This window comes from Bidens hawaiensis, unplaced genomic scaffold (assembly GCF_021521415.1).
Source record: "Bidens hawaiensis isolate Kalapana, Puna unplaced genomic scaffold, B.hawaiensis_p1.1 tig00002935_1, whole genome shotgun sequence".
Taxonomy (NCBI): Eukaryota; Viridiplantae; Streptophyta; class Magnoliopsida; order Asterales; family Asteraceae; genus Bidens; species Bidens hawaiensis.
The window spans coordinates 329,933-402,021 of NW_027491158.1; the positions used below are offsets into that span (position 1 = coordinate 329,933).

The window sequence follows — 72,089 nt, forward strand, 5'->3', positions numbered from 1 at the left end:
GTTAATCTCGTTTGATAGTGACGAATAAGCTTGATCTCGTTTGATAGTGACGAATAAGCTTGATCTCGTTTGATAGTGACGAATAAGAGAGAATGTTTGCTTCTTCTCTAGTGTGTGTGATAGTATATGTGTGTTTTTTGCTCGATCATAGCTCAATTAAATAAGAAAATGCGAATAACAATATTCCCTACTAATCCGGAAGTCTTCCACTAGCTGCTCCATGACCTTTGACCACGTGCTCCATAAGTCCAGTAGCGAGATAAGTGGAAGAACAAGTCTCAAAGCCGTTATTGATATTCAAACATCAACCTTCACATGAATTCATTCATTAACAGCTACATTGAATAAGGATCCTGGATCCATATTCCAGCTAGGGAACGGCCCACGAGGATAGTTGATGTCAATATGTCTTACATTAGTCATACCTGTCTAACAGATCACCATACTAAATGCAATCATTAGTAAACAAATAATACCGAGGATCGTCGACCCTTTATATCCTGATACATATTTCAAGGATAATCTATCCATAAAATAGTTAAGGATAAAGGATCCTCAACATAAAATTCATGCCCTAACAAATACCATTACCCTATTTGTGATTATAAAAATAAGTCAGCCCTCCAAGTGATTAAATACCTCAAATAAACCCTACTTTTTAAAAAAATTCAAAGTAAGGAAACAAATCTTTTCATAACCGGTAACTAGATAAGTAAAAGAATAAAAAACATAACAACACTTAATGTTTATAGCTAAAATGGTTATATACAAGTTTAAGAATTGATGTGAGGAGACTATGCATAAATTATAGAAACATCCTTACTTAAAAAGTGGTGTCGGGTAACGAGTCAAAATAGATTTAGTTTGAAACGTCTTAAGACAGGTAATGGGTCGATTTGGGGAGGTTGATGACCCTTTAGGCCAAACTCTTTTCTTCAGCCTTTTATTTTATTATTTTTTTTTATTGTTAAGAGTAAAGAGAAAAGACATAATTTTCTTTCCTTGAGTATCTAATGTTTCTTTGAGAAGCTAAAATGAATAGTTTATAACATTTATAAGTTAGCCATTTGAATATTTATAGAACTTATAAAAAGTTATTTGAGTACAATTTTAATTTTAATAACTGCATAAAAAAGAAGTGTTATAGTTGTTTAAAGAAAGGAAAATTGGTTTTAAATAATTCCAACTACGCCCTATTAGTAAATAACAGTCTCAACTTTAAACTTGTCTGGTGGCGGTACAAACTAAAAGAGTATTTGTTTATAACGGACCCACGACTAACGGATGTTAACTCTGTTAGTCCGTTGCTTACGTGGCATGCCTACTTGTCAAAAATTTCATTATGTGGCATAAAGTGGGCCCCAATCCTCACCCTTCTTCTTCATCCCAATTCCCATACCCCCATTATTTGACCTGTATTGAAGAGTCCTTCAATGGCATCAAATCTCTCTGACGGCTCCATGGCAAGAACGATCCCGGAGCGATGACAAGCACAACCAATCCCCAAATACCAACATCCCAACTCCCAATTCCTATCTCTAGTCAGCAATTCCACCGCTGAAACCCTAAATCCAACCACCACGCAACTGTCACTCGTGGTCGCCGGGATCTTAAATCCAACTACCACACTACCACCGTCCGGCAATGGTGATCTGAACGTCACAGCAATGGCACCCGTCACTATTGATCGGAAGTTGCAAGTCGGTGGTGGTACGTGAGGTTTGTGTTGGTAGGTGCGTTGGTCGGAGTTGAGAGGGAGGTGGTGTCTGGAAGTGTGGAATGAGGGAGATGGGGTGAAGTTAGGGTTTGATTATTGGGGAAGTGAAGAGATTAGAGAGTGAGCTGATAGATGAGAGGGAGAGGGAGAGAGAGAGAGAGAGAGAGAGAGAGAGATGAGATGTATTTGCCACGTATTCGCCATATAAGCAATATTTGACAAGTAGGCATGCCACGTAAGCAACGGACTAACGGAGTTAACATCCGTTAGTCGTGGGTCCGTTATAAACAAATACCCTTTTAGTTTGTACCGCCACCAGACAAGTTTGAAGTTGGGAATATTATTTACCATTAGGGCATAGTTGGGATTATTTAACACCAATTTTCCTTAAAGAAAAAGAAAAAAAAAAGAATTATTCTAAAATTTTAAGACTTTAGAAGTACTCAATGGACGACTAATATTGGACTGGTTACGGTTTCGGTGATTCACCATTCCTTATCTTGTTATTGTGATATGGTAAAAAAAAGGCTGTCCATTTAATTTCCATCCATTTATGACTCAGTTTCACTCAACCAAGAAAATAAAAGAAATGTATAGTCAAAATACCCTTCTTTCATATTTATTTAGAAAACCAAAAACATGTTTGTGATATGAAAAGAATAACATTAATTTTGGAATGGTCGAAATTCGTAGGTCAATCAAAACAGCTTACTTTCACCACAAATTAATAACTATAGTGGAAGAAAATTGTTTTAAATGACCTACGAATTTATAAGGTAGTCTCATGATTAATAATTACGCATGACTTTTTTTTAACCGTAACTTGAATTAAAAATCACCCATGTTAGAAAAATCTAACAATGTTATCCAAATAAAATTAAAATTATGAGAAGAGAGCAAATAAAAAACTGAAGCAATGAGTCGGGAAAAAAGTCTTTTAAGATTACTTTTCGTGCCAAAAATCGACACAATTAAAATATGTAAATAATAAGGAAAACCAACTGGACTATATTTTTGAGACGAAGTCAGAGATTGGACCCTTTCTAAGAGGAGAAGGCAAATGAAACATAACTCTTGATGAAAAAAAAAGTATCAAACAAAGCCACAACATTTGTTGTCGTGTGTCTGTTTTGTTTTCTGGCATTTTACCGATAATCTGATTTTTGTGTGGGAATTACATACAAATATATAGTTGGTTGATATTATTAATTATAAGGCTGAGGGGTGTGGAGCGCGAGAGGGGGCGCGTGAGCCCATCCGCTCGCGCCCCGGGGCGCGAGCACCACACCACCGAGGCGCGAGAGGGGCGCGAGAGGGGCGCGAGCGCGGAAATCCAGGCAGGCGCAAGAGGGCTAGCGGGTGAAAATGGGCGTAAAGGGGTATTGGGAAGTGAAATAGAGCCGTTGGAGAAGTTTTTCCTATATTAATAATAAATTAATCATCTTTATTATCCAAATCAACAAACAAAGGCATAATATATAATAAAAGCGGGTCTCTGGAAATAAACTTCCGGCAAACCCAGTTGGCGAATTGGTAAAAGCAGAAGCCGAATAGGAGTGGGAGAAGCTCGGTGCGTTGGTTGAATAAAATTTCGAAGAAAACAGAGACCGCCCACATGATTAAAGTGGCCATGAAGAAGAAGAAAGCACCGGTGGCGTTCTTCTTCCGGTGATCGGTCGCCATGGCCTTCAAGATTTGGTGGTTGGGTTTTGTTGACTGTGTGATGGAAACGATGTGGGCTATCTTATACAGCAAGCTTTTTTTCTTTACCTTTTCTAATAATACGTTTTTTAATACATTTATAAAAAAATAAAAAAAAAATCCGCTGGAGCCCCTGCTCGCGCCCCTCCACACCAGGGCCAGGGGCTCCAACGGGGGCTCCAACACCCATCTTATCAAGTTTCTCTCTCTGCCACACGTCACAATATTATTGGCTGGAGCCCCCACTCGCGCCCCCCACACCCCTTAGCCTAAGCGTTACGAAGGATTGACTGCCAATTCAGACTTGTTAAATAATTATATTTGATTCACATAATCACCAAAATATATTTGATTTGAAAATATTTTATCTATGCATGAATACCCCATTTAAGAAAATGCCATCTTTTTCTTCATCCCAAAAAATTGAAGACAAAAGATTGACAAGGATATTGCAAATTGCCATAGATATTGCTAGCTCTAATTAAATACCATGGTAATCTTCAATAACGAGTGACTAATTTGCCAACCAAAATTGTAGGATCCTTTTTCAAAACAGGAAGAAAAGTGAAGAAGAAATGGTTTCTATGATAAAGACATTTTATTTTGTGTTTGTTTACAAGTGATCCGACATTTCAAATAAAGGATCTTATAAATTTACAGAGGTTGTCAGTCTTTATTTGGTGACATGAAAGTTTTGAATGTGTTCCGGCAATTGAAATGATGAAACTAGTATAAGTACTATAGGATCCGTCATCTGAAAGGACGAATCACCTACATACACAAAACAAAATTTATCTCTTCTATAAATTATTTCCCGTTCACTTTTCTTCCCATTTAGAAAAGGTTCTAAAAATGCATCAACAATTTGGTCTATGTTCAAAATTCAAATTAATTTAGGTCCTGTTTGTTTTTGCCTCTTTTCTTTGAATAGAGGAAAACGTCTGATTCGGTCAGACGTAATCAGACGTGGGGTTGTTTGTTTTTTTCTGGCATTAAAAGGTTCAGCGTCTTAATAGCATCGAACCAGTAAGAGCTTTTAGTGGGTCTGAAAACCTCTTAACCCAAAAAAAACATACGTTTGTCTCCGGCCTCCATTAACTTCTAACCCGGAGACTATGTTCCATCTCCGACGACTAGAGGTTCGTCTCTAGCCTCCACCTCTTAATGATTCAGATTTCAGACATTTGAACCATCTCTTAACATTCAGATGTGGTATTCAGATTCAGACTTAAATCTCTAAAAAAACAAACGGGGCCTTAGTCTTTTTTCCCCCTAAAAGTTGATTATTGTCCAAAAGGTCGTTACCATAAATGAATGCACATAAGAGTTCTTTGTTTGTGGGTGAATTAAAAACGTATACTAAAGACTAAAGAAATCGATGCTAGGCGTGTGTACAACGAAACCAGTTAACATAACAACATGGTCGTGGTTCCACATTTACTCAAAGTTTCTATTATCACATGACTTTTTAATTATGTTTACATTTAGGAGAACTGGGTCAACTGAATTTGTTTCATGTCCTTCTAATTTTTTAAATCCTAATAATACTTTTATAACTTCTTCTTAAAAATTATTAAAAACCATTATACAAAATTAATTAAATAATCATTTTATAATACCGGTTAAAAACTTAAATATTTAAAAAATCCATTTTTTGTTTTTGTTTTTGTTTTTTTCTTTTTCTTTTTTACTTTCGGTGTTCTTTTGATCAACATAGTGCTAAAACTCTCCAACTCTCAACACTCTATCCTATTTCTCATCTTGTCCCGAAGATTCTTTACCCCGTTTTCCCTTTGCCTTGTCCTTCACCAACACCTCCCCACTTGAGCGTTGAGATCCACGAAGCAACATGGGTCCGAATCGCTAATCGTTTAATTCAAATCTCCGACGTCCTCCTTCCTAAATCGATCGTTTGTTGAAGCATTTTGGGCACAATCGCCCACTTTGAGCTAGGTCAGAATGTCTCAAACAAATATGAGTATGGAAGTTTGCCCTTGGGTTTAGATTGAGATGATAACAAGTACAGTTCGTTATTAGAACGACGGCATTCTATAAACCACAAAGCAAGAAAGTAGCTGAGGAAAATTACAAATACACAAGCAGGATTTTAAGCCACTCTATCTAGGTTATATTTAATTTACAACTTACAAATTACAAAACTAATGAATATCATCAAGTACCGTCTCCTTTGAAATAGTTTCAATCCTTGAGCTATGTTAGAATGTCCCAAACGGATATAAGTATAAATGTGTGTCCTTGACCCTCATGGTATAGTTTAAGTGTCTCGCTTTGGATGACAAGATCGCTTTCCGCTTTTGCGGTTTTTTCTATCTAATGTTGCAAATATTGCAAAACTAGGATCAATGTTGCTAAACTCGCAAGGCGCTCCTAGTTCGATCGACCATGGAGCTACAAGTATACGGCCTAGATGGAGAGTATATCCACATGATAAATTATTAAGAAATTTATTTCACATATAAGATTAAAACACATCTTGATGAGGACAGCTAAGTTACGGGTGGTTTCTTTTGCTGGTCGGTAGTCATTTTTTTTTTTGCATACCTTCGACCGAGTCTCCAATAAAATGGAAATCTCGAAGGTTACACCAGTGCAAAAGTCAACAGAGAGTGGGCACCTGAAGCTTAACCAATTCAAAGTCAATGGCAACGAATATAAGTTTCTACAAAGAACATACCGTTTTCTTAAAATGTAACATAATGTATATTACAAGGGTATGACCATTGACCGACCATAGGACGTGCCATGTCATGTTTGGGTCTAAGATACCTCAAACGGTGCGTTAAAGCAATTACAAAGGCGTACGGTGTATCAACTTCCCAACTTCTATTTGTCATATATCACTCTAAACAAATGAGTATCAACAAAAATATTATTAGTAATCTTGTATAATAAAATACATGATAAGAAAAGAAATAAACAAAACAGTAAACCGGGCTTGTGTTAACACAATTCCTTAAACCAATTCGCGGTCTGTTCCCAGGGTACTCCGATTCGAAGCAGAAGCGTATCACTGCCGGACTCGATCACTTGCCTAAAACGAAATCGTAACAATGTTGTTGCCATAAAGAGGAAGAAGAAGTGTGTATTGATGTGTCTAAACTGAAGAGCTGGTCCTGGTTATATAACCACATAATCATAATCAAAACTGATAATGACTATTAAGTTGAAATAATATTAATTTAATGGTCATTAGTGCAGATTACAAAACCGAAAATAATAATCATTATCATAATGATTATTAATAATATTGACCAATAAGTTTCAATCCTTTTTGAATTTCAAATTTCAAAACGAATTCAAAAAATTGTCTCACGCGGGCCCGGGTTTTTTGAGCTGCATTCGTGTTCATGAGACGTGCGGGCACGCACGAGTTCGATGAATTTCTAGTCCAGAAACCCAAATTTGACCCTCCTGCGCGCACGTAGGACTTGTGGCAAAACATGTCATAAAGATTCAAATGAGTGGTAAATGCTCTACCTTATATACCACTCTTTATTTTGTTCCCAATCCGATGTGGGACAACTTTCACCACTTTCTTATTAAGACTTCATTCACACACTTTAAAACTTCCAACAATCCCCCACATGAATGGAGGTCGAAACAACATTATTCCGATTAGATTTCAGCAGTTGAATCTTGCATACAATAGGTAGGTGTTATCCTTTGAACCTTTGCTTATGAAGCATACTTATCCCACCGGCTCTGAGTAGACAGTGATGTCTTTGAACTCGTCTGCCATTTGTGTAGACGATAATACACTACACAAAAGACTCTCCCTGACAAAGTCAAGTCCTCATAGTTATGTTCGTTATGGTCATGAACATGCGCATGGTTCTGCAAGAGCTATTAAGTATTGTGCCCAACAACACCCTTCGAAGCGACCTCACTTCTCTCTCACATAAGTAATTCACCATGTATGACTACCTTGGTCGAATCATTAAAAGCCATATGCTTAGCTTCACACTTGTCACTTTAGGAATGGACTAGGAAGGTTACCTAGATATGTAGTAAACTCCCCCTTAAATTGTAGGGTTATCCCCCACAGTGACCGTACTAATTCATACAATTAGGTTTTCCTATTGAACTCAACTCTTGGGATCTCCAATCTATTGAGTTAGGTTTCCTTCGTATGAACTTTAATTTTTCAAGGGCTTCAGTCCCATTCCCATAGACGACTTATGAACTAACTCTCTACTTAGGCCTTTTGTTAGCGGATCCGCAAGATTATCCTTTGACTTCACGTAGTCAACAGTGATAATTCCAGTAGATATTAGTTGTCGTACCGTATTATCTCTACATCTAATATGTCTATTCTTACCATAATACATTGTTCTATGAGCTATGCCAATTGTCAATTGGCTATCACAATGTATACAGATGGCCGATGCCGGCCTAGGCCATCTTGGTATATCCTCAACAAATTGACGTAACCATTATGCCTTTTCGCTCGCTTTATCTAGAGCGATGAATTCTGATTACATCGTGGATCTAACTATAACCGTTTGCTTTGACGATTTCCACGATATAGCAGCACCTCCAAGTGTGAATACATACCCACTTTTTGCTCTGGAATCATTCGTGTCAAATATCCAATTTGCATCACAGTGTCCTTCGATAACTGCTAGATATATGTTATAATGTAACCCGTATTCCCTAGTGTATCTTAGGTATCGAAGAAACTGAATCACACAGTTCCAATGATTTGAACTTGGGTTTCTTGTGTATCTACTTAGCTTGCTCACAGCATATGCTAAGTCGGGTCTAGTGCAACTCATAAGATACATCAAGTTGCCAATAATTCTTGAGTATTTCAACTGGTTAACGGGTTCGCCTCTATTCTTAGCTAGATGTTGCCTTGTGTCAATGGGAGTTCTAGCTACATTAGAGTCATTCGCATTAAACTTCTCAAGAATTTTTCTAACATAGTGGGATTGATTTAAAACAAGTCCATTTTGGGTTCGTGTGATTTTAACTCCTAGAATCACATTCGCAAAACCCATGTCCTTCATGTCAAATCTTGCTTTTAGCATGTTCTTTGTGGATGTTATGATTTTTTCATCACTTCCGGCAATGAGCATATCATCTACGTATAGACACAAAATGACATATCCATCAGAAGTGTCCTTCACGTATACACATTTGTCACATTCATTGATTTTGAACCCAACATCAAGCATGACATGATCATACTTTTGGTACCATTGTTTGGGAGCTTGTTTCAATCCATACAAGGATTTCACAAGTTTACACATGCACTTTCTTTTCTTGCCCAACGGCTATGAATCCTTCAGGTTGTTCCATGTAAATCTCTTCCTCCAGATTTCCATTCAAGAAAGTTGTTTTTACATCCATTTGGTGAACTTCCAAGTTTCTAATGGCGGCAATGGCAAGCACCAACCTGATAGAGGTTATTCGCGTAACTGGCAAATGCATATCAAAGTAATCTAAACCTTCTCGTTGTTTATATCCTTTGATCACCAACCTTGCCTTGTACTTATCGATGGTACCATCAGGTTTCATCTTCTTCTTGAAGATCCATTGATATCCTAGTGGTTTACATCCTTGAGGAAGATCCACTAGTTCCCATGTATGATTTTGTAAGATAGAATCTATCTCACATTTGATGGCCTCCCTCCACTGAGGTCCTTCTACAGATTTCACCGCTTGTTGGTACGTTTGAGGTTCCTCTTCTACCATGTAGGTAAGGAAATCAGGGCCGAAGGATTTTTCAGTCCTTTGCTGTTTACTCTTTTTTATTTCAACCTACTCTGTCTCAGATTGTTCCCGAGGTTCATCTCTTGTACCCTCGTTTTCTAGAATAGTTTCCTCAACCGGTCTAGAATAGCTCGGTTTTCCTTTACCCAAACATGGGAACATATGTTCAAACCAGATGCATCTTTTGATTCAATTATGAAGCCATTGTTTATTCCAGGGTTCTTGGAATCATGCACAAGAAATCAAAATGCAACACCAGGGCGGGTATATCCTATAAATACACAATCCACAGTTTTGGGTCATATTAGTAGGAGTTTCGGTGAAGTCACCACTACCTTGGCTAGGCACCCCCACACTCTCAAGTATTTATATGATGGTTTATTTCCTGTCCATAATTCATATGGCGTTAGATATTTCTTCTTATTGGGTATCATGATCAAGACATAATTCGCCGATAACATTGCTTCCCCCCACTGATGACCGCCGTTTGAGTCATGAAAAAACCTAATTAACCTAAGTAGCTAGGATAATTAAGGTATTGTATCCACCAGGAGTATGTGGTCAATGCAAATCATGTAAACGAATTCAGTATTATGAAGTAGCAAATTGTAGTGCTGATCACACAAGCAAATAGTTTTAGTTTAAAATTAAGCAAACGAACAAGCAAACAATTTTAATCAAATAGTAAAAGCAAATCGCACCCGAGACGTCAAGTAAGTAACTTACAGTAATCTCATGCAACATAACAAGTTAATCATTAACTGTTAACTACAGACTGATCAACTAGACAAAACCTTAGGCATCAATAATCTCTTTACCCACGACACATGTTATCAAACACTCCCTGCCAGTGTGACTCAGTTAAGGGCAATTATATGCTTTATCGTATTCAACCTAATCAAACAACCCTATGGTCAATTATTATAGCAACTGGTAACTAATCGTTCAGATCAACGTAAACCTAAACCGATTGAACACACAGACATACTAAACATCAATAATCATAGATTAACCAAAACAATTATACATAAACGTTCATAGTTACATGAGAAAACTGAAATCGTTACAAACTTTACATTCCCGGGTGAGATTCTATGAGTTTAGCCGCGTCTCAACATCATAGGAACTTTAATCTGGATGATATGGATCATACGTGGACTCTCGAGTTGACTTGGAATGGTGGAATCGCCTCTCTTGGGCTCTGGAAATCACCTCTCTCCATGTGTTGGAAGATAGGGTCGTCAATGATGAAAATAACATAAAAACCCTAACTTCCCCGTTTGCACCTACCATCGCGATACGCGATGGGGTCTTCACTGGTCCATCGTGTATCGCGATGGACCAAAAGTCAACATCAATTAACTACCCATCGCGATACGCGATGGGTCTTCATGCCTGCCTATCGCGTATCGCGATGGGCCCTGTCACCAGCAGATTTATTTAATCTTTCTCGTTTTGCGCGCTGGACGTCCCGGGTCTTCATCACGTGCATCAGCATGTCCAAATTAAGTACTTTAACGTCCATGACCTGAAATACAATAAACAAGTATGAAGTATCGAAGTTCCCACAATAAACTATTAAAACTAATAAATAAATGAACTTAAATATACACAAATTAACCAACCATCACCCACATGTCCGGGCTTACCCCAGAACTTATCATCACAACATTCATCATTTCTTTCAAAGTTTGGTTTTTACGTTTCGCTATGTGATCGATGTCGAAAGGTCAATCAAAAATACTTATAAAATACATTTACTAGCTAGGCATGTAAGGTGTCGAATCCATAAAGAATCAGTGGAAAGTGCAAGTGAAACTCAAATTTTATTATAAAAATAATTAAAGTGGACAAACGATATCAAGCGGTTTAAATGAGTAGTTTGTAAACATTGATATGAAAATACCCAAACTCAAGGGTTCGGGTTTTGAAACAAGTTAGGAAAATGATATACTTCTTTGGACGGTTTCTTGTTAAAATATGTAAATCAAAAGACTTAACGATTGGCTATGTTGATTGTCAGAACTGAATCCAAACAATTGACACGGCTTAATGAAAATCTAATTGATTATCGGTTTTACTTGTTGAAACACATAATCAATAATTAGGTTAATGAAAAACGGTCAATGACGAAAGAACTTAATCCTAATTATTGATGACCACAAATCAATAACTGACAAAATATTAAGCAATCAATTTATAAAAACCGTTTAAGCACAAAATCAAACACAAAGAATTGATCAACCGAATGATTACTCAATTCCAAATCCAAAGTTAATATCAAAACCTAACATGCAACTCAACCCTACACCTAGAGATGGTTATGAAGCCTTTAGCCTTGCATCTCGATCTTCATTCTCTTGATTTTGATATTGGAGAAGGAATTCATGAATCAATCATGTGATTAGGATGTGTGGTGGTGGTGTAAGATGGCCTCCAAGAAGTCCCAAACTGATGAATAATGAATAATTTCGATCCAAGGGTTTTTATCCTTAAATATGGAAGAAAAAAAATATACCAAAACCCCCTTTCCATCAGACTCAGGCGTAAGCTACGGCCAGGCCACCGTAGCTTACGGCAGGTCTTCCGTCAGCCGTAAGCTACGGGCATTAGGTTCTGCCTTACGACCATCACCAGGCCAAACATCGTTTTCTTCATAAAATCTTCATTTCAACTCCGTTTTCGTCCCCGTTTGCAGCCACGTCTTCATATTTCATAAATCTATCCTATCATATATCATTACTTTCATTTTCACTCCATCATGAATGCTCCAAATTCGCTCCTTTAAGCTCCATTAAGCTCCACAAACCTGTAACCACAAACGCGCTCAAAGTACTCATGTTCACAATATTTAACTAATTAAAACACACGAAATTAGACGCTTAACACATATATTTTTACCCACACTTATCATTTGCTTGCCCTCAAGCAAATTCTCATGCAACACATACACCTCGATCGATGTTTCATCAATTATCAGTATTAATACTAGTGAGGTATAAGGTCATACCCAATTCCCAAGAACTGACACTGTCAAGGTTGATAACCCACCAAATAATTTAATAATACATTTTAAAACTATGAAATCACCCAAACGAGTGTACTTTGTTTCCGGTTAAGGTACACATGTTCACACCCCTCATAATATAATATCTCTCCACTCGGTTTAATATTTGGACCAGAAAAAAAATGTGCTAGTATCTCTCTGCCTTCAACATAAAGTATGAACACAATGTAATAAGCTTGGGAGCAAGTCATATCTCCACCCGTTACCCACCGGTTGCATAGAGAATAGAACTAAGGGTTTTGTTGTGTCTTAGGTTAGGATGTGGAAGTGGATTTATTTAGTGACTAATGGTGGATGAAACCCAATTTATTCAAATGACTAAACAAATAAACAAACTCACTAACTTTTATTTACAACCAATACTGACTAGAACATTGACTCTCTTTGAGCTTTTTTTTAACTAACAACTGTGACATATGTAAACACAGACATTGCATAAACAGAGATGGACCTGAGACATACATACATTGTGTATTATACTCGACAAATAACTCAATTACAACTCTTATTATACCAGGTTTCATCCATAGGGTTAAAATAAAAGGTCAAGGCTAACATGGCTTGTAATGTGGGTTATAAGAACAAAGAAAAATGGGATAAGCAACAAATGGCTCCTAAGGGATACTGTAGGGTAGGGAGTATTATTTTTTTTTTGTTTTTTTCAAGGCCACTATAATATGGGTTTTCTAAAGTCCTATGTCTCCATATAGGTGGTGGTATTAAGATCTCGAACTGCATGAGACACCCAAGTTCTAGATATCATGGGATACTGGTTAGTCTCTATAATGGCACTCAAATGACATGTGTATATACTATATATTATATGTGTATTATATATAAGGCAAATCTTACACACGTACCAGAGGAATTAGGTTGCCGATATGAAGCATGTGTACCCGTCCCCATGACTCGTTATCCTCATCTAAACGGTTCATTTTAATTTTCTATTTCTGAAAAACATTTGCATGGGAAGACTTTCGAGAAGCTTAAAAACTGACCATGACCAAAGACCTCTACTTGACATTAATACTAACAATTAACAAGCTACAATTCCGGCTTTTGCACACAATCAAGCTACTCTAAGGCCAAAATTTTTAATTTCCCCCCTATCCCCACACTGGAGGTAAAATTGTCCTCAATGTTTAAAAATATAATTTTTAAAAGAACATTAACGAGGACGGGATTAAAGTTTAATTTTTATTAATTTTAAACCCGGGCTTAATGTGATGGGAATATCAAATTATACAATTACACTTTTAACAACGCAACTAATAAAACAAAGAAAATTATGAAAACGAAATCACCTGATATAGGTAACTCGTGTGCACTCGTGCTTGCTCCAGATGAACCTGTCTCCTCAACTCACTCAACAGTATCTGCAAACTCTCACACGTGTTGAAGCACACTGCTCACAACTGTTAGGATAAGTCTTTTAAACAAGTTGTAAAACTGTTAATTTTAATTACCAAGCCGAGTTAAATAAATTTCATAATTAAACTTGTTAAATGAGTAAAAATGTTAAAGACCTAACTCACTTTCGTAGGAATCACGATTGCATTTTGCATATGCAACAAGCCCTTTAAACCCCAGGTAGCCCGGGTGGACGAGTGAGGTCTCGTGAGGGTTTATAGTGAACTACACCCACAAAATTCAAACACAACAAAAATATACATGTATCTGAATTAACCATAGCAAAAGGAACATGTAAGCACGTCAGATATCTGAAACCTTGTAACTTAAAATTCTTTCACCGAAACACTATAAAACTCCGACTTTTCGGTTTGGAATCCCCACAGTTGACTTTTGCTAAAGTGGTACGCTTGAAATAAAACGGTTAAACAAACTAATAAAATAAAATAAAATAAAATACAAGCTAAAAATAAAATCTGGGTTGCCTCTCGGTCAGCGCTAAGTTTTTGTTAAGGTCTTCAGCCAGAACGTTACCTGATTGCTTTGTTATGGTGGTTGCATGGAACATTTACCTGCTGAGTTTCCTATAAAATTACGGTAGTTGACACGACTCGGTTCTACTTCCTTCTTCATGTTCAACACGTGTGATAAACCAAAGCGGGCCGGTGTGAATGCATATTTTACCTTCAGAATTTCCAACATATGCCCGGTAGTTCACACATCGAGCCCACAACCACTTTCTTGAGATTAATACACTAGGATTCGATCGTGGTCGAACTGAACATTTTCCCACCGAATTCCCCGTTTATGCTCGGTAGTTGAGGTGTTGTGCCCATACCTTCTTCCTCATGGTTGACATGTCTGTAGAACCCACATGACCCCACTTCTTACCATTTTTCCCACTATTCTTCACCTTCACCTTCTTTTTATTCGAGTTCAAATCATCATCCCCGACTTTATCAATATGAATAATGTGTGATGGAGGATTATCGGGATGATCTGAAACTATCTTAGTCTTTGCTTCTTCTACTAATATCTCTTCATTCGGGTCTAGGCATTCAGTTCTATGCTCTAGCACGTCTGGATCATCATCTCCTTCAACTTCATCATCAGCAACTACAACCGATGCATTCAATGGCTTTTCAGTAACCTGAGGAATTGGTGTGGTATTAGTATCCAGAACCACGTCCTCAACTTCATGTTCTGAAAGCCCTTGAAGCTCATCTATCACTTCATCATCCACCACAACATCACTTGTCAAATTTTCTTGTTCTCGTTCAATTTGAGCCACCTCTTCTAATAGTTGACTCAACAGTTTATCTTGAGCATCATTAAACGATTCCTAGAGTTCTAACATCTGGTTTAAAGCCTGATTGTGAGCTTCTTGATCTCTCTGACTCTTCTTTGTTAGCCGAGGAATCTTCTTGATCTTGCTGATAATTTCTTTGATATGTACTACCATGATTATAATATTGAGGGACTTCCTTGTATATTGGTTGAGGATGTTCATGGTAGTAGTAGTCCTCCTTCTCTTGATAACTTACAAAAGTTGGCGTCTCGGGCCCATCACTATCATACTCCGAATCATCCTCAAATTGGTAAACATTAATTCTCTTCTCAGATTGATAACTGCTTTGATACGACTTTTCTTGGTTACCTGTTGTTGACCCTAAATAACCCTTATAATCAGATTCAGGAGATGAATAGTTTTGGTACCGCATGTTGCGACCATGCTGGTTGAAGCTCCTTTTGTTATCTGACTCATAGAAGCCATGAGAGTTTTCTGAAGGTGGGCCATGATATGAATATATATGGTACGAGTCATCGTCCTCCACGGCCTTATATCCTTCATGTGGGTCATAGACCCAACTCCACGTCATCATTAGTTACTTACACACATAAGACACATAAATACCAAGCGTAAAACTGACAAAAATAAAGTAAAACTAAAAGTAAAAAAAAACACTAAACTAGCATTTGCGCGTTGATTCCCCGGCAACGGCGCCATTGTGATCGATGTCAAAAGGTCAATCAAAAATACTTATAAAATACCTTTACTAGATAGGGAAAGTAAGGTGTCGAATCCACAGGGAATCAGTTGTAAGTGCAAGTGAAACTCAAATTTTATTATAAAAATAATAAAAGTGGACAAACGATGTCAAGCGTTTTAAATAAGTAGTTTGTAAACAATGATATGAAAATAATCAAACTCTAAGGTTCGGGTTTTGAAACAAGTTAGGAAATTGATAAACTTCTTTGGACGATTTCTTGTTAAAATATGTAAATCAAAAGACTTAACGATTGGCTATGTTGATTGTTAGAACTGAATCCGAAAAATTGACACGGCTTAATGAAAATCTAATTGATGATCGATTTTACTTGTTGAAACACAAAATCAATAATATGGTTAATGAAAAACGGGTCAATGACGAAAGAACTTAATCCTAATTGTTGATGACCACAAATCAATAACTAACAAAAGATTAAGCAATCAATTTATAAAAACCGTTTAAGCACAAAAGCAAACACAAAGAATTGATCAACCGAATGGTTACTCAATTCCAAATCCAAAGTTAAAGTATATAATATAAAAACCTAACATGCAACTCAACCCTACACCCGAAGATAGTTATGAAGCCTTTAGCCTTGCATCTCGATCTTCATTCTCTTGATTTTGATGTTGGAGAAGGAATTCATGGATCAATCGTGTGATTAGGATGTGTGTTGGTGGTGTAAGATGGCCTCCAAGAAGTCCCAAAATTGATGAATAATGAATAATTTCGATCCTAGGGTTTTTGTCCTTAAATATGGAAGGAAAAAAAAAATACCAAAACCCCCTTTTTCGTCAGACCCGACCGTAAGCTATGGCCAGGCCACCGTAGCTTACGGCAGGTCTTCCGTAGCTTACGACCACGTTTACGGCCACGTCTTTGTATTTCAATTCCCTATCATAAATATCATATATCATTACTTTCATTTACACTCCATCATGAATGCTCCATATTCACTCCTTTAAGCTCCGTTAAGCTCCGCACACCTGTAACCACAAGCGCGCTCAAAGTACTCGTGTTTACAATATTTAAATAATTAAATCACACGAAATTAGACGCTTAACGCACATATTTTTACCCATACATCACTATGCCATTTGATTGAGGGGAGTAAGGAGACGTGAGTTTATGTATGATTCCTTCCTTTTCACACAAGTCAACAAAAAGTGAAATATATTTACCTCTTCGGTCACTCCTTACTCTTTTGGTTTTCCGATTTAGTTGATTCTCAACTTCGGCTTTAAATAAGATAAACTTATCAATAGTCTCGTCCTTACTCTTAAGTAAGTAAACATTGAAATACCTTGTACTATCATCAATGAACGTGATGATGTACTTGTTCCCACCACAAGTAGGAATTGCTTTTAGATTACACACAGCCGTGATCTCGAGGGGTTTGGTGAATCGTTCAATCCTTTTGAATGACGATCTCGTTTGTTTTGCTTGGACGCAAGTTTCACATTTATTTGAGTCGATATCAAATGTTGGTATACAATTAAGTTTAATCAAACACCGAATGAAATTAACATTAACATGACATAGTCTACAATGCCAAACATTAGAAGACTCAAGCATATAAGAAGAACTAGTAGCGTTTTCATTCATTCTATTAAACACCGTTACATTCAAATTGAATATACCATTGAGGGCATAGCCCTTACCAACATACAAACCATTTTTGGTCAACACGACCTTATCAGACTCAATCACCATTTTGAAACCAAATTTGTTTAACTGCCACCCCGACACAAGATTCTTACGAATTTCGTGAACATACAACACATGTGACAAAGTGAGTCTTTCCCAAAGTTATCTTCAAAACCACATTCCCCTTTGACTTAGGCCGTAGCGGAGTTTCCCATAAACACCTTTTCTTTATTAGTCACCACCTTGAAAGTGCTAAAGAGACTTTTGATAAAGCTAACATGACGGGTAGCCCCCGTATCGACCCACCAATCTTTGTTATTTTGCCCAACCAAGTTAACTTCGGTGACCATAATTGAAAGGTCCGTGACCACCGCAACAAGGTTCTCAACCTCTCAAACTATGTTCATTTGTCGAGCATTTTATTTCTTTGGAAGTTTGCATTCATTGGCCCTATGGCCTTGCTTTCCACAATTATAACATGTTCCTTGGAACTTCTTTTTCTTCCCAACTCCACCCTTAGGACCAAGGTTGAAGTTTTTCCCATGATTCTTCTTTCCATCATTTTTATTACCCTTTGAAGATTGGCCATGTTCAACAACATTGGCCTGTTGTTCTGGGACCGTCAATTCTTTTTAGTGCAACTTTGTTATCTTCTCAATACGAAGACAAACAACAAGATCTTCAATGGTCATCTCCTTTCACTTATGCTTGAGATAACTTTTGAAATTGACCCAACTTGGTGGTAGCTTTTCAATAATGCAAGCAACTTGGAATGTCTCGCTAAGTGACATTCCTTCCGCATGAACATCATGAAGAATAACTTGCAACTCTTGGACTTGGCTCATGACAGTTTTTGAGTCTATCATTTTAAAGTCCAAGAACTTAGCCACCATGAATTTCTTAGTACCGACATCTTCCTTTTTGTATTTGCAGTCCAAAGACTCTCATAATTCTTTGGCATTCTTGGCCTCACCATACACGTTATAGAGTGCATCCACCATGCCATTCAAAACATAGTTCCGATACAAGAAATCCGAATGATTCTAAGCATGAACCGCGCTCAATGATTGCACATTCATCGCCCCTTCTTCAACTTGGGGAACAGTTTCAGTCAAGAACCTCGCGAGGTTCAAAGTGGTCAATAAAAGAACATTTTTTGCTGCCACTGTTTGAAATTCACACCGGTGAACATTTCCGGTTTCTCAGCATGGAGCGTGACTGCAGTAGGCAGCGGAGCAACCAAAATGATTGTGACAGCGACAACGGAAGTCACGATTGCAGAGACAACAATAGTCATGGGTTGGGATTCCACTCTGAAAAGAAAATACAAGAATAATAAGTATTATGTTTAAGCTTGTTAATAATATTGTATAATAAAATCTAGAAAAAGAAAAGAAATAAACAAAACAGTGAACCGGGCTTGTGTTTAACACAATTCCCTTAAACAGATTCACGGTCTGTTCCCAGGGTACTCCGGTTCGAAACAGAAGCGTAGCACAACCGGACTCGATCATTTCCCTGAAACGAAACCGTAACAATGTTGTTGCAACAAAGAGGAAGAAGAAGAAGAAGTGTGTATTGGTGTGTCTAAACTGAAGAGCCGGTCCTAGTTATATAACCACACAATCATAATCAAAAATGATAATGACTATTAAATTGAAATAATATTAATTTAATGGTCATTAGTGCAGATTACAAAACCGAAAATAATAATCATTATCATAATGATTGTTAATAATATTGACCAATCAGTTTCAATCCTTTTTGAATTTCAAATTTCAAAACGAATTCAAAAAAATTATCTCACGCGGGCCCGTGTTTTTGAAGTTGCATTCCTGTCCGCGGAACGTGCGGGCACGCATGAGTTCAATGAATTTCTAGTCCGAAAACCCAAATTTGCACCGCCCTACGCGTGCGTAGGACTTGTTCTAAAACATGTCATAAAGATTCAAATGAGTGGTAAAGGCTCTACCTTATATACCACTCTTTATTTTGTTCACAATCCTATGTTGGACAACTTTCACCACTTCCTTATTAAGAATTCATTCACACACTTTAAAACTTCCAACAAATACCTCCGTTGGAGGCCCGCCAGTAAAAGTAAATACCACCGAAAAATCAATCGGTGAAGGCGTGCCGGTAATCTAGGTCTGGACAAATTATTGTCAAAACAAATTATGAGGGGAGTCACTGAAGCGTTTTGTATGCATGAATTACTTATTATGATGAAATGAAAAAAGTAATGTTTGGTTGCTCAATGGAATAATATCAAATTATCAACCATTGCACATGGAATCATATTCCATCAAAACCATTCTTTCATACCCCCTTCTTTTTTCTCATTCCATTCATCTTTAATTCACCACACTTTTTCAACAACCACCACCATTACCACCTGACCACCACTGTCATCGCTCGTCGCGTCCACCGTCGCCATCACTTCCATCGCCACCACCACCTTACCACCAGCGCTACCATCGCCACCACCATTTTCCCTGCCTGACCGCCGCCAACGTCGCTGCTACCCTTCCATTGGCATCACCACCTGACCACCAATGCTACCACCGCCACGACATCGCCCCCACCACCACCATCGCCACCGTAACCACTTTCCCTGCCGCCTGAGCGTCACTACCACCACCATTGTCGTTGTCGGAGCTACCACCACCATCGCCGCATTGCATTTATATTATTTTCTTTTTTGTAAAAAAACATATTTTGAGATTAGAGTATTTTTATCATTTCTAGTTAATTACTATATTTTTGTTGATACCAAACAACATAATTTTGATAACTCATTCCATTTCAGAATTTAATCAAACAATACAAAGATATGGTAATTTTTTTCGAACCCCACTCAAGCCAACTATGTTGACATGATCGGGATCCACGCTGGCATCCGAGTTTGGCTTGGCGTTCCCGGTAAAACCCAGTCGGCTCACCCAGCCCGAAGGCATGACAGGTTTTAATGCTCTGGTAAAATCCGGTCGGAATCAGGATTCGAATCCGGGGCATCCGGGTCATCCATCATGTTCCTGGCCATTGGGGCAAGCCCCGCTGGTTACATAGAATTGGTAATGATCCATTTCATTCTTTTATTCATTCCATTCATTCTCCTGTTCCATTCCCCCTTCATTCCATTACCTCCAACCAAACGTACCTTGATTATTACCGAGGGACGTCACCGATGGATTACTAGTGGATACTTTAACAAAGGATTACCATTGAGTTTCTGTTCGATGGCCGTTGGTTAGCGAGCCTTCTTCGGCAAGACAGTTGATGAACGAAGGATTGTTTTAGAACTTACGGGTGATTTTTCTCTTAGAAATTAGTCGGTGATTCCATGTTGTTTTTAACTAAAAAACCTATATCTTAAAATAATTCATGAAAAAATTAAAAAAATATATGAAAAAGAAATTAACATTAAAAAAAATTAATGCAATTAGAATGCATGGATACTAAATAAAAAAATAAAAAAAATCTTTAATTGTAATAAAAAAATTGAACATAAAATAGCTAATAGAGGCGGGTCTTCATGACGTGACGTTAATTACTTATTAAATAAATACTTATTAATTACTATTAAATAAATTCCATGTTCTTGTAATTATTGAGTGTTAAGACTCTTGATCGACCCATAGGGTGTCAGCAGTGGCGGATCTTGAATATCTAGTATGGATAAGCCGAAAGTCATAAGACCAAATATTTTTCTCTACTTCTAAGTTTCGGATCGGCAATCCGGTTCGGCCGGTCGGGTGGGGTCAAACAATAATTCCAAACCTTAACCTACCTAGCTGAAAAAAATACAAAATGGTGAAATGCGAATTGCCGAATTTGGTCTCTGCTTGCAATCGTTGATTGTTTCGATTAATCAATTTCACTCTCACGTGAGTCAGTTATGAACATCAGGCCTCAACAGACAGCTGCAGTGCCCAATAATCGATTAATCGATTTTTACACCCAATAAGTTCACCAATTCATCTGCTTGATTCTCAGCTTATGTTCTGACTTCGGTGCCGAACTTTACAAGCCAGTAAGTCACAATGCACAATGGAAACTCCGTTTGTTGTTTTGTTCGAACATTGGGCAGATGGTATGGTTGGATTTTGGTCTTAATGTTTATTTTTTTATTATTTACAATTTATTTGGGTTTGGGCTTGGTCTTATGGAGTTTTATTTCTCAATCGTTCTTTATATTTACGTTTATTTTGTAAAAGATTCTTTGTTCTTCGGATTTAAACAAACTTTAATTTTTTAAAAATTCGAGGTTGGCGCGGACTCAAATAACACGAATGAGCCGGATTCAATACATACATACATATATATATATATATATATGATTTTTCGGGAAAAAAATACACTAACGAGTGAAAAACATGATACGGTGGTGGCCCACTTTGGCCCAAAGAGAGATTTGCCCTTGTGTGTCGGGATGAACTCCTCTACACTGTGTCACGGTACTTCTTGCCGGACTTCGCCTTCCACTTCTCGGTGTCCTCTTCGCCTTCCACTTCTCGGTGTCCTCGCCTTTAACTAAAATCTGCCCAATTAGAACATCCTCAATAACCCTTTTTATAAGGTATTTTTAAATGCTTGTCCATGTCACTCGTTTTAAATATTGTGTGAATAGTATTTACCAAACATTTTTCAAAGAAGTTTTTTCACAACAACTACGAAAAAGTAAAAAGATTACCTTAGAGAGGTCAAGGAGCTAAAACTGTCAGAAATGCAAAAGATAAAGTTTATGACTAATATTTTTTTTGGTAATTGAGGCCATATGGGTCGTATGGACCAATACATGTTGTATAGATCAATGGTTATATGTTAGTTGTCAACCACTTTTCAAACAACTCGGGCAATTCGGTGATTAGCTCCCATGGTTTAGACGATACATACTTTATTAGCTTATTCGGGTGTTGAATGGCCATTGTTCTACGTAAATTTACAAGTCAATGGGTTCATGTGAATTGGTTGAGCTTTTAGTGGTCCGTCTCTAGACCTATAAATGATGGAGTAAACGAAGGTTTTCGTTCCTATGGTTTGTCGAAATATGCGGTTTTAGTATAATAGTTTCAAATTTGTGATTTTCGTCCATGTGGTTTCATTTCACTTGCAATTAAATCCGACCCAACTAACCCCGTTAAGTGTGGCCGTTAAACCCATCAACGTGCACCTCACACGAGGGGCACTTTTGTTCTTTTTCTCCCCCAAATAAACCCCGATTTTAATTCACAATCTCTCTCACGTGAAGGGCTGGAGTTTATTTGGGGAGAAAAAGGATAAAACTGCCCCTTCCGTGAGGTGCATGTTGATGGGTTTAACAACTATACTTAATGTAACAACCCAATTTTAGGGCTAATTTTTCTTCACTCATGTTTATTATTTAGTGTTACATACTATGTTACCCAACTAGATAAGCAACATCGTAGAAAAATAAACAACCATCTAGAGGATCCTTCTTGGTTTCAATTCCCTGCGGAGCGCTAGGTATGTGAAGGGTTTTGCCTTAACACTGTACCCGCACTCGTCTTACGGTTACTTTACTTCCAAGGTATTCCTGGCGTCAATTCCCTGCGGGTGCTAAGTATGTGAAGGGTTTTTCCTTAACACTGTACCCGCACCCGTCTTATAGTTACTTGGTTGCCAAGGTAAGGGGTATTTTCCCGCCTTTGAATCTTTTTGAAATTCGGAGTTGGTGAAAGGATAAGAACAGTCCAAACTATTGAAACGTCGTCAGACGGTTTCTTCTGACTGTGTCAGGACGTGCAGGAAGTTATGGCGACGTGACAGTATATGGTCATTCCAGGCGCTTTTTCAGGCGCGTGGGCGCGAATTTTCGGGCGCGTGACCGCGAAATTACTTCATCTTCAATTTTCGGGCGCGTGACGCGTGGACGCGTGCACGCGTCCTTTCAACAGCTGTTGCCAGCTTGCTTTTTGCGAATACTTCATCTTCAATTTTCGGCGAATACTTCATCTTCAATTTTCGGGCGCGTGACGCGTGGACGCGTGCACGCGTCCTTTCAACAGCTGTTGCCAGCTTGCTTTTTGCCACGTGTCATAGTTTCATTGCACCTTCGATTTCTCTCTCTTTCGCATTAAATTCATCGCATTAATTGCGATTAGTATATAAAGGGGATGAGGGTCCTTTGTAATCCACACTTTCACTTTTCTCTTCATCTTCAAAACGATTTCCGGCGAATACTCACCTTTTCAGTCGAGCATTCTCTTGAAATCGTTCTCTTTTTCATACCTGCAAGATGTCATCTCACGATCTTGAGGCTACAGCCCAGGAGGCTGGGGTGTACGCCGATGACAAGAGTACTGCTGGCGAGTGCCAGTGTGCTCTGCCTGTCGATCTATATCAGTACATCGTCAGGAAGTTCATGCTCGAGTCTCTCGAGCCTGAGTTTCCTGAACCTCATCAGACGGTGTATGAGGCCCCCAGAGGCAAGATCGGGGTATATGCTGCATTCTTTGTCTATGGGAATCTTAGGTTCCTTTTGACAAAGTTTGTGTACCGTGTCCTAGAGAGGCACGGTGTACACCTGACCGAGGTGCACCCGATGGCGATCGCGAAGATTCGCCACTTCGAGTGGGTGTGTCGGATTCTGGGCATTGAGCCCTTCGTCGACCGCCTGATGACCTTCTACTCTTGGAGGTGCATCCAGGGGTGGTATACTCTGATAATCCGGATCAAGGGTTTGAAGATTTGCGCAACCGAGCGCAGTTTTCGTTCATGGAAGCGGGAGTTCTTTTTTATCTCCGCTCGTGCCATCCCCCTTGCCATGAAGTTCAAGAATGGGCAAGCACTCCCCAGCCTTCACGCCTCCAACTACCAAGAGGCGGAATGGTTTTCAAAGATATCCCGAGTCCAATCTCCGGTTTACCGCTTTGCGGAGTCCGGGATGGTGATGCTCGGGATGAGCCGGGTGTGGAAGGATGCGGATGCGCAAAAGATCCCGATCGTCCTCGAATACGGTTTGAACTCTGTTCCTTACGGTATGCTCTGTTTACTTTGTTTATATAGGTTTGTCTTCTAACTGTTTTTTTTTTATTTCAGAGGGGAACGACTTGCAGTCGCTCCTGTATCCGCGGGAGGCTGATGGTCCCGCCCGGATGGGTACTCGTGCTCTAGATGAGAACGAGTTGCCCATCCTTGAACAGATGGCGGATCGGTTCGTGGAGGTCTACCCGCCAGGCCACGAGATCCTGAGCGCCAGGCGGACAGGTAAGGCGTTATTCAACCCTCGACCCCTCAATGCTGAAACCTCTGCTGGAATTCCTCTAATCTTATGTTCTGATGAGGAATCCGCAGATGGTCCTCCGTTGGTGCGGAAGAAGAAGGTCGCCGGCGGGAAGGGGAAGGCGAAGGTGGCCTCCACTGCCGATCCGGTGCCTCGGTCTGACTCAGAGACCGAGAGCGAGGAGGTGGCGGGGAACTCCGGTGGTGATAAGACCACTGCTCCGGAGGCTGCGACAGTCACCTCCGGAGGGTCCAGGCTGACGACGGTGAGCGGCGCAAAGAGGCCGGCTCCATCGGGTTCATCCCCGCCTGTCCGCACTTTTAGGCTCAAGAAAACCCGTAAGTACAAACTTTAACTTTAACTTCATAGTTTTCCATCTTTAATACTTATCTTCTTTGTGCAGGCGTGGATGCTACCGCATTCCAGGGTGGAGCGGGGAGGAGTACCTCCCCGCCCATGACGGTAGGCTTGGTCAGCCTACCTGAGGCGACGAACCAGGCGGCTGCGCCTGCTTCCGCTGGTTCAGTTGCTCACTCCGTTGAGCCAACTGTTCCCGCTGTGATGACATCACCACCGGCTGTCAGTGCCATATTTACCGCATCTTTCACTGAGCCGGCGGTTACTTTTTCTGCGGACTCCGCAGCGGCGACCACGGTTGTGAGTTCACCTACGGTGAGTTCACCTCCGTTGGCTTCTACCACCGCGGCGGCCTTCACCATGCCTCCTCCGTCATCGGCAACGACGGCCGATCCTTCAGGTATGCATGGGGCTTCTCGCCAACCTCTGCCTCCTTCCCATCTACCTGACCTATTGGACGGATTTCCCTTGGGTTCAGGTGATGGGTTTGGCGGCTATCGGCCTGTTATTGACCCTACAGGTGCGTAGGGTTCTTTTGGCCTCTTTTTTTTATCATCTTTTCCTAACTGCTTTTTGTTTTTTGCAGTGTCGGATTCCAATGAAGTGTATGTTCCACGATGGAACATCCGCCGAGGAACAACCCTTCGCACACCTGTGGAGTGGGTGGAGTGGGCTCGTCACGCAGCTCCAGTGGTGCGTTGGGGGAAGCCATGGCTAGCTACCAGGAGGGTAGGCTAACCAATGAGCTTCGGGTTCTCCTGGCCCGGATGCAGCCGCGCGTCGAGCTGCTTTGTCGTGAAAACGACAAGTTAAAAGCAGCTCGCATTCAAGAAGTAGCTCAGGCGCGGGCTGTCCGGGAGGAGAATAGGAGGCTCTCCGCCGCTGCTGCGGAGAAGGAGAAGGCGTTCAAGGCCCTTGAAGTTGAGGTTCAGGCCCGTCTCGAGGCCCGTTCCAAGGCTGCCCAAGCTGTTAACGAACAGCTTCGGCTGGCTAAGGAAACTGCTAGGAACGCAACTGAAAGGGCCACCAAGGCTGAAGCTGTTGCTGAGCCTCTACGCCTCGAGAATGAGGAACTTAAAGCTAAATTAGAGGCGCTTCAACAGGCTCATGATGCCTTGGCGATGGAAGACGCGAAGAAGCTCCAAGAGATCCTGGACCAGAGGGGGGTGCTTGACCAGACTGAGCGGAGGCTAAAGGGCGTTGAAGAGGCTGCGGCTAAAGAAGTGTTGCTTGCCAACCTCAACCAAAGTGAAACCGAACGCGCCCGTAACCAAGCTCAAGCTGCCCTCCAAGAAGCTCTGGTTGCCAAGGAATGGCTTCTTCGAGAAGCGTTGTCTCAGGTAAGCTTAACTTCATAATGTCTTTACGCTTCTTTGTGAATAGAAAAGGTTTTGATACTTGTATTTTTTCTTGTAGGTTGTGCATCGGGTCTTCACGGATACGTCTTATGACGATGCTATGAGCGCAGCCCTCAACGCTTCTCATGAGGATGGGGAAAAGGCCGGCTTCCTGCTTGGTCTAGGGTTCCTTGAGAAAGGCATCCCGCCTTCCAACTTCCCTTTATTTGATGTGGATACTGAAGCTTTATACGACCAAGCAGTGAATCAGTATGCCGCCTTCCCGCATCCGGTGGTGGAGAAGGTAAACGAAGTTGCCGCTGTTGATGATGGGCTAGCTATCCTTAAAGCTTTCCTTGAACCGCCACACTCTACAGATGGTGCGGGTCCAAGTGGTAGTGGTCCTGAGGCTTGATCTTGAAGATCCCTTTCCACCATTAGAGTAGATTTTTATTTTTGTATAGCTTCTTTTGTATGCGGGTATGTACCCAGCAATCTTTGTAATAATTGAATTTCGATGGAATAAAGGTTATTTGCCAATCCTTTGCCTTGTTTATTTCACGCATATTCTGATTTAACTTAGCAATTTCTTTAGTACTTAGATAATTTAACTTTTCAACGTGGTAGATAATAAGTTAAAGTTTTGCGTCCTCTTTCATGATTGTGCGGATAAGACCGTTACTTGCACTTAGTAGGATGGCTAAACTTTACCTATATCTGACCTGCGTGGAAGTTTTCCTCATCTTTTCCTTTGAAATTTTCTAAGTGTTTTAGAATAAGTTAACCTTTGAACGTGGTAGATAATAGGTTGAAGTTTTGCTTCCTCGTTCGTGATTGTGCGGGTAAGACCGTCACTTGCACTTAGTAGGATGGCTAAACTTTACCTATATCTGGCCTGCGTGGAGGTTTTCCTCATCCTTTTGTTAGAAATTCTCTAAAGTATTTTGAATAAGTTAACCGCTCGACGCGCGGTTGTCAATAGGTTCGGTTTCCTCTCATGATTTGTGCGGTTAGGACCGGCACTTTCATTTAGTGGGATGACCAAAGTTTACCTATGACTGACCTGCGTGAAGGTTTACCGTCTTTTGGGTTTATGCGGGTTTTGCCGCCTTCCCCACGCAACGACTTTCCCCGTAATTATGCGGTGAAAACCGGCATCAGTGTTGAATAAATTAACCGTTCGACGCGCGGTTGTTAATAGGTTAGTGTTCAGTTTCCTCTATCATGATTCGTGCGGATAGACCGGCACTTTCATTTAGTGGGATGACTGAACTTTACCTTTAACTGACCTGCGTGAAGGTTTGCCGTTTTTTGGGTTTATGCGGGTTTTGCCGCCTTCCCCACGCAACGACTTCTTTCACACTTATGTATGCGGCGAAGACCGGCATATCCGTGTGGAAAGTTCACAAGTATAAATGTAAAATCATCAGCGTCGTTGTTCTAAGGAGAATCATTTCCATTAGAAGTGGCTCTGGGCCTTTTCTTTACAAATTTGGAATTGATCTACATGCAAACTGTGTAATTGAGCTCCCTTCCATGTTGTTGGGATGGGAGTGCCATCGAGCCGATATGCACCTGGTTCGGGATCTCGTTGTTTACGCAGTATGTAGTCTCCAACATTGAAGCTGCAATTTTATTCGTGTTTTCCCCAGCTGGGGTTCTACACGCATCAGCCTGCTCAGCGTTCATTGCGCCACGAGGTGCGCGAGCGTCCCATCTCTGACAAATGCTTCGACCATGTCCTTTACGTCTGTGCATTCTTCAGTGTTGTGGCCTTTTGTCTTGTGAAAGTCACAGTATTTGCTTCGATCAGCATTGTGACGATGTCGGATTATTGGAGCCTTTGGCCATGGGAGCTCCTCAGTGGCGAATATCTCGGTGACGCTTTTGGTGAGTGGCGTCCATCTGGAGTTTTGGTTCGACTGTACGTTATCCCTTCCGCCTAACCGATGTTGCAAGCCGGATGAGGTGTCAAAGTTTACCCTTGACTGCCAAATGCCTAGTTTCCGCTTCTTGCTTAGTCGGGCGGTAAGGACATTGTCTTCTCTTGTTTTCTGGGTGTAGAGGTTTGTGCTATGGGGGAGATCTCTACCCAGTTGCTTCTCCGTTTCCGCAAAGCGTTTAGCTGCTGTCATGATGGCATCCCATGTGGATGGCATGCCATCTTTACCCGTTAAGGTGCGGATGAGCTCTGGGTCGTTTGCGCCCTGGATGAAAGCAGCGCGAACAAGATCTTCGCTAATATTACCCAGACTTAGCTTCTTTGAGTTGAAGCGAGTGATGAAGTCTGGCAAAGATTCATCTTTCTCTCGAATGCATTTGAGGATTGTCCATTGCTCTTCGGTATACTTTCTTTGTTGGCTGAAGTGTTGGCTAAATTTTTGCTGGAAGTCTGCCCAGTCGTAGATGTGGTGGACCGGTAGACGATCGAACCACGCTCTAGCTGCCCCAACAAGCGTCATTTGGAACATGTAACACCACGTAGGTTCCGTCCATCTACTGACGGTTGCCCCCGCTATGAACCTGTTCAAATGATCGTCTGGATCGGATATACCATCGTAAGTGCCGATGTTGGACATCTGTTTGGCACTTTTCGGGACGATTGCTTCCGCAATGTCCCTTGCGAATTTGGACGTTCCCGCCTTTGCAGCAGCTGGTGTAAATGTTTTGGAGAAGTCACGTGGGCTTCCACCCGCGTTTTTTGGTTTGAAGGTTTCTCCAAAATGCCTTCTCGGTTGGGAGTCAGTTTCCTTACGCTTCCCTTTCGCCCTATGACGAGGGTTTGCGTCACTATCGGATTCCTCCGAATCATCGTCTAAGTATTATTCGAATTCCTCAGGCTGTTGGAGTGAACGTAAGCGTTCATCCAACTCAGCTTGGAATTCTTTTTGACGTGCTTCCGGCCACGCTTTGACTTCATCGAGTGTTTGGCGGGGGAGCCTCGTTCTTTGTCTCCCTAACTGGGTATCGGTGAATCCCAGTGAGCGATTATTTACTGCACTTGCCCCAGCTTGGGTAACTGGGTTAGTGTTCGTAAAATTTACTGCACTTGCCCCGGCTTGGGTAACCGGGGTAGTGTTCGTAAAAACTGTGTAGTCGCCGGTATTCCCCCCAGTAGCTGGGGTTGTGGTTACCGGAGTTTCTTTAACCATCTTTCCAGAAGTTTGGAAAAAACTGAAGAAATGAAGTTCTAGCTTTTATGCACGGATGGCGCCAATGAAGAAACACTAATCGACCCCGGGCAGATTACGGATAATCTGGGGGTTAAATAGATGTTTCCCACGAGGGGTTAGATCCGGCAAAGATGGTTCTTCTGATAACCTGCAAAACAGACACCGTAAGCTCGTCACTGAGAAGGGGGGGGGGGGGGTTCCTCCTTGTGACCACCCTCCGGCGTGAGAATCAGACTAGATTGCTCTTGAATATAAATATATATTAAGAGATTGCTAGAGCAGATATCAGGTATATGATGTAAGATACAAGATAAGATGAGATGATCATACCATTTGGGGTATTTATAGCCGAATGTAGGTTTCCAAGAGGGTATGGCCGGCTGAATAGTATTCCTGTTCTACCAACTGTGGCCTACGCACGTTCCATGTTGGCAGTTGGTGGGTAGGCAGCGGCTGACAGTGACCAGGCCTGCTGTGTACTATTCCTTTTCCACCAACTGTAGGCTATGCACGTGGTATGACAGGAGTTGGTGAGTAGGTAGCGGCTAATAGTGACATACAGTACAAGAGCATGCTGCTCGCCATACTGTTGTCAATGGGCTGTCGTATCTCTGGTCAGATCTTTTGCCCATACCTCGTCAGGTACAGTACAAAAGATCTTCCAGTATCGTACGGACTGGCTCATTGGGCGGGAGTATTCCCCCTCCCGCCTTTGTGCGGGATTGTTCCCGGCTTTGCTCATTCCTTCAGGTGACTACTGAATTATTGAGAGCTAAGTGCCTTGTGCGTGTAGCCTTGCTGCGCGGGTGGCCTTCCCTGATGGCTTGTATCCGCAGCTGCGGGAACAGGCGGAGTACTTCACCATTGGGAGGCATTTCCTGCGGGAACAGCTTGCGTACTGCGCGTAAAGACGTCACGTCTCTGAGCATGGTGGGTCCTGCGGATCCAGTTGGTTTCTGCGCAGACGTCTCTCTTCAAGGTGAGTCCTGCGGGTCCAACTGGGCTCTACTGGGACCTACCTCTTCAGACCTATAAGGACTTATATTTTGGTTACAAACTACGACCAACAGGCTTCATCATCTATAACATAGTAGGTTTGCCCAATACACCAAAATACATTAAAACAATGATCCCATCCAAAACTGGAATCAAGAACAAATTCGATATGAAGCATGTGAACCGAACCTGACACACTTGACAGGTGGAAACTCGAGAATAACAAAACCTATGGATAATTAGTAAATTAAGGCCCATGATAGTAATAGCCAACGATAATTCATTGAAGGCCATAGTTATGCAAACAAACACATGAAAAGATAATTACGTGCAATATGTATAAGAATCACAACTCGGCAAACCCATCCACAATATCATACTACTACGTGCGCACACGTGTATGTCCATCTTAATAAGTGCATAGCTACATATAGTAAATTTTAGTTCACAATATAACTAGTTAACAAAAATCATAAGTATAAACAAGTAAAAATACATGATGTATTATTTAGAAATTATAATTTACACATAATCCAAATAATTAGGTGAATAAAAAATTCATCTCCCAACACCCCCAACACAAAGCCATCGAACTACACCCCCATAAGCATATTTTGCTATTTATTATTTCTTTTACCATAGGTAGATATATGAAAATCTGGAATATATTAACAAATATAAAATCTCCAACAATATGTATCTCTCCAGACTTTTTTTTTTTTTTTTTTGTATTTCTCTTTCTTTAGTGGAAATCTAACTCAAATCTTGCTTAACCCAAAAATCCTTCCCAAATCTCTAAGACCCCTACAAAATCTCCTAGAGACTCTGCAAATGTCAAACTTCTTGTACGTATCTTTCATTTTCCTAGAAAATCTCCTTACTTGTAAATCCTAATAAAATCCCTGCAGCAAATCTAAACACAATCCTTCTAAATTATATGCATATCTTCTTAAAATCAACCCTCACCTCCCTCACAAGGATTTGTTAGAAACCCTTTACTTATCATGCATGATCGCATTTTCCACAGAAGCTTTGGGCCTCTTAATTTGAAGTGTCTTATAAACCTCTTGAATCTGCTATGAAAGGAGGTACCATTCCTAACCCGCTTCTTTGATTATTTCATTTAAAATCATGATTTTACACACTTATAGGCACCATGGATATCATACTTGCACAATATTATAAAATCAATATTTTCCAGTAAGCATAAACATCCCAGCCTTTCCAAAACAATGAGTCACTTTTGAAAAGATCATACACACGAGAAATACGATATAACTAAACAACTCATGTGATAAAAAGCACTTATAAGCCGAAACCATGACATTCGTTTAAAAACTTCTAGAAGTAATTTTCTCCAGCAAATATATGTATAAACTAAGTGTTTGGAAGAAAAAGCACCTTGTTTTAACATACGGGTTAATCACACGGTTAAACCGAATGTGAACGGGTTAAAACCCGAAATCGAAACAAATATTAATAAGATCAGACCTGGACCATTGCCCAAACTTATATCTACTGCTAATACCAAATATGAGTTTTTCCTAGTATTTCTATAATAGATTATAACTTTTACGAATAACAATAACCGCACGAATGCGTAAGATAGCAAAAATGGTTGAGCAAGAACTAAAAAGCTAAAAACATAAAAATTATGTGTGTGTATATATATATTTAAAAAGAATATTATCCTCAACAATATATCAAAAATGAGAAGGAATGATAGATGTTTCATGACCGACGCCTCTTAAAACCGCATAATAAACGATTTATGGTTAAAAGGCGTTTCTAAAACTTTTTACAAAAGCATAACATTCCCAGTAAAATACACTTAAAAGTTTTATAAAGGGTTTTCATAAGTTTTAAAATGATAAAATATATCCTAATTATACGATGACGCTTTAAAAACGCGATATCCACCAAAACCGACAACTAGAAATATATTTTCTAACCGCACATTTTCTATAAAATACTTATATCCAAAATATGTATTTTTTTCTTTTTATAACCTGAGTCAATTTATAATTATTATCACTAGTAATATTTATACATATACACTTGTTTTCAAACTTTGTATATAACCTCATACGTTAAGGAGCTAGTAAAACTAACTACACAAAGTGCCCCGTCTTTTTGGACCTAAACTAACTAATTAACTTACGTATTATACCTATTCTTGGTATAACAAAATCTTAAATTCCCTATTCAATTATTAAGCTAACAACAATATTTAGAAACCCTAAATCTCTCTTATTTTAGAAACATGAACTTGTTAAGACATTAATTATCTAAATTGTTATATATTACTATAACTTAGAGTCAAAAACACCTAATATTAGAGCTATCTAATATCGAACACTTTATTTTTGGAAACTTCTGGATATATAGAATATATAACGGAAAACCTATGTGACTTTACTTATATATGATATTACTAAGTACTTGTACTTCAATTTCATAACACGAAACACTAAAATTCGTAACTTACTAAATAAGGAAACTTATTATAAATCTTACATAATGAAGCCACCTCAATCCAAAACAACCTGAGTTAAGGCACTAATATATACAAATTAGGTCACGTGCACATATATTATGATGCATATTGTGTTTAGTGACATGTTATATGCATTTAGGTATATCTATCATTGGAGACGTTTATGGCGTAGCATACAAGATTTCTTTAGTATGTTTTTCTTCACGCATAGACCAGGTGAGTTCATGCACTACCCATTTTCTTAAATTTTTGGGTGGATACATGCTTTTATATGCTTTTAAACTTATTGGTGTATTATTAATCAAGACCAATTTAGCTGCCAAAAACAATCCCCGACTTTGTAGCACAATCATTAACTCCATTAGGAGCCACGGGATATATGGGTAGTACTATCTGGGTGACCCCCGCACACAGTGGGCCTATATCATGGACGACCTCCCACTGAATAAATGGTTATCTTGTGACATATATCTGCGCATTTTTGTATCTTATGTTGGCAGACATAAGTAAATTTGACCCATAACAATAAGTGGTATGGGTAAGGGGTATATATATTTTAGATGTTCATAGGTCGTGGACACATGTTTGATTGTGAACTTGCTTAATGTGCACCATACTATTTAGATCATTTATATTTAAATGTTTTCATAACTTAAACTCATAAACTCATCAACTTTTTAGTTGACCAAATTATTTTAAGTATGTGTTCAGGTACTCTTTATTCGGATATGGAGATTTAGAGTCTTAGACAAGAGCTCGCTTGAAGATAGAAGATACTTTTAGAAGACTTATGTCGAACCGTAGAGCGTAACCCGAAGAAGCCATGATGGATAGTAGAACATTTTCACCTAATTAGATGGTAGTTGAATTTTTAGTTTTGTAGTTGTATTAGAAATTTGATTGTAACTTTGACCTAGTGTCTTAAAATAAATTTGTTACCTTAGTTCCACTGTGTTTTGGTTGGTATTCAGTCATCACGTCCAGCCCTCTAGTCGGGGTGTGACACTTAACGAGATTAGTGGGGTCATGTTTAATTGCAAGTGAAATGAAACCACATAGACGAAAATCGTAAATTTAAAACTATTGAACTAATGCATAGATTTTAACAAACCACATGGATGAAAACCGCAGTTTAAAACGTACTGATAATTTTTTTTGTCTTGTTGCTTTTTCCCCCTTTTTTTAAAAGATTTTCGGATTTTCCCTTTGAAACCACCATCAATTTATTTTGACTTAATTGGATCCAATTTTTTCCTTACCACCGGCTGTCAAATGTCAATAAAGAAAAATTCAATCTTATGTATCACCCATGACCCAACTCCTTTAAATTCCCCACATCTCCTTCCATGTACGACACAAACAAATCCTTCATCGTACGACACGAACAAAGCATGTTCATATTTGTCACAAAACATATCTTCTACCTCTCTTTTATTTTGATACATTCATTCAACACCACCTTAGCTCAACCACCACCTTTCTTCCATCACATATGTCAGAACACCGCAAACTACACCCTAAACAGCCGGTACCAACGAAACCTCGACGCTGCTCTCTCCGCCCTCCCCACCACCAACTCGGGCCACGGTTACTACAACTTCACCACCGGGGAAGGCAACAATAGAGTCATTTCATTCGCTCTTTGTCGCGGTGACGTGGAACCCGCTTTGTGCATGAACTGTGTGAATTACTCTATTATTAAGTTAAGAGAACTATGTCCTAACCAAATAGAAGCAATAGGATATTACGATCTTTGTTTTTTGAAATACTCTAACCAGACTGGAAATCAGAATGATGTGGCTGTGCCTAACCTCCAAAATACTAGTGATACTGGTCGGTTTAATGCAGCACTTAGAGTATTGATGGACAGGTTGAGAGGTGAGGCAGCGGCTGGTGATTCGGTGTTGAAGTTTGCGACTGGCAACATACCCGGATCGGACTTCTCAACGATCTATGGGCTTTTACAGTGCACTCCAGACTTGTCCGAAGAAGTGTGTAGGGATTGCTTGGAGGCTGCAGTCAACCAGATCCCAAATACTCGTATTTATGGGAAAATTGGCGGGCGAATTCTTCAATCTACGTGTAATTTTAGGTACGAGACGTATGTGTTTTTCAATGGGACTACTAAGGACATCCTCCCACCATCTCCTTCAATTCCATCGCCAGGTATGTATGTGTTGTATCATCTTTTTACCGGTTTCTTTAAGTCGTGTGAGTCGTTCAATATTTACTGTTTTTATATGTGTTTAGGACTGTCACTACGATTTTGGGTGTCCCAGATGTAGGCTTGTAAATGAACCCAACGAACAAGAACAAGGACCTGTTCATGTTCATGTTCGTTCATTTAACTTCAAACAAACACAAACACTTAATCAGACAAGTATTTGTGTTTATGTTCGTTCATTTAAAAAATGAATATGTTCGTGTTCATTTATGTTCATTCATTTAAGATCTAAACGAATAGTTCATGACCAAAATTAAAAAAAAAAGATAAACGAACATAAACATATATGAACAAACATAAACAGAGACAAACAAACACACTTAAATAAACCCAAGAGATATTTGATATTTTTTTGCGGCCCATATGTTTTAAAAATGACTTCTAACCGAGCGGATAAAACTGAAACGACTAAATCTAAGGTAGGTTTCTTTGCATCTATTGTAATTGATTAATTTCGTATACAGAGTAGCAACTTTTTATTTGACTCGATCATTATCAATGTGTGATCTTTATTAATGTACTTTGGGTTATTATTTAGTTGAATTTTATGTATACAGAATTACATGGTAAAATATTCTATTCAATTGAACCTCCTAGTGCATTCCCGTATCATTTTTAAACCAAATTCGGTACAAATTATAAAAAAATGAGTTTTTAAAACATTGGTGAAATCATTTTGATAAACGTCGTGTAGGAGACGAGTATGTGTTGATAAAATATTAATAGCAATCATAGATGTAAGAAGATAAATAAGGAATTATCAATGAATATCAATTTTATTATCACATATTTATTTAACCTCAATGGAGTATTTTTACACCATAGACCGATGAAGATAGTACAAACACCCACACTTACTATTTATTGCACAAGACTCAAAAACCCCTAACTTCTAGTAAACAACCGATAACTAATAAATCGGTATTTGTAGTTTCCTTCAACGTACTGTAGCCAGGTCTTGAGTCTTCATTCTTTATGGTCTTGATAACAATGACTTGTTGCACTGATATTGTGATATCATCGTATTTTTGTAACAAATAAGAGTTGTTTTCATCTTTGTCGGTTTTGGTGAAAACTCAATTTCCACGGTGGCTCAATGGCTGTAGCCCAGCTTTATACAACCGTAAGTTCGTAACAATGAACCACTAAAAGCGATACGATCATAAACAAGGAGTCATTAAGGGTTATACACTCGATACACGTGAAACAGGTAATGTGACATGGGAGGGGGTATACACCCATTAACAACCCATTTTTGAAGGTGTTGCTTTTGCATCACCCATATAATATATTGCTTGTTCTTAAAGGCTATGATAATCTCCTATAAAAGGTAGTTAAATTTGTTTAATCAGGCTTCTTCACAACCAAAATGAGTATAAAGTACGAACAATTTTGGCATTCGAAAGTCAAATTGCATTCAAATGTCAAATTTAGACTTTAATTTCTAGAAGACGTAAGGAGCCAGCATAACTTCTGTAATAACTCGCTGCCATAAATGCAAATGAAATGGGTACATGAACTTGCTATATTAATATCCATCCTTCCTGTTTGTCAATGCCCTTGTGATAATGTGTCTCCTCTCTATTTAAAAGGTTGAGGGTTCAAATTCTGACTTTGAACGGGTTAAACTCGAAATTAATATAAAGAAAATATACCAATTAATATGAGATGAATTTATGGAACTTTTCATTCTTTGAACGGGTTAAACTCGAAATTAATATAAAGAAAAGATACTAATTAATATGAGACGACTTTATGGAACTTTTCATTCATACCAATAATATTGTTACTTGGTTTTGAATAGCCTTAGAAAATGAGAGAAACAAAGCATCATTTCAGTAATTAACTGAAAGGAAAATATTTAACCTACCACTACTCATCCATGTATATATTGTGTATATATATTAACTTAGGTTAAGTGTAATGGAGGAGCTTTCACTATTGTCATGTTACTGCCGCGTAGACAGAGGGGCATCCACTAATTAAACTATCAAACACACGTACTAATTAATGATTTAACTAGCAATACAATTACTATTTAATACCCCTTTTAATTCAAAAAATAGATGGGTGAATGTGAGGTTGTAGATACATGTGGCATATCTAGAAAATGAACAATTTTTACTTTCGTCACATATCTAAAAAATGATTTTACTTTCGTAATTGAAGTGTTAAAACTTAATGCACTCCTATATTTGCAGGTAAAAGTAAAAACACAACACGAATTGTGATAATAGTAATTGTTACCGTGATACTCGTTTCTGTAATAATTACTTCAGTGTGTATCTTTATGAGATTCAAGAAGAAAAGGCAAACTTCATGGTCACTGCCTAACGAAAGTATTCAGAGTAAGTTCCGCGCTTGCAACTTAAAGTTCATAGTATCTTGTTGCTAATTCTTCAACATAAGACACCATTTGTTTGAATTATAGTTAAAACATTAAGATTTATGGACAGCAATCTATTGCCAAAGAAACTTCTAACTAATCTCTTTAATTTTCACTAGCTGAAACAATATCACTTCAGTACAACTTTAGTACAATAAAAACAGCAACTAATGACTTTTCTGAAGACAATATGCTTGGAAGAGGTGGATTTGGAGTTGTTTACAAGGTACAGACAAATTGGTATATATAGTTAATTATGTGCTTAAATTTACAATATATATTAAAATATGCAAGCTATCATATGATGTTTAGGGTAAGCTTATAGACGGGACTGAAATAGCAGTAAAGAGGCTAGCAAGGAATTCTCAACAAGGTGACATAGAATTCAAGAATGAGGTCTTGCTAGTTTTGAAGCTCCAACATCGTAATTTGGTTAGGCTGCTTGGTTTCAGCGTAGAAGGAAAACAACGACTTCTCATTTATGAGTTCTTGCCAAATGCAAGTCTGGATCAGTTTATATTTGGTTAGTTCTTAAAGATGACACGCATATAAAGTGCATCACACGAAAAACATAAGTAAACATTACGCATATTTTGATATTTCTGTTCGGGTTAGATATTATATTTTAAGAAATATAGCCAATTTAACAACCAAATGCAACTAATGATTGATTAACTTTTCTTAAGTTCTTAATGTTCATTATAAAAGGTTTTTAAGAAACATCCTCCATAATAACGTCTCAAATTGTGTCATAGAGTTCTTAATTACACTTTTGTAAGAACATAATATAAAGATGTTTGAACAGTTTAACATCATTAGCAAATGACGTAGTTTTGGTAAATGTTGTTACTAGTGCCCAATTAATGATGGTGTTTGTAGATCCGACTAAACGTTCGCTTCTTGATTGGGAATTGCGATACAATATCATCAAGGGCATTGCTAAGGGATTGTTATACCTTCATGAAGATTCTCGTCTAACGATAATTCATCGTGATATGAAGGCGAGTAATGTTCTTCTAGATGCAAATATGAACCCTAAAATTGCTGACTTTGGTATGGCAAGATTATTTAAACCTTAGGAGACTCAAGGAGATACAAGTCGAGTTGTTGGAACCTAGTAAGTTTTCCTTTTGTTTAAGTTCATAGCGAAAACATATGTGGTTTTAAATATATTTATTGAACGGCATATTGCTCCTTTTTTTGTTAATGTATCTCTAAATAAAGCTTACATGTTGCTACAAATGTACTTATTACTTTTTTTTTACCATATGCTTTTGCAAGTACTAACTTTTTACCGTTCTACACACTCTTATAGCAGTTATATGGCACCTGAATATGTTATGAATGGTCATTTCTCTGTAAAGTCAGACGTCTTTAGCTTCGGAGTGTTGGTATTAGAGATGGTAACCGGCCAAGAAAACCAATATTTTCATAATGAAGAGAGTTTAGAAAACCTTCTTAGCTTTGTAAGTATCCTCTAATTTCCCCATGTCAGAATTCAAACAACATATATTAATATTCGCATGGATATATTCCCTTGCATACATATTTTATTTATTGTCGTATGTATCCATGTAACAAATATATTAATTATTTTAATTAGGCATGGAAAAGTTGGCAGAGTGGTACGGCATTAGATATCATAGATCCCACATTAAAGACCGGATCAGGTTTACGCGACATCATCACAACTATCCACATTGGATTATTGTGTGTTCAAGAAAATGTCATCAATAGGCCAACCATGGCTTCTGTTGTTCATATGTTTCATAGCATCTCTATCACGCCTTCCGCACCATCAAAACCTGCATTTTTTGGTTCTTCAATGAAGACACGTGGTATAGGAAACCCTGGAATATCATATTCTATAAATGAAGCTTCAGTTTCCGATATTATTCCTAGATAGGTATTTAGAATGTATATGATATGTTACCCCCAAACTTCTTAGTTTTCCTTAATACACTCTATTTGGTTTCGTTTATAGTTTTATTTTTCTTCTAATGCTAAGCAATCAGAATCACAATCGTGCATCCACAATAGTTACTTTGCACATGTTTCAGACACTCATAACATGATGTACTTTTCTTCTAATGCTAAGCAATCAAAATCACAATCATGCATCCACAATAGTTACTTTGCACATACACTCATAACATGATGGATGGATGCCAAGTAATATCATATATTTACTTTGTGTTGCAAATGGTCATTTAATGACGGTTTTGAGCATCGAAATAACCCATTTACTTTTTGGTCAATCAATGTTGGTATTGAAGCGTTTGGCACAAGACTTTTATCACAACGAAATAAACCAATACCAACTGACTTCTCTCCACGTGCCCATCAGTGTCACAACGTGCAGTAGCTTTCTAACATGTATTGCACTATTTAACCCGTTCTAGCGTAACAGATTGAAATGCTTTTTTATTATATATGATAAAAACAACATGATTTGCCTTGATAAATGCCGCGAAGACAAATACAACTACAATAAAATCGTGAAATATATTTCTCACAAAATGTCTTGATGAGGACTGGTAAGTTACATAGGGTTTCTTTTGCATACATTTGACCAAGTCTCCATAAAATGGAAAACTCGAAGGTTAAAATGGCAAACTCGAATGCAAGAGTTAATCAAGTGGGCACTTGAGGCTTAACCAATTTAAAGTCTATGACCACCTTAGCCCGACCCTCATTTTTTCCATCACATATGCCAGAACTCCGCTAACTACACCGTAAACAGCTTGTACCAACAAAACCTTGACACCGGCACACCGCCCTCTCCGCCCTCCCACCACCAACTCGGGCTACGGTTACTACTTCACCACCGGGGAATTAGGCAACAATAGGGTCATCTCATTCGCTCTTTGTCGCGGTGATGTGGAACCCGCTTTGTGCATGAACTGTGTGAATGACTCCATTCTTAAGTTACGAGAACTATGTCCTAACCAAATAGAATCAGTAGGATATTACAATCTATGTTTTTTGAAATACTCAAAGCAGGCAGGAAATAAGAATGAAATGGTTGTGCCTAACTTCCAAAATACTAGTGATGTTCGTCGGTGTAATGCAGCGCTTAGAGTATCGATGGACAAGTTAGCTGCGAATTTCGGTTTAATAGCATTACTTAGTGTGCAAGGTTAAGTAACAAGGTTTAGGGAGTGGATAATTATAAACAATTAAATGTGTTTAGATTTACTTGTTAGTATACTTATAATGTCCTATTATTTCACTACAAGAAAACTGTTCTGACACGATCACCCCTATACCGACCACAATTGTGGTCGCTATAGAAAACATGTAGCGACCACATGTGGTCAGGATAAGGTTTGACCATATTTCATTTCTGACCAACCTTGTACCGACCACATGTGGTCGGCATAGATTTAGCGGGAACTTTGGCGCCTTGTGAAAATTTATAGGTTAGACTATCAATACCTGTGTTTTGGGGTATAGAGATTATAGTTGAGTTTTGTGAAGTTCTCAATAATAATAAACGTGTTGCTTGTTAGCCAAATTAGCGTCTCTGAGTTCGTGATTCTGATCAAATCTGGTACAAATTCCATTATTGGTATCATAGCGTTGTTAATTGACATACCTGGAACCGGCGCGAAGGTCAGACCTGTGCAGTTGAAGGCTAGAGTAACCTGTGACGTGAGGGAACTCCCACCGGCATTCAAGATATCATCGCGTTCAATCAGCAACCATCGATTGAACTGGCGAGAAGAATCAGAAGACCTACGCAGACTTCATTCATCGATGTAGAAGAGTTCTTGTCTTCTTGAATTAATATATTGAATTAATTATCAATCTGAAACATTAGCGATGAGCTCAGGATGGTACTGGTACCGGCCCTGAAAATTCCGATCCTAGAAATTCGAAATATTTGGTACCAGTATGGTACCGTTATTTCGTGCAAAATTAGAGAAACACCGGTACTGTACCGATAACGAAAACTAAAAACTTAGTACCTATTCGGTACCGACGATACCAAATCGGTACCGACAACGCTCATCCCTAGTCCTAACCGAGGTGGGAATTTGAATTAATATATTGAATAAGGTTAGTGATTCAGAAGTCTCACCATAAGTAATTATTGTGTCTTGGGGATTTAGAATGTATTCAGAAAAGAGGCGATCAGATTCCAACAATTGTCGTGAACCCCCGCAACTTGTAATCGTAATTGGTGGGTTGGAAGCTGCTTAATCGCTGCTAATTAACCTACCGTGCGTAACCAGGTTGGCAACAGTTTGCATGCTGTTGATTGTCCTAGTAGATACGTTCGATTCATAAAAATTGATGTCTTTGTTGCTCAAGTTAATCGTGTAGACTGGAAAGAACTGAACTGGTTACACCGAGATCCTATTCAAAATTTTACAGTCGGAGAAACAACATGGGTGACGGGAACCAAACAGGAAAAGAGACGATCTCCGGGTCGTTTCTGTGTCCACTTTTGATGAAAACGAACTACAATATTTGGAATATGCGTATGGAGGTTATTTTTGGGTTTCATGGAGTTTAGGATGTATTTGACATGTGCTCTAATGATGCAAAAAAAATAATAACATCGCGTACGTAGGAGTTTCTGTTTCAGTCGATTCCCGATAAATAGATACTTCAAATCGGTAATTTTAAATTGGCAAAAGAGATGTGGGATGCCATAAAGTCAAGAAATATGGGTGCAACACGCGTGAAGGATGCCAGGCTTCATACGCTAATACGTGAATTTGACGGTTTGGTGATGAAAGAAACTGAAACCATTAACGAGTATGCCACGAGAATGACCACGATCTCTTCTAAAGTAGCCACACTTGGACAACCGTATGAAGACAAGAAGTTAATTCAGAAATTCTTCACAAGCCTGCCGAGCTAATTTATCAAAACCGTAACATCCCTCGAGCAATAGACCTTAACAAAGTCGATTTTGAGGATGTTGTCGGGAGGTTGAAGACTTATGAGGAGTGTATCATGTAACAACTCGGACTTGTCAAATTAAATATTTTTACTAAATAACCGACCCATTTCGATGTTTGGGAAACTTTACCGCATTTATCGAGAAAATTAACTATTATTATATTATTAATTAATTAATTATATAAAACATACTTATAACTTTCAAATTTTGGCAATTTTAGCCCAAACATAAACATTTTACCCATTTATGTTTCCATCTTTAATCTTCAAGGACTGAAATGCAAATATTATTATTATTATTATTATTTATTAATATTATAACCCATCAACAATCTGGATATCCATGATCTGAAACCAAACCCGTTACCCAATTTCGTGAATCCGATTGTAATTGGGGATTACTTGGCCCTAAATTCTCGTAATTTTATAGAAATTGTATCATTAATTGAATTATATCTTCTAAGATCAGGCTAACCGTGTTCTTCCTATTATACGAGCCGGCCTTAACCTAAACGTGTTATACAAGATAGGGATCGTAATAATGCAATTAAACTCAGAGTTATAACCTCCTAAGCATGACCGTCAATACCCTCTTAGTTAATTAAATTATTGACGTACTGCCCGTTCTTCATCTCGTACTGTCGTCACTGTTATGACCAAATTAACCACCATTTCTTCATCGTCATGGGTAATTAATTATGTGTCTCTGCTCGTTTTGTTGTTAATTTCAAAAGCCCTAACTTTGATTGAACGATTAATGATCGGATTAAACGATTAAGACTCTAGGGTTAATGGTTGATTTGGGGCTTGAGTTGTGTGTTCTTAAAGAATCTGTTCCGGCTTATAATCATCTGACCCTCTAGTCCAATTGGCTAGCATGGTTCGTGTAAAGACTCAGGTGGCTGGGGGCGTGGCGGGTTCAAGCCATTCCCCAGCCCAGATTTTTAGATGTTTTTTTATTTGTCATTTAAAACATTATTTTAACTCATTCAATCATATTAGTATTATAAATATAATAATTAATCAGTAGTTTATTTAAAACCAACACATTACTAATCGTTTGGATCATGATTAAAATCACACACACACACATATATATATTATTAAAATTAATACATGTTTTAATTTTTAAAAAGAGTTTTAACCTAAAATGTATTTTCTTGTAAATTAACATGTTCAAATATATAAATTCAAGTATTCTATAAAAGATTATAGTTTATTCAAATATTATTATTTATTATTATGTTATTGATTATTACAATATTTATTTAACAAAAAATATCTTTATTAATAATAAGGATATATATAAATATTAAATGTATTTCTTTCTTTTTTTTTGAACGTTAAACTTCATTAAAAAACGGCCAACCCTCAACAAAGGGCCACCACCAAAAAGATTACAATATATACATCGGGTTTACTAACTAATCCTTCCACTCTAAAACTTTAAAATTGGAGCGATTTCTAAGCCAAAAAAACGACACATATTTAACTAAAGCAACCACCTCTATAACCTTAGACGACGACCCTTCAAAAACCTTTTTGTTTCTTGTTTTTCAAATAGTCCAGCAAACAATCATCATAATGCCACACAAGATCCGTTTATACCCCTTATTCTGCTTGCCGAGGCTGGGCAACAGCAGCATATCTTTAACATTTCTGAACATCGGTTGTTGTATACTACACCAGCTCCAAACCGCTTGCCAGACTTGAAACGCGAAGCTGCAGTCGATGAAAAGGTGACCTGCAGATTCTGTAACAGCATCACAAAGAGGGCACAAAGTATCCTGAATTCTGATGTTCCTTCTAACTAAGGCCAAACGGGTCGGAATCCTCTCCATCTCAATTCTCCACATCAACACGTTAACTTTTATAGGAACCCAAGAAACCCATCTCATCTCGTTATTTTTCTGCAGATTCCGCCCCCTGTTCAGCAAGCTTTCTACACTAGCCACCGAAAAAATACCACCAGAATCGGCTTCCCACACCCACTTATCTTTGGCTTCTGACAAAACCACCTTGGACAACAGATTCTGAACGTCTTGCATCTCGGATATTGTTTCAACAGAGGTTGCTTCTATTCGCCAATCTTCATGCAAGACCATACCTGCATTCGCGTCCCATTTAATCCTCTGTCGCACCATACAGTTCCGCATAACTTCCTTTGAATACAGTCCTGGCCATCTATCCATTAAAGGCACATTTCCAAACCATATATCCTTCCAAAAAGAAATGTTTTCCCCATTCCCAATCTTGCCCTTTATCCAGAATTTTAGTTCTTTACCATTTAAAATCAACTTATCCAAAAAAAGAGCTATCTTTTTCCAGCAGCCAGCACTCTTAACAGGAAGAAACTTCCACCTGTTACGACCACCGTGGATACCTTGAATAACTTTTCTCCACGGCCCATCGATGTCAGTTTTATACCTCCATGCCCATTTAGCAAGCAACGCTGAATTAACATATTCTATTTTTGCAATACCCAACCCCCAACCTTTTTTGGTTTCGTGACAACCTCCCAGGAAACCCAATGTACTCCACGTCCTTCCTTGCTCCCACACAAAAGAAAGTGTCGCATCATTTTTTCAATCGCCTCAACAACCGCTACCGGAGCCTTATATAACGACAAATAGTAAACTGGAAGGCTAGAAAGCACCGACTTAATCAATGTTAGTCTACCTCCAATAGATAGAAGATTAGACTTCCATGATTGAAGCCGCCCCTTGATCATCTCCAAAACACCACTCCAGTTCGCAATCCGGTTCATATTAGCTCCAACTTTAATACCCAAATAATCAAAAGGAAGCCTACCAACCTTACACCCAATAATATTAGCCATGCTAGTCGAATCGTCTTCACCAATACCCAACCCGAATAATTGAGACTTATGAATATTAATCTTTATCCCCGAACACATAAAGAAAACCCGCAGCATGCAATCTACGTTCTTCACATTCTCTTCATTCCACTTCCCCATAATTAACGCGTCGTCCGCGTAAAGCATATGAGAGACCACCGGTCCGTTGTTACTAGTCTCAACTCCTTCAAAAACCCCCACATTACAAGCTTGATTTATCATCTTAGCCAACGCCTCCATGACAATCAGAAACAGAAAAGGCGATAACGGATCACCTTGCCTAAGTCCTTTTTTACATTGGAACTCAAACGTTGGTGACCCGTTCACCAAAACCGCTGAGACCGCCGACTGAAGAATGCCTCTAACCCATGTACAGACAGGAACCCCATTTGTCCCATAATATTAAGAAGGAACTCCCAATGCACATTATCGTACCCCTTCTCGAAATCTATCTTCATTAGGAACGCTTGCTTTCTATTCTTTTTTAGACACCCAATAAATTCATTGAGAATAAGGGGCCCATCCAATATAAACCTGTCTTTCAGAAATGCCGACTGGGTCTCTGAAATAACTCCCCCAATAACCTTTTTCAACCTGGCAGCCAAGACTTTAGAAATCATCATCATCATCATCATCGTACTCAGTATATCCCACCAATAGCAAAGCTATAGTAGGGTCTGAGGAGGGTAAGATGTAGACAGCCTTACCTCTACCCCATAAGGATAGAGAGGCTGCTTCCGGTGAGACCCCCGGCTCGATAGTAGTTTTGCATCAAGCCTTGGACATAAGGCACATAGCACTCAATCATCGGGACACCGGCTGATCGGTGCATGTACCCTTGTCTTTCGGCTATCAACGCCACTACATGATGCCTGATTAACCGTCCGTCACTTTTAACGTTATTTTCACGAGATTAGTAAAATAACGTCAAAATTAGTGCAATTTCACTTTTGCCCACCCGAGGGTTCACACATATATACATCATATGTGCGCACCGCAAGCAGGGCTAATGATCTTACTAATAACCCCAACCAAATTGATAGGTCTATAATCCCGTAACCCCACTGGTGTCTTAGTTTTGGCTATAAGGGTGATATGTGACGTGCTACATCCCCGGCTAATAACTCCAGACTCATAGAACTCTTCAAACAGCTTCAAAAAATCATCTTCAAGAAACCTCCAAAAGTGTTTAATAAACCTGAAGTTGAATCCGTCAGGGCCTGGAGCTCTATCAGACCCACAATCAAAAGCTGCATCCCTGATCTCATCCTTTGAAAACGGCTTGATAAGATCCTCACCATCATCTCCAGCAACCTGTCTCAAATTAAAACATAAAAGGGTTGGTCGATGATTAACCTCTTCTTTAAAATGTTTCCGGAAAAAACCCATATCCTCCTTTTTAACCAAGGAAGGCTAAGACACCCACACTCCATTCACCATCAAACCCGGAATGGCATTCACCGCCTTTCTCCCATTAATGCATCTATGGAAGAAGGCCGAATTATCATCTCCCATCGAGGCCCACCTAACCCCGAGACTTTTGTATTAAGTCCATATGGTTCATCAGTCTCAAACGCTCCGCCTCCTTCTTACTCTCCTCCCAAACCCATAATTCCTCCTCCTCAAGCTCCCTTTCTTCCATCCTCCTTTCCAATCTCGCAATCTCCTCCGTTAAACTTTGCATGTCTTCTACCTCTTTTTTACACGTTTCCTTCCACCAGATTTTTAACGCCTCTTTAACCACAAACAATTTACACTTGATCCTCTTGTCCGCTGAACCTTCACACACAGAATTCTGAAGAGCCCTTATAACCACCTCTTCACACCCTTCCCTTTCAAGCCAAGAATTGAACCATTTAAACGGCTTTGGACCATAATTCGAATCCACGACCGTTAAAAGTAAAGGGCAGTGATCCGAAAGATCCCTCAGTAAAGCTCTCAAACACGCTCCATGCATTTGTTAAAAAACTCTTGACACACAAGCACCCTGACAATTTTACTCATTTTCAGCCCCTGCCCAACTCCTGTCAAGAACGTGAACTTGTTTCCCCTCATAAAATACTCCTGTAACCTAGCATCATCAATAAAATTATTAAAATCCAACCTGATTAAAATTGGAGTTCTTTCGCTCTTCAGTCCATCTCACTGTATTGAAATCACCAAGAAAAACCCACATACCCACCGCCCCTTCCATCAACCTTTTTAACTTATCCCATAGAGCTCTTTTCTCCAAAAGTTTTTGAGGGGCGTAAACATTAACCAAATTAACCACAGAACCATCTTCCACAAGACTCCCTGTTTTAACTAAAAAATTCCTATCTTCAACAATCGACATCTTGTTGAATTTTTTTAGGTTCCAAACACTAATGAGACCCCCCGACTTTCCCACTGCACCCACCGAAGCAGCCCCAAAACCTTTGTGACCCCAAATAGCTGAGGAGTCAAAAAACTTCTTAGCAGTTAACATTGTTTCTTGTAAAGCCAGAAAATCAACACTAAACTTTTTTACCATCCCCTTGATCCAAGACACCTTCCCAATCTCTTTATATATATAAAACTTTTTTACCATCCCCTTAAAATAAGTATATAAAACAAATCTCTTTATATATATAATCCATCCGAAGTCATATAAATATTTATTTAAGTATTTTTATGTAACTCTGTATAATTAAAATCATATTATTTATGATAAACTTATGTTAAATAAAAGTAATAAAATTGATAATAAGTCTAAGTTATATTTAACTTTCATAAAAACACACTCGATCATTCATCCCGAATCTCTACCTAGTTTTAGGATCGCTGTTGAATTCATATTTAATTTTCGTAATTATTATTTACTAGGATATCTCGTTGGTATTTCCCGAAGAGCTTGTTCTACTTTTTATATCTTAACGAATCATTAATCTCGGTGCGTATTTGATAAGATGAGTATCTCACTCCCCCTTTTTAACTCATTTTTACCGTTTTGGGACATATGCGTTCGTAGATATTTTACTATTAATTAATACTCAAACTTGCAACTGTTAGTCTTGTGTGTTTAACGATTTATACCTAACGCGTTATATGCTTATATACTTTACTTGAATACATGTCGGAGAGGTCCAAAATAATCGCATACTAGTATGATCATACGCCCGTCGTGTTAGCCATCGTTTAGTTCATCCGACATCGAGCTTACCGACAACATTATTTACTTGCTCATTGGTTAAATTGCTTATCTCACTTGACACAGATTGCTCTTTTATATTATTATTATACTCACTCAACCTCGTGTTGACAAAACATATTTGTATTTTTAACGAATATGCAGGTTATCGTGTGATGTGATTATCAAGATTAAGCAACTTAGGATGCATATTAGAGAATGTAAGGCCCCGTTACCGGTAGCCCTACTTTCGTGTTGGATTTACTCATAAACGCAGTTCTAATATCAGAGTTAATTAAAACATTCGCGGAATATAAAAGCTTTCATAAAACATTTCATAACAAAACATATCTTGTCTTAAAACAACATCTTGTCTTTCAAAATAAACAAAACGTTAAACTTAAACGTCTTGAGTCTTCCGAAGCCAGCCTCTTATTCAGTGCCACGTGTCTCCTCAAGCGAGCTGCCTCATCCTACTCACCTGCGTGCATACTAAAAGTCAGCTACGCTGAGTGAGTTCTAGTTAATCATACATTATACAATACACACAAACTTATATTCTTTCATACTTTCATACTTTCATACTTTCTTTTGTGTTAACTTGCTTTCATATCTTACGTTATAAAGAGCATTACGCCCTACATTCCTCAAGTATTATTAGGGCTCGGTACCCTCCTTCCTCGAGTATTATTAGGGCTCGGTACCCTCCTTCCTCGAGTATTATTAGGGCTCGGTACCCTCTTTCCTCGAGTATTATTAGGGCTCGGTACCCTCTTTCCTCGAATATTAGTAGGGTTCGGTTCCCTAGTTCTTGAATATTAGTAGGGTTCGATTCCCTCTTCGTTACCATACAACCATACATCATACCTCGAGTATTATTAGGGCCCAGTACCCTCTTCGTAACCATACAACCATCCTTTCCTTCTTTTATTAACTTTATCACATTCATACACATAAGCATACATATCATACTTACCTTATACATAGCGTTACAACCTGACAGTACGTGCAATATCCGAAAATCGTTCACATACCATCAGGAAATCATTCATACATTTCACATTATTAACATAAGGCATACACTCATCTCTTAGGATAAGCGTATTAACAAACATACTGAGTATGCACACAGCCCCGAAAACATAACACATAAATGGGGCTAGAAACTCACCTGAATCCTGTTACGCTCTCCGTTAATCGTTATTCCCTTCTTGAGCTGTGCACGGCTAACTGTATAATATTTACATGTATCAATTAACTACTACTACTCATGTTGTATTTCTATCTTTATATAACCCACGACGAACGGGGTCCGGGGGCAGCGCCCCTGGCAGCGGGGTCTAGGGGCGGCAGCCCCTAGCAAGGTCCAAGGGGTAGAGCCCCTGGCTGGGGTCGAGCTGCCAGGTCAGCTTGGAAAAATTTTATTTCCATTAACTGTCTTAACACATTTTCAGTTAGGTTTTTAATTTATTTTCTAATTTGCTCACTCCAGCGAACTTATCATTAAGTGAACTTAAGCATAGGCGAAGTTAGTGATCGGCGAAGTTAACCCTAGGCGAACTTATGCCAGGCGAAGTTATCATGGGCGAACTTATCACTAGGCGAAGTTATCAGTTAGGCGAACTTGGCCTTAGGCGAATTTATCAGTTAGGCGAACTTGGCCTTAGGCGAAGTTATCAGTTAGGCGAACTTGGCCTTAGGCGAAGTTATCAGTTAGGCGAACTTGGTCTTAGGCGAAGTTATCAGTTAGGCGAACTTGCTTGCAAGCGAACTTGCTTGCAGGCGAAGTTCGCTTGTGGGCGAAGTTGCCAGCAGTCGCCGCTGTTCATCTTTAATCCCCAAAATCATCATCATTTTACCGAGAAATCCATGGGTATGGTATTTGACTAACCCGCGATCATTCCTATGGTCGTTTTTGGATAAGGTTTGACCCGAAAACACGTAAAGTTTGGACCTTTAAGTTCAAAAACGTTCAATACAAGATTTACGGTTTATCATATACGAACCATATCTGTTTATGGGTTCATTGGATTCGTCCTAGCATCAAGTTCGTTACTTTACGTTTCGTTTAGACCCGATCTATTATAGTTTCAAGTTTCATGGCTAACCGTCTATTAAAATATGAACTTTAAGATCGAAATCATACCTTTATGTTTTCGTTTTGTTCTCGGTTAGCTAGCTTATGAACTTTGGATCTTGTATAAATCTTGAATCACGTTTTCTTGCTCAGACTTCACCTCTCTCTCGCTCGGCCGCGTATGGTGTGTGTGTGTTTGGAGTGTGTAGAGATTAAGATGGAATGAAATGAGGTTTAGGGTTTTATGGTGGTTTAGGAGGATATTTATATTCCCCAAGACCCATGGACCTAAAGCCCATTACCCTTTAATCCATCTTATTTAATCCCAATCCATGATCTTTTCTTTATTTAGCATAAATTAATTAGTAACACTCGATAACTAAACGCAACTTTCTTTATTTAATACTAGAATCATTTTAGGATGTTACAAAGAAGAAGATACAAGAATTTAATTTTGGATGTTTATTTTACTTGTTTGTTTATGAGTTTGATGTACTTGATTATTTAATTAAACTAAATAGATATTTCCACTTTTAATATTGCATGATAATACATTGAGAGATGTGAGCAATCAGCTCACGCCCCGGCATTTTCGCCTCAGGTTGGGATGAACATATCAAAGGACATATGTTGTCTTATGAGGAAGGCAAAATTTTGTTTAATAATTCCGAATCTCTTCGAATTCAAGGTAGTTTTCACGCAAATCGAGTAGGGCACGGGAAAGGTTTGAACCGAGGACATGGTAATGGACGTGGCAATCAGAATCATGGTTCACAAGGAGGGTCTATGAAGGGGATAAACATATGGGTAAAAAGGATTACTCTAAAGTTCAATGTTTTCATTGTGATGAATTTGGTCACTTCGTTTCCAGGTGTCCGAAATGAAGAAAAGATAATCAAGAAAATTTGGCCGACGCAAAAGAAGACATGTCCATCTATATGGTGCAATGTGTTCAATAAAAAGTGTAATTGAATGAACATAAGGTTTACCAAAAGATTACGAGGATGGTTCGAACGAACATGACTTTTGGTATTTGGATAGCTTGGCGAGCTACCATATGAGACGGGTAATTTATATTTTTTCTCTGAATTAAATAAGCCTGCTAGTTGCAAAGATAAATTCGGAGATGGGTCTTATGTTGATGTTTGTTGGAAATGGTCGATATTGCTAGTCGGTAAAATGGGGGAGCAACGATTATTGACCGACATTTATTATATTCCTAGTATAAAAAGTAATATTATTAGTGTTGGGCAAGCAACATAAAGTGGTTGTGATATTCGTATGAAAGATGATTACTTGTTAATATACGATGATCAATGAAAATTTTTTGTGCGGGTTACTCAATTCAAGAATCGTCTTTATACAATTAAATTAAAAACAGGGAAACCAATGTGTTTACAGGCTCGAATTGATAACGAGAATTGGCTTTGGCACGTGAAACTAGGACACCTAAGTTTCGAGTCTATGAAACAAATGGTGAAAACTAATATGGTTATTGGAATGCCGAAATTTGATCAAGAAAATCAAATTTGTGACTTGTGCTTAGTCGGGAAGCAAAGTACGAAACCGTTTCCGAAATCAGCGATTTTCAGAGCTACCTGATTGGAAATAATCCATGGAGATTTATGCGGGCCCATCTCTCATGCTACTATAGCTGGAAATCGTTATGTGTTCTTCTTGATCGATGATTTTTCTCGTTTCATGTGGACTTTTCTGTTGAAAGAAAAACGTTAAGCAATAATTGTATGCAAAACACATTATTGCATATATGTAATACAATACTAATGCACATATGCACTATATCGATTTTTTTAAATTTTTGTATATAATATAACACTATTGCAAATATACAATACAAACAACTATATATATATATGCTATTCAACACTATTTCAAATATCAAAATGCACACTATTGCACATATGCATTATAAAAAAGTCAATGTATTGCATATATGCATTACAACGGTTTTTTTTTTGTTTTTTTTAATTTTTATATTTTTTTGTGGTGAAGAATAACAACATAAAAAAATGATGAAAGAAAAAAAAATTTAATTTTTTTTAATTAAATTAAAAATACTTCATTATTAATTCTCTAGTTCTTCCCAAAACATGAAGTTCTCTCATGATCCTCTCCCTATATATATATCATATCCGAGTACTCATGTAAGACATCTAAAGTAATATCAAAATATGATAATACGTATACGATCGTTCACAAATTTGATAAAAAAAAAACAGAGGATCCACACTATATGCATGTAATGCACCTAATTGACACTTATAATGTGTGAATTGAACGATTATGAATACGTGCATGTTAGTATTCTTCAACTTTCTGCTTGATTTCATCACGATTGATTGGACAAATTTGATGATCGAACTACTAGCACCTATTTAACACTGATAATGTGTAAATTGAACGACAATCGGAACTATGTATATAAAATGCATATACGCAATGCATCAACACTGCATATACAAGTAGTATGCAGTCTAACATATATGCAATACTTGAAAAATCATGTTAAATATATTTATTAGTCAATATATGCATCATTCTACAAACTAATGTTCAACCACGCTATACCGTTACTCGATTAAACAAAAAAACGGAGCATATCGAATACCTATTTGTGTTTAATACACTCAATTGACACTAAAAATACAGAAAATCAATGGTTACAATCGTATACCTATTTGTGTTCTTTTTTGCTTGATATTGTAGTCAATTAGACAAATTAGAAGATTAAACTGTCAATCTTCATAAACCCTAGTTTTTGCTTCATGGCCAATTGAGAGAATTGAGAGTTATGGTCTAAGTTTGAGTAATATAAGGAAACAATTAGTATGGATCAAATTTCTCAAATTCCAATCTTGCTCTCCTTTCTTTAAAAAACCTCTTATTTTTCTAATTTATCCTCCTTTTAAGCCCTTGATCATTTAAGATCAATGGTTATAATAAAGTTCTCTAGTTCTCTCTTGATCTCATCCCAATATATATATATATATATGGTGGAGTTAAAATAAGAAGTGGAGTGTGTCTAAAAAGTGTAAGAAGTAATGTGTTGTGTTAGATATGTTGATCTAACGGTGGATATGGAAAGTGTGTTTCTTGTGCGGTGTGTTTTATTAGATCTAATGGGTGAAAGCACACTTTCTACACTTTTTAGGAAAAATTTACTTGTTATATATATATGTGTGTGTGTGTAAAGCAGAATTTGGAATTATAAGTTTGGGATGATATAAAGGAACTTATATTTCACATGAACTTGCATATAACGATTTGAAGATGACCTTGCAAAAGAATGAGATAATGCTCTTATTTATGACATTTTCGTTGTCGAAACTGGTACTTTTTCTAGTCAATATGCAGGGTACATGTAACGCGGCAGCCTTGGCTTAGCAATTACCATGAGTGGTTTAGCCAACTGAATGTCATCAAGATTTTCAACAAGATCAATAGAATGTTTATTGCCCGAGGCCTCCCAAGTGAATCCGTGGAGCATCCTTGCAAACGCCATTGTAACTATAATTGTGCCTGATGTTACTGCTGGACAACCACGTTTCCCCGTGCCAAACGAGATCAACCTTAAGTTATCATCTGAAAGAACCACTTGTTTTCCTTCTCCACATAGATGTCGATCTGGGTTAAACCGCAATGGATCCACCCACACATTTGCATTCCTTCCCAACCCATACCGACTTATGAATACATGGCTACCCTTGGGTATAAAATAACCAGCAACCGTAGTATCCGATAATGAAAGATGGGGTGGCATAAAAGGTGCAAAAGGGTGCAACCTAAAAGCTTCCTTGATGCATGCTTTTATATAATTGAGTTGGGGTATGTCTTGCTCTTCAACTAGCTTTTGGTGACCTACTATGTTCTCCAACTCCTCGACTGCCCTCTTTAGGATCATAGGTTCATTGATCATCTCTGCCATTGCCCATTCTATTGCATTAGATGTATTATCAATTGCAGCGATCATTACTTCCTAAAAATATATAAGACGCGGATACTTTAGATTTTATTATAACATAGTTAACATTTGTCATGATAAATTCAAGATAATCATGTAATTAATTAGTCATTAAATTATTTTTATTATGCTTAAGTATATTAACGTTAACAGTATTATTATACTAACCAAAACTAGTCTTTATATATAGTATTAGAAATAAAGACAATTATAACACTAACAATAACAATCAGCCTCAAAGTGTGTCATATGCATGCGAGAGACTTTAAACTTACAACAATTTGGGCTTTAATCTCCTCTGGCGTAAGCTTAGGATTCTCAAGTTTAATAAGAACATCAAGCATATCACATTTTTCCTTTCTAGCTCCGTTGCTCCACATTCGAATTCGTTCATCGACCAATGGATGTTGAGACTTCCTAATAGTTTCGATTGCAGTCCTTACTATCTTTTCATGGCCATCCAAGTCAATCTTCCCTCTTAACCATGGGAAGTAATCGGTGATGCTAAACGCGTAAAGATACTCCAGAATGTTAAAGAACGCATCAACATGTTGGGCTTCTTCTTCACTTGGCCCTCCATCTTCCATTTCCCGCCCAAATAATCTTTTCCCGAAAATAATACTCATCATTACGTTTGTAAAGAAGTGACGGGTAACCGCACGAACGTTTATTAACGCCCCTTCAATGATAGCATCTTGTTTCTCTATTTGGTTGCATATGTAGCTAAGCAGTTGATCTGCTTCTTCGTCACGTTTCGGTTGGAGCCATTTTTGTATTGATGGTGAAAGCAGCTCCCGACTTACAACTCTTCTCATCTTCATCCATTGTTCCCCAAATGGGGACATGCCTGTAGTGAGATATCCACCACTTGCCACATAGGCTGAAATGGCATCTGGCCTTGAAATGAATATGTCATCTTGCCTCTTGAGGAGCTCACATGCAATATCTGTTGATGAAACCGCAATGATGTGGGTTGATGGTCCTAGACGGATGCAAAGGATTGGGGTGTCAAACTGGTCCATAAGCTTATGGATCCATCGGAAAGTTGGTTTATTTAGAAGCATTTGGATGATGCATCCGAAAAACGCTAAAGGGGTTGGGCCAGGTGGTAATGAATGTGAGTTGCTAGAAGATTTCTTGTTTAAAAACATACCAACACATATGACTATGAGCATGGAGACAATGAGAATGCTAGCTAAAGACATGGTTACTGATGTTGAAGAAATACTATGTTGGAATGTGAATTAGAAATCATGTCAAGGAAGCGTTTATATAATGGCAAAAAGTTTGGAATGGCACTGAAAACAAGAATAATTTTTCTTTTCACACCTTAATCTACTAACAATATTAATTATGGTTAACTTTAAGATTTAAAGCTATGCGTAGTGGGGGCAATATAGGCGACAAGGGGCGTGAGGGTGAGAACACCGCCCCCTCGGCGACGGGTTTTTGTCGTCTGCGAGGTTTGAGAAAATATTATTATTTTATTGTTGTGTGTGTATTGAGTTGCAAGAACTTAAGAACTCAATATGGATCACACATTTGATTAAATAAATATAGAATATGTGTCTATGATTAAATTTAATTAAAAATGAATAAAGAGAGATAATAAATTTTGTTGATGATTACACAAGTTTAAATGTTAGTTACATATGTGTAAAAAGTCGATTCGGTGTGTAAAAAATTACTGTAATCTTTTTCACGTTACTTACACTTACATATTACATATATGTAAAAAAAATTCAAAAAAAATTGTTACGTTGAGTTCTTTCGAGTTCTTAAAGCTCAAAGTGTTTCTCAAAAGAAATCAATCATATATATATATATATATATATATATATATATATATATGATTAGGTTCATTTCAGAAGTGTTTTTTATTGAAAAAGTGCAAGAAAAAAATCTAACAAATCATATTTTTTCTTTTATTTTATCATTTATTTAATGACAAAGGTTTTATAGTAAAATATGCATTTCTTCATATTTGGTAGGTCATAATGTATGGAGAAGTTACAATTATTTTTTTTTTATATTTTTTAGATATAGCCAAATCAACCTATATATTAAATTCTTTTCTTGATATTTTATCAAATTCAATTTTGTTGATTTATCAATATTATTTCTCATAATTTGAATTTCATACCTTTATCCAGATAATAGTTCTTAAATTCAATAGCGCCGAAAAATTACACGCTACATAAATGAACATACGCATGAATAAAATTAAACATACACAATTCAAAATACCACATGCATAGTAAATATACGAGCTTATATAGTACATAAATGAACATACACACGATAAAAATTATACATACACCATTGGAAACACCACATATACAATACATATATTAACCTACACAATAATATATGAAACTACACAGTACATACGAACCTACACACGATAAAAGTTATACATACATAATTCGAAATACCATATACACAGTACATATACGTACCTACACAGTACGTATGCGAACCTACACAGTAAGAAATAAACTTTTTTTATTACTTTAAACTATATAAAATAAATAACGAATAATGACAATAACCTATACTTAGAAATTTTCACATACACATTCGTGATACCATTTAAATAGTACATATATATAAACCTTACACAATACAAAATAAATTATTTTTTTGATTTTTCATATTATACTACATATAATAAATAATAAATCATGTAAACCACCTACAATTGTAAAATTTTACATACGCATTTGTGATTCCACCTACACAATCATGTGTATATAATACTTAAATTTGTGTAGGCAATATATAATATTTAACACATTTGAAGAAATATGATTGAAGATATTATAGTGTTTGATTAAAATTATATTTGTTTAACATTAGTTTGATCAATAACATCAATTAAAAAAATTAAAATAAATTATAGGTAACTTTCAATTAGTTAGTAATAATAACAAATAAATGTTATTAATTACTTAAGTTTACTTTGAAAAGTCTAAAAAACAAATACTAAAGTACCCTTCTTCATTAATATATTGGTAAATTAATATTTTCATAATTACACATAATCAATGGTCCAAATTGATTCGCATTTCTCGCTGTAACTTGGCTTCTCGCATATCCATCCCATATATATATATATATATATATATATATATATAGGGTTGCAACATCATTACACCCATAAACAAAAACACATCACTTACTTACAGTGACAATCTAGAAACCTTTTCCAGTGGGATTTAGTTATCGATAAAAAAAGATATACAAATTAACAATATATTTGATCTAGATTAAATGAAATCCATGATTCAGTATATTACTTATTAAACTTAATTCAAATTATTTTCTATATGAACTGAATTCAAAATCTTGAATTTGAATTGATTTATTCGCGAGGAGCTAGATGAGAAGAAACTCTCACGTCCAATTTTGTAGTAGAGATGAAATTAAAAAAAAAACCATCAACTATAACCCAAAAGAACCACATTCAGTAAACAACATAGAGAAAGAATGAAGGGAATGTCTTATCGAGGTAATACTATTTGTTTTGGTAAATACGCTCTTCAGGCACTTGAACCCGCTTGGATCACATCTAGACAAATAGAAGCAAGTCGACGAGCAATGACACGAAATGCACGTCGCGGTGGAAAAATATGGGTCCGTATATTTTCAGATAAACCGGTTACAGTAAGGCCGTTCAGGTAAAGGCTCTCCCGAATATTGGGTAGCTGTTGTTAAACTAGGTCGAATCCTTTATGAAATGGGTGGAGTAACAGAAAATATAGCCAGAATGGCTATTTCAATAGTAGCGTCTAAAATGCCTATACGAGCTCAATTCATCATTTCGGGATAAAAAAGAAATAGACCTTAAAAATAGCGGGTGCGTGTTTCTTTTTTAAACAAATAATATTTCTTTTTTTTCTTCAAACTTTTTATTGTAAAGAACTTTGTATTGTAAAAAACAAATAAAAAAAATAAAATAAAATGATATGATTCAACCTCAGACCCATTTGAATGGAGCAGATAACACCGTGGCTCGAGAATTTATGTGTATTCGAATCATAGGAGCTAGCAATCGTTGATATGCTCATATTGATGACGTTATTGTTGCTGTTATCAAAGACGCAGTTCCAAACATGCCTCTAGAAATATCAGAAGTGGTCAGAGCTGTAATTGCACATACTTGTAAAGAACTTAAACGTGACAACGGTATGATAATACGATATGATGACAATGATGTACTTGTGATTGATTAAGAAGGAAATCCAAAAGGAACTCGAGTTTTTGGTGCGATTGCCTAAGAATTGAGTCAGTTCAATTTAAAAAAAAGATGTTACTTTACAGTAAAATAAATAAGTGGGTCATGAGTATCACCAAACCCATTTTATAACATCTCATTTATTTATGAAATACTTTCATCATCAAATCTTAAGTATATTATTAGTTTCATTGCAATAAATAAAATTAAAATTCAATAATATATAAATATTAGAATCGAATAATAATGTAAAACAACCCCGTAATACAGGAGTTAAAAGTTGGTGTTATAATAAACATATAATAACTAACATTTGATTAAATACAGTGGATTCACTATTCTGGTTAGCTCGACTGTTCGGATCGGTTCGAAAACTCGGGTCGGGTCGGGTCGGTTAAGGGTTACCACATAACAAAAATACACAATAACAAAAAAAACAAACATCCATATTATAAATTAAAAAAAAACACATAATATCTCTTAGTATTCATAACTATTTGGCTTTGAGGCGCGTTTCATCGGAGACTTTTACATGTTAAAATGCTGATTTTTGTTATTAAGCCAATACCGATTCTTAATTAAAAAATGTAAAGGGTCATAATTTACTTTAGCAGGGTATATATTGCATATGATGAAAATAGGCAGAAGGTATGGGACGACCAGTTCACCATGGAAAGCGAATTCGATCCTATAGTCGTCTTCTTTGTTCGCAGGTCGATTAGAAGGTGCAGAAATAGCTAGAACTGAATGCGAAAATTATTAACTTCAACTATAATATGGAATTCAGAAAAATCACATGCATAGACTAAGTTCTTCAAAGCAGAATATATAATATAAAGAGTTGCATCTAACTAAGTAACCAAGTTTATAGAAAAAAGAACAAAAATAACAGAACTTGTTGTAGGAGAGAATTGAACCCAAGTAGTCAAACTAAGAATGTGTGGAGTTTACCACTACAACATAATACTACTTTGTCTATATGTTCACTTATAATTTACATATGGGTGCACTTTCATATTTTATATAGGCATTCTATATAAAATCCGAAACTCAGTGGGCTCCCGTGAACCCGCAATCGAATACGTAAATCCGCCCCCGCTTATTGATTGTAGATCACATGTCACAAAATGCTTCATTTTATAACTTCTCCACTACACATAATCTAATAACCATTTATAATAAAAATTTTAATTTTCTCTCTCTTCTTTTATCTTCCTACTTAAGTAAACCAAATCTATTGTGGGCATTACCACACTAAGATGCCTACATAGGATCCACATATGCATTAATCCAAATTATTAATCTGCTTTTTTGTTTTTGTTTTCTAATTAAGTGATTTAAAAATTAAAATTCAATCATAGTTGTAAGTATAAAAGCCATAAATTTGATGGTCAAAGAAAAAAATAATAATTTCAATGATTTTCCATTACCAGAACTTGTTAATTACTACTATAAATTCATGCCTTCTATTCCAAGATTTATAAACTTCCTACCACCACTCATATTTTCACTATATATACCTTTAAGGCTTTATAAATATTACTTTCTCAACATATTTCACTTTAAATTAGTAATGTTAAAAAATAAATTTATTTTGCCGCTTATAGTTTTAAATATAATTACGGCTAGAAAAGTTAAATCATTAACATTTTGGTTAAATGTTGTAACCGTGACGTAAATGAACTACTACTAAATCATTTGTAACATTCTTCTAAATTACACATCATATGAACATTCTCAACCTATTTCCTAAAAAAATATATGAGGGGAATTTGTAAATTATATGATACGGTTATAAGTGGTTGTGAGTCAAGGAGAGGGAAAACGTTATACGAGAAAGTTAAATTTGGGGTTACATTGTTCATATTGTATAATATTTTAATATTTTCTGAAAGTGGTTGTAATTGAAGGAGAGAGAAATAATAATGATAAAAGTATAAAAAATATACATAGGATACTACGAGGTGCCAACTTATGTGAGGAGTACTAATCAAGGAGATACGGGTATACTCAACAACCAAAGACCCGGAAGTTGGCATATGCCGTTGTTGTAGCATATAACATTTCAAATGGTGATTTGTTTTGTAAAACATCAGAGGGTAAGCGATTGATTACTTAAGTGGCGGAGCTAAATGCCTCAACCCAATAGGTAGCCGGGATATGAGCATGAATAACATGGCTAGACTAGTCTCAACAATGTGACGGTGCTTTCGTTCAGCTCGACCATTTTGTGGAGGAGTATGCGGGCATGAAAGCCTATGAAATCTCCCATTTTCATCAAAGATGTGTGTCACCATCACTTTGAAACACCTTTACTTTCCTTGAAAATTGTGTTTGAACGAGACGTAAGAATGTTGATAATATCGAATAAAAAGCAGTTTTGGTTTTTAAAGGATAAAACCATGAAAAACGCGAGTGATCATCTATAAAAACCACAAAATAACAGTATCCATCAACACTCATAATTGGTGATGGACCCATAGATCACAATGAACAAGGTCTACTGGGTGCAAAGAACGTTTCCATTTAAATCAAAAGGCATCTTATGAGCCTTGGCAAGTTGCCATGATGAACAAGTAATTGGTTTAGGCAAAATAGAGGTAACAGATAAACAACCACATTTATCCAAAAATTTAAGAGTATCAGATGCCACATGACCTAAACGAAAATGCCATAATACAAATGAAACTTTATTTGTGGAAACAGAAGCAACAAGGCAAGATTTCCATCCCGGAGTACATATGGCCCGTTTTCACACCAACCTTGAGCTAGGGGTTGACTTGTTTTGCGGTCCTGAATAGTAAAAAAAGGTTGAGAAAACAAAACGTCAACGGGATAATCATTGGTTAATTGGCTTACAGATGATAGATTTTTTATGAGTTTAGGAATGACCAAGACATCATTTAAAGATAGGTTTTTATTCAAGGAATAATGGCCGGTATGTGAAATCGGTAACGAATTACCATTACCGAAGGTAACATTAGAATTACCCGAATAAGGTTTGGTGTTGTGAAGAGGTCCGGTGGAGTTCGCCATGTGAGTTGTAGCACTGGAGTCCGCTACCCTATCCGGAGAGCCCGTGCTGACATGGCACTGGGCTTGAAAGGCTTGATCCAAATTAGCCTCATTATTGGAGGCAGAAGCACAGGAAGCCAAGTTGGGACAATTATTTTCATAATGTCCGTTAGTTCGGCATAGTTGACAATGAGGAGGGCAACGAGAACCACGGGAGGAAGATTGAGAAGCACGTGCATAGGAGTGAGGTCGGTTCTTGCTTGTCTTTTGATGTGAGTTACGAGGGCGTTGTTGTGCTGCAAAGGCAACAGGAGGGGCTACTTGTGGGGTGAGCGATTGAAGGAGGACCTTCGGCTTTGGTTAGAAGGTCACGAAAGGGCATGGAAGAGGTGGTAGTACGAATGGCAACTGGAAAATTTGCAAACGAAGAACCTAGACCACTCAAAAACCAGTGAAACTTATTAGAGTCAGCCACGGGCTGACCAATGGCAGCTAATTGATCACAGATTCCTTTGAACTTTCAACCGAAATCGGTGACAGACTCTATACCTCTAGTGAGTTGACGAAGGCTGTCAAGGAGCAGATGCATACGCTCGATAGAGGTGTTGCTGTAGGCTGATTCAAGTGCTAACCAAATTTGACAAAAATTTCACTCTGTCAAAGAGGAGTTGAGAATCAAGATGGCACGATGGTCGGCATCGACCCAATCAACATATGCTGGATTAGCTTCTTCTTTCCCGTCTTTAGAGAGGGTGGCAGCAGGTGGTTCAATCGAATCATCAACATGGCTGGTGAGTTTTTGATAATTGAAAAGAGGTAAAATCTGGTTTTTCCAATAAAAATAATTTGTGGAAGATAGTTTGAGGGTAATCATGTGGAGGATGGTGGCCATTGGAAGAGAGCCATCAGAGACAGAGGTGGAGGATGCCATTAGTAGGAAGGGCTGCAGAAGGAATTAGGTTTATGAGGATTGAGGATCAAAGTCTAGTGATACCATGTGAAAGTGTTTACAATGGTAAATCTCTATATCGTTGATAGAGAATTGTATTCTATAAATAATAATGAGAGTTACAAACAATAATAGAAAATACATTAAATGCATAACAAACTAATTTAATACAATGGAAAATTGGATTTTAATAATCCCAATTTAATGCAGTTGGCCGATAATAATCCCAACTTTTGAAATAGCTGTCACTGGTCCCAACTTTCACACTATTTGTTTTCATTGAACCTCCGTTAAAAATTTTTAACGACGTTAACTTTTTCTCAAATTTCAAATTGATGTTTTAGGGCTTTTGATCGGAATGAGAATACGAATCGATTGCTGTAAAACTTAACTCGAAATGACGCTTCAAACAATTTGATTTTTGTTAATTAGAAGTTTAAAACCAGAATTGAAGCATCATTTGGTCGTTTGGACCGCCTTTTAGAGGTAAGTTTTACATCAATCGACTCGTATTCTCATTTCGATCAAACCCTAAAATATCTGTTTGAAATTTGGAAAAAACTTAACGTCGTTAAATTTTTTTTAACGGAGGTCCAATGAAAACAAATAGTATGAAAGTTGGGACCAGTGACAACTATTTTCAAAGTTGGGATTATTATCGACCAACTGCGTTAAGTTGGAATTATTAAAATCCAATTTTCCTAATACAATTTAAACATATTGCTTAATTATTGGAATTGCTTAATCATTGGGATTTCCTTTCTCTCTGTCACAAACATCATATATAAGTCATTTGGATGGATATATTTCTTTGCATATTTTTTTATTGTCGTATGTATCCACGTAACAAATATATTAATTATTTTAATTAGGCATAGAAAAGTTGGTAGAATGGTACGGCATTAGATATCATAGATCCTACATTAAAGACCAGATTAGGTTTACGCGGCATCATTAAAACTATCCACGTTGGATTATTATGCGTTCAATAGAATGTCATCAATAGGCCAACCATGGCTTCTGTTGTTCATATGTTTTATAGCATCTCTGTCAAGCTTTCTGCGCCATCAAAACCTGTATTTTTTGGTTCTTCAATGAAGACATGTGGTATTGGGAACCCTGAAATATTATTCTATAAAAAGTTTCAAGTTTCCAATATTATTCCTAGAGAGGTATTTAGAATGAATACGACGCATATGTTACCCCCAAACTTCTTGGTTTTCCTTAATATACTCTATTTGGTTTCGTTTATAGTTATTTTTCTTCTCATGCTAAGCAATCGGAATCACAATCATGCATCCACAATAATTACTTTGCAGCTTTGCAGGTGTTTCAGACACTCATAACATGATGAACAGATACCAAGTAATATCATATAGTTAATTTTTGTGTTGCAAATGGTCATTTATGATGGTTTTGAGCATCGAAATAGCCCATTTACTTTTTGGTCAACCAACTGACTTTTCCTCACATGCGGTAGCTTTCTAACATGTAATGCACTAATTAACCCGTTCCAGCGCAACACACGGATAGAAATGCTTTTTTATTATATGATAAAAACCACATGATTTGCCTTGATAAAAGTCGTGAAGACAAATACAATTACAATAAAATCGTGAGATGTATTTCTCATAAAACACTCTTGATGAGGACCGGTAAGTTACATGGGTTCATTTTTCATACATTCGACCAAGTCTCCGATAAAATGGAAAACTCAAAGGTTAAATGGCAAACTCGAATGCAAGAGTCGATCAAGTGGGCACTTGAGGCTTAACCAATTTAAAGTCAATGACACCGTATATAAGTTTCTACAAAGAAAATAACGTTTTCTTAAAAGTCTTACAATGGGCCAAGTAGGGCCACGGGCCCACGGTCACTGAGTTTTTTCGATCATTAGTGCAATTCTCCCGAGAGAAAAAAATGAATTGAGTCCGGCCCGTCCTTGAATTTTTTTTTTAGATAAATTCCGTTTGAAGCCGAAGAACTGAAAACTGTTCACCATAAGTAAAGAAAGCCTAAGAAATAAAACCCAATAAGCCATTTTTTTTAAAACAAAATAACCCACCCAAATTAATTAAAAAAAAAAAAGAATACAATAAGCCTAAAATACCAACCCCAATTATGTCGAAGAGCAAACATACATATGGGACTTGTTCGAGTTTTGTCAGGGCGTGATAATGAACACAAGCAACAGATATTGGTGCTGGGTGTGAAATCGAAAAGAAGCAAGCAAGCAGCAAATTTTTGACGAAGATTCAGACCAAGGACGAGTGGTCACGATTCAAACTAGGTTCTGCATTTGGTATTTTTTTCGATTTGGTAGGTTATAGTTTGGAAATATTGGAAGAAATGGTGCTCGAATTTGGTCTTCTTTTAGGGTTTAGGAATATGTGTGTTTTGATACGTGAATTCAGTATTTGAATGTAAATTTTATGTGTGTTTGTTTTTGGATTAAAACGTAAAAGAAGTGGGTTTTTTTTTCTTCAATTTTGTGGTGTTAAAGTTATGAAATTTATGAGAACTTTTGTTTGCTGTGGTGATGTGTTAGGTTAGTTATCTTGGGAAAGCCGAAAACCATTGACTTTTTATTCAAAAGAAAGACATCCGTAATTCGTTTAAAGGTTTTAAGGGTCGTTGAGTTGAGTTGTGATTCTTTTTTAGATACACGTCATTCTTCTCACATTTCTTTTTTGTTTAAAAAATTGGTTTTTATGTGTAAGAATAGCAATTTTAATGATTAAATTTAGAGCTTTTATCGTTTGACCTGGCCAACCCCAGATCCCCGACCCAAAACTTAGAAGTAGAAAACAAGTTTTTGGGTCTTGTGACTTTCAATCCATCGTAATTAAATGTTCAACAATGGATTGTTTTAGAACTTATGGGTGATTTTCTCTTAGCAATCATTCGGTGATTCTATTTTGTTTTTAATAATTAAAAAGCTATTTATTTAAAAAAAATCATGGAAACTTTAAAGTTAAAAATTAAAATGCATGTATACTAAATAAAAAACTAAAAGGAAAATCTTAAATGTATAAACAAAATTGAACATAAACTAACTAATAGAGGTGGGGACTTAACGAGGTAATGTTTTTTAATTACTTATTGAACAAATATATGTTCTTCTAATGGTTATATATTCTTCTAATGGTTCTCTCATTGTATCACTTGCCGACCTTTACCTTTGTTATTTAAGGTAAAATCTAGTATTCAGGGTTCGCCTAGATTTAGAAATCCGAAATCTGAAAATAACCGAAATTCGAACCGAACCCGAAACCCAAATAAACCGATCCGAATTCTTATCCGGATATTCGGATCGGATCAATCCAAATATCCGAATAACTAATTCGGATTCGGATCGGATTCGGATATGGAACTTTAAAATATTCGGATTGTTCGGATTGTTTGGATATCCGTTTAATCCGAATAAAAAACATGTTTTAGTGGTATTTTCCGGTTTGGTATATTTATTAGACTATTATTTGAAGTTTGAAGTTTGAACTTTAAATTTGTGTTAAGAGTAATTCGAATTTTCCGGTTTGTATGTTTATTGTGATTGTAAACTATTAAATGTTAGGAATAAAAAAATAGGAAAAATTTTTTGGTTTGTTTCGGATTATTCGGATAATTTTGGATTATTCGTATATTATCCGAATCCTATCCGAATTGAATTCGGATAGATTTGAATCGGATAGGAATATTCCTAATTCGGATCAGATCGGATTTCGGATAGGTCCAGAAGTTTTCAAATCCGAACAACCCGAATCGAATAAACCGAATAACCCGTTATCCGATCCGATGAACACCCCTACCTAGATTTGGTAACGCTCTCACGGCCCGCACCGAAACCGTGCTTTACCCCTAGATGTCTAGTCAACCTGAGCCTCAATGCATTTCGAAGAGAGCCAGCTAGCTCTAGCTCTGGGTTCGAGTGACATCTCACCCCTAACCACAACTCATCCGTTGATTCTTCAACATCATCTTGATCGGCCCACAGTGTGTTGGGATGAAGTCCCTCGTACTCCGTGTCACGGTATTGGTTGTTGGACTTCACCAGCTTCCACTTTTCAGTGTTCCACACCTTTAACAAAAGATCTACCCAATTAGTATAAAAAGTTTTTATGCTAAGTAAGAAATATGCAATACCACTGTCTCGATCATATTTTCCCAAACAAGCTTCGATATCCAAGGACCAAGATGGATGGTGCTAAAGTCAAAGGTCGGGTGCGTGCCCAAAAGCATGCCCATCTATGGCTTGTGCCTATCTCATTGTTGTGTGGCGTGTATCTCTCATAGTGGCATTGTACCATGAGGCAACAACACATGTCCATTTTTGGTAGATCACACCATCTAGGATAGGATGCGACCAATAGTGTGCGCGGACATACATATACTTAATTAGTCGATTCTAGCCAATGATAAACTAAATATACAAAATACAATAATAACAGATAAATATATTGTATCACCCGGTATATATACACACTTATACTTTTGTTTATGCTGATACGTACTAACTTGACTGAAGGTAGGTATGCACAAACTCCACTCTCTCAACCCTTCTATTGCGTTGTAGACTTGTAGCTAGGTAAGAACTAGAAGGGCAAAATCAGGCTCGCATGGGACTCAAGCCCGACCCGACTAACCAACGTTTTAATATAGTCTCTGTCGATTGAGCATATGGTTCCTCTGGTTGGTTTACTTTTATTATTTTTAATTTAACTATTTACAGAAAAAACCCCGGAAATTCAATGCCTATTTTCTCAAGCTTATTTATTTATTTATTTATTTATTGGTTGTAATAGCTATTTATAAAAATATATATTCTGATTTTCCATTTTAAGTAAAACAATCACCAACTTATTTTGACTCAATTGGATCTGGTTTTAAGGGATTTATTCCTTCCAACACGTTGTCAAAAATGTCAATAAAGAAAATTCAATCCTATGTATCACCCAACTCTTTTAAATAAATCGATCCCCACATCTCCTACCTCGTCCAACACGAACAAAACATGTTCAAACATCTCTTCTGCATTTCTTTTATTTTCATATATTCTTTCACCATCACTACCTTAGCTCAACCACTACCTTTCTTCCATCACATATGTGAAAACACCGCAAACTACACCCTAAACAGCACGTACCAAAGAAACCTCGATACCGCTCTTTCCGCCCTCCCCACCACCAACTCGGGAAGCGGTTACTACAACTTCACCACCGGGGAAGGCAACAATAGAGTCATTTCATTCGCTCTTTGTCGTGGTGACGTGGAACCCGCTTTGTGCATGAACTGTGTGAATGACTCTATTATTAAGTTAAGAGAACTATGTCCTAACCAAATAGAAGCAATAGGATATTACGATCTTTGCTTTTTGAAATACTCTAACCAGACTGGAAATCAGAATGAAGTGGCTTTACCTAACCCTAATAATACTAGTGATGTTGGTCGGTTCAATAGAGCGCTTAAAGCATTGATGGATAGGTTGAGATGTGTGGCGGCGGCTGGTGATTCGGTGTTGAAGTTTGCGACCGGGCATAAACCAGGGCCGGACTACTCAACGATCTATGGGCTTGTACAATGTACTCCAGACTTGTCGGAAGAAGTGTGTAGTAATTGCTTGGAGGCTGCAGTCAATCAGATCCCAAGTACTAATCTTTATGGGAAAATTGGCGGGCGACTTCTTCAATCTACGTGTAATTTTAGGTACGAGTCGTATGTGTTTTTCAATGGGACTACTGTGGACATCCTCCCACCATCTCTGAAGAGGTAGGTCCCAGCAGAGCCCAGTTGGACCCGCGAGACTCACCTCAAAGACGGAAGCCTGCGTAGTTGAACCTGCAAGACTCACCTTCAACAGGGACGTCTGCGCAAAGGCTAAACTCGCAGAACTCACCTTGAAGAGGGACGTCTGCGCAGAAACCAACTGGATCCGCAGGACCAACCATGCTCAGAGACGTGACATCCTTACGCGCAGTACGCAAGCTGTTCCCGCAGGAAAAACCTCCCAATGGTGAAGTACCCCGCCTGTTCCCGCAGCTGCGGATACAAGCTATCAGGGAAGGCTACCCGCGCAGCAAGGCTACACGCACAAGGCACTTAACTCTTAAATAATTCAGTAATGTCACCTGAAGAAGGAGGGAGCAAGCCGGGAACACTCCCGCACAAAGCCGGGAAAACTCCCGCCCAAATGAGCCAGTCCGTACGATACTGGAGGATCTTTTGTACTGCACCGACGAGGTATGGACAAAAGATCTGACCAAGGATACGACAGCTCACTGACAACAGTATGACGAGCAGCACGCTCTTGTACTGTATGTCACTATTAGCCGCTGCCTACTCACCAACCTGTCGGAGGACGTGCATAGCCTGCAGTTGGTGGAACAGGAATAGTACACAGCCGGCCTGGTCACTATCAGCCGCTGCCTATCCACCAACCACCAGCATGGCATGTGCGTAGCCCACAGTTGGCAGAACATGAACACTATTCAGCCGGCTGTACCTGCTTGGAAACCTACCTTCGGCTATAAATACTCCAACACCTTGGAATGGTATCATCTCATCTCATATCTCATATCTTGATATATTACCTGATATCTGCTCTAGTCATTCTCTTAATATACACTTATATTCAAGAGCAATCTAGTCTGATTCTCACGCCGGAGGGTGGTCACAAGGAGGTACCCCCCCTTCTCAGTGACGAGCTCACGGTGTCTGTTTTGCAGGTTATCAGAAGAACCATCTTTGCCGGACCTAACCCTCGTGGGAAACATCTATTTAACCCCCAGATTATCCGTAATCTGCCTGGGGTCGATTAGTGTTTCTTCATTGGCGCCATCCGTGCATAAAAGCTAGAATTACTTTTTCAGTTTTTTCAAACTCCTGGAAAGATGGTTAAGGTTACTCCGTTGCCAAGGCCAACGAGTGACCAAGAAACCCCGGTAACCACAACCCCAGCTACTGGGGGAAACACCGGCGAATACACACATTTTACGAACACTACCCCGGTTACCCAAGCCGGGGCAAGTGCAGTAAATTTTACGAACACTACCCCGGTTACCCGAGCCGGGGCAAGTGCAGTAAACAATCCTCCCCTAGGATTCATTGATACCCAGGTGGAAAGACAACAGACGAGGCCCCCCCGCCAAACACTTGAACAAGTTAAAGCGTGGGCGGAAAAACGTCAAAGGGAATTCCAAGCTGAGTTGGATGAACGCTTGCGTTCACTCCAACAGGCTAACGAATTCGGAAGCACTCAACAGCTCAACATGAGCACTGAGTGCGAGTACTTGGACGATGATTCGGAGGAATCCGACACCGACGCAAACCCTCGCCATAGGGCGAAAGGGAAGCGTAAGGAAACGGACGTCCAACCGAGAAGGAATTTTGGAGAAACCTTCAAACCAAAAAACGCGGGTGGAAACCCACGTGACTTCTCTAAAATCTTCAGACCAACCGCTGCAAATGCGGGAACCTCCAAGTTTGCAAGGGACATTGCGGAAGCAATCGCCCCAAGAAGTGCCAAACAGATGTCAAACATCGGCACCTATGATGGTATATCTGACCCAGACGATCATTTGAACAGATTCATAGCGGGGGCAACCGTCAGCAACTGGACGGAACCCACGTGGTGTTATATGTTCCAGATGACGCTGGTTGGAGCAGCCAGAGCGTGGTTCGACCGTCTACCGGTCCACCACATCTACGATTGGGCAGACTTCCAACAGAAGTTTAGCCAACACTTCGGCCAACAAAGAAAGTATACCGAAGAGCAATGGACAATCCTCAATTGCATTCGAGAGGAAGATGAATCTTTGCTAGACTTCATCACTCGCTTCAACTCAAAGAAGCTAAGTCTGGGTAATATTACCGAAGATCTTGCTCGCGCTGCTTTCATCCAGGGCACAAAAGACCCAGAGCTCATCCGCACCTTAATGGGTAAAGATGGCATGCCATCCACATGGGATACCATCATGACAGCAGCTAAACTCTTCGCGGAAACGGAAAAGCAACTGGGTAGAGATCTTCCCCAAAGCACAAACCTCTACACCCAGAAAACAAGAGAAAACAATGTCCTTACCGCCCGACTAAACAAAAAGAGGAAGCTAGGCATTTGGCAGTCAAGAGTAAACTTTGACACCTCATCCGGCTCGCACCCTCGGTTAGGCGGAAAGGATAACATGCCGTCGTCAAACCGGAACTCCAGATGGACGCCACTCACCAAAAGCGTCACCGAGATATTCGACACCGAGAGACTCCCATGGCCAAAGGCTCCAATAATCCGAGAGCGTCACAACGCTGATCAGAGCAAATTCTGTGACTTCCACAGGACAAGAGGCCACAACACCAAGGAATGCGTAGACTTGAAGGACATCGTCGAAGCATTTGTCAGAGATGGGACGCTCACGCACCTCGTGGCGTAATGAACGCTGAGCAAGCTAATGCGTGTAGAACCCCAGTTGGGGAAAACACGAATAAAACTGCAGCTTCAATGTCGGAGACTACATACTGCGTAAACAACGAGATTCCGAACCAAGTGCATATCGGCTCGAAAGGCTCGATGACACTCCCAAGAACATGGAAGGGAGCTCAATTACACAGTCTGCATGTAGATCAATTCCAAACTTGTAAAAGGAAAGGCCCAGAGCCACTTCTAATGGAAATGATTCTCCTTATCACATTGACGCTGATGGTCTTACATTTATACTTTATGAACTTTCTACACTGATATGCCGGTCTTCACCGCATACATAAGTGGGGAAGTAAGTCGTTGCGTGTGGAAGGCGGCAAAACCCGCATAAACACAAAAAAAATGGCAAACCTTCACGCAGGTCAGTCATAGGTAAAGTTTGGTCATCCCACTAAATGAAAGTGACGGTCTTACCCGCACAAATCATGATAGAGGAAACCGAACTAACCTATTGACAACCGCGCGTCGAACGGTTAATTTATTCAAAACACTGATATGCCGGTTTTCACCGCATAAATAAGTGTGAAGAAATCGTTGCGTGTGGAAGGCGGCAAAACCCGCATAAACACAAAAAACGGCAAACTTTCACGCAGGTCAGTTATAGGTGAAGATCGGTCATCCCACTAAATGAAAGTGACGGTCCTACCCGCACAATCATGATAGAGGAAACTGAACACTAACCTATTGACAACCGCGCGTCGAACGGTTAACTTGTTCAAAACACTTGGAAAATTGCTAAGTTAAAGTGTGCACGAGCGAATCATATATGGTTTATGCGGCAAAACAAGTGCCAAATTAAGCTATAATATGCATGAGCAAGTCATATAACGTCTATAAAGCAAGTCATTCAGTGAAAGTGGCGGTCCTACCCGCACAAAGATTTATACATTCCATAAAA

General features: G+C 38.2%; 2 protein-coding genes and 2 pseudogenes across 2 annotated transcripts; 2 read left to right on the plus strand and 2 right to left on the minus strand.

Annotated features, from left to right (window-relative positions):
* Positions 1-34,216: 34,216 nt before the first annotated feature.
* On the plus strand, positions 34,217-39,451 carry LOC143621754 (cysteine-rich receptor-like protein kinase 15; annotated as a pseudogene).
* Positions 39,452-44,015: 4,564 nt separating this feature from the next.
* On the minus strand, positions 44,016-46,831 carry LOC143621679 (uncharacterized). Its single transcript, XM_077093028.1, has 4 exons — positions 46,739-46,831; positions 46,515-46,630; positions 45,139-45,677; positions 44,016-45,007 (listed from the first exon to the last, which is right to left on the minus strand). Exons 1-4 carry the CDS (start codon positions 46,829-46,831, stop codon positions 44,016-44,018), a joined length of 1,740 nt encoding a protein of 579 aa, XP_076949143.1.
* Positions 46,832-53,756: 6,925 nt separating this feature from the next.
* On the minus strand, positions 53,757-55,795 carry LOC143621755 (phenylalanine N-monooxygenase CYP79D16-like). The gene is made up of 2 exons (XM_077093086.1): positions 54,799-55,795; positions 53,757-54,538 (listed from the first exon to the last, which is right to left on the minus strand). Exons 1-2 carry the CDS (start codon positions 55,726-55,728, stop codon positions 53,906-53,908), a joined length of 1,563 nt encoding a protein of 520 aa, XP_076949201.1. The 5' UTR covers positions 55,729-55,795; the 3' UTR covers positions 53,757-53,905.
* An 11,941-nt stretch (positions 55,796-67,736) lies between these two features.
* Positions 67,737-72,089, plus strand: part of LOC143621680 (cysteine-rich receptor-like protein kinase 7) — a 13,305-nt pseudogene continuing 8,952 nt past the window's right edge.

Bases quoted from the DNA above. Each gene is read 5' to 3' on its own strand.
- LOC143621755 (XM_077093086.1), bottom strand. From the start codon at position 55,728: ATGTCTTTAGCTAGCATTCTCATTGTCTCCATGCTCATAGTCATATGT. The intron at 54,539-54,798 runs GTAAGTTTAAAG...ATATATTTTTAG, and splicing joins AGATTAAAGCCCAAATTGTT to GAAGTAATGATCGCTGCAAT.
- LOC143621679 (XM_077093028.1), bottom strand. From the start codon at position 46,831: ATGGGAGATGATAATTCGGCCTTCTTCCATAGATGCATTAATGGGAGA. The intron at 46,631-46,738 runs GTGTCTTAGCCT...AATTTGAGACAG, and splicing joins TGATGGTGAATGGAGTGTGG to GTTGCTGGAGATGATGGTGA. The intron at 45,678-46,514 runs GTTTATTAAACA...TACATGGGTTAG, and splicing joins CCTGACGGATTCAACTTCAG to AGGCATTCTTCAGTCGGCGG.